Source organism: Triticum aestivum, chromosome 6B (assembly GCF_018294505.1).
Source record: "Triticum aestivum cultivar Chinese Spring chromosome 6B, IWGSC CS RefSeq v2.1, whole genome shotgun sequence".
NCBI lineage: Eukaryota > Viridiplantae > Streptophyta > Magnoliopsida > Poales > Poaceae > Triticum > Triticum aestivum.
This window is the reverse complement of record NC_057810.1, coordinates 603230923-603303011: the sequence shown is the minus strand read 5'-3', so window position 1 is coordinate 603303011 and position 72089 is coordinate 603230923. Positions and strand designations below refer to the sequence as shown.

At 43.4% G+C, this 72089-nt stretch overlaps 1 protein-coding gene across 8 annotated transcripts; it reads left to right on the top strand.

The window, feature by feature from the left end:
* Positions 1 to 35252: 35252 nt before the first annotated feature.
* Positions 35253 to 46527, top strand: LOC123138251 (uncharacterized). Of its 8 annotated transcripts, none has more exons than XM_044558184.1 (19): positions 35253 to 35664; positions 37787 to 37939; positions 38047 to 38131; positions 38638 to 38740; positions 38823 to 38907; positions 39390 to 39473; positions 39556 to 39585; positions 39670 to 39773; positions 40760 to 40865; positions 42060 to 42484; positions 42700 to 42781; positions 42948 to 43124; positions 43193 to 43246; positions 44127 to 44219; positions 44309 to 44374; positions 44484 to 44530; positions 44659 to 45330; positions 45483 to 45986; positions 46205 to 46527. In XM_044558184.1, the coding sequence occupies exons 2-18, from the start codon at positions 37823 to 37825 to the stop codon at positions 45871 to 45873; spliced, it is 2721 nt and encodes a 906-aa protein (XP_044414119.1). In that variant the 5' UTR covers positions 35253 to 35664; positions 37787 to 37822; the 3' UTR covers positions 45874 to 45986; positions 46205 to 46527. The 8 variants fall into 8 exon arrangements, with proteins under 8 accessions (XP_044414119.1, XP_044414125.1, XP_044414122.1 ...); XM_044558190.1 differs by adding an exon at positions 38478 to 38568 and having other exon boundaries at positions 37787 to 38131; positions 38659 to 38740; XM_044558187.1 differs by adding an exon at positions 38478 to 38568 and having other exon boundaries at positions 37787 to 38131.
* The last annotated feature ends 25562 nt before the right edge of the window (positions 46528 to 72089 follow it).

The window sequence follows — 72089 nt, the reverse complement described above, 5'->3', positions numbered from 1 at the left end:
GTCTCTTGTGTCCCCAACACACCCAATACAATGGTAAATTGTATAGGTGCACTAGTTCGGCGAAGAGATGGCGATACAAGTGCAATATGGATGGTAGATATAGGTTTTTGTAATCTGAAATTATAAAAGCAGCAAGGTAGCAAGCGATAAAAGTGAGCGTAAACGGTATTGCAATGGTAGGAAATAAGGCTTAGGGTTCATACTTTCACTAGTGCAAGTTCTCTCAACAATAATAACATAATTGGATCATATAACTATCCCTCAACATGCAACAAAGAGTCACTCCAAAGTCACTAATAGCGGAGAACAAATGAAGAGATTATGGTAGGGTACGAAACCACCTCAAAGTTATTCCTTCCGATCAATCCATTGGGCTATTCCTATAAGTGTCACAAACAGCCCTAGAGTTCATAGTAAAATAACACCTTAAGACACAAATCAACCAAAACCCTAATGTCACCTAGATACTCCAATGTCACCTCAAGTATCCGCGGGTACGATTATAATTCAAACCAACACAAAGAACTTCAAAGAGTGCCCCAAAGTTTCTACCGGAGAATCACATGTGCCAACCCCTATGCATAGATTCCCAAGGTCACAGAACCGGCAAGTTGATCACCAAAACATACATCAAGTGAATCAATAGAATACCCCATTATCACCACGGGTATCCCAGGCAAGACATACATCAAGTATTTTCAAATCCTTAAAGACTCAATCCGATAAGATAACTTCAAAGGGAAAACTCAATCCATTACAAGAGAGTAGAGGGGGGGAAACATCATAAGATCCAACTATAATAGCAAAGCTCATGGTACATCAAGATCGTGCCATATCAAGAACACGAGAGAGAGAGATCAAACACATAGCTGCTGGTACATACCCTCGGCCCCGAGGGTGAACTACTCCCTCCTCATCATGGAGAGCACCGGGATGATGAAGATGGCCACTGGTGATGGATCCCCCCTCCGGCAGGGTGCCAGAACGAGCTCCCGAGAGGTTTTTGGTGGTTACAGAGGCTTGCGGCGACGGAACTCCCGATCTAGGTTATTTTCCGGAGGTTTCTGTATTTATAGGAGGGTTTGGCGTCGAGAACAGGTTAGGGAGACCCACGGGGTGTCCACGAGGCATAGGGGCGCGCCCTTCACCCTCGTGGGCCCCACGAGACTCCTCTCCAATAACTTTTTGTTCCAATATTTTTTATATTTTCTACCATATCATACCATAAGCATGTAAAAATATTATAAACATGGCATGAATACATCAAAAATTATAGATACGTTGGAGGCGTATCAGCATCCCCAAGCTTAATTCTTGCTCGTCCTCGAGTAGGTAAATGATAAAAATAGAATTTTTGATGTGGCATGCTACCTAACATATTTATCAATGTAATCTTCTCTATTGTGGCAAGAATATTCAGATCCATAAGATTCAAAATAAAAGTTTAGTATTGACATAAAAACAATAATACTTCAAGCATACTAACAAAGCAATCATGTCTTCTCAAAATAACATGGACAAACAAAGCTATCCCTACAAAATCATATAGTCTGGCTATGCTCTATCTTCATCACACAAAATATTTAAATCATGCACAACCTCGGTTTCAGCCAAGCAATTGTTTCATACTTTAGTATTCTCAAACTTTTCAATCTTCACGCAATACATGAGCGTGAGCCATGGACATAGCACTATAGGTGGAATAGAATGGTGGTTGTAGAGAAGACAAAAAAGAGGAAGATAATCTCACATCAACTAGGCGTATCAACGGGCTATGGAGATGCCCATAGATAGATATCAATGTGAGTGAGTAGGGATTGCCATGCAACGGATGTGTTGGGGATCGTTGCAGAAATTAAAAAATTTCTATGCATCACCAAGATCAATCTATGGAGAGACTAGCAACGAGAGAGAGGGGAGTGCATCTTCATACCCTTGAAGATCGCGATGTGAAAGCGTTACAAGAACGCGGATGAAGGAGTCGTACTCATAGCGATTCAGATCACGGTTGATTCCGATCTAAGCGCCGAACAACGGCGCCTTCGTGTTCAACACACATATAGCCCGGGGACATCTCCTCCTTCTTGATCCAGCTTGGGGAGAGGATAAGTTGAGGGAGAGCTCCGGCAGCACGACGGTGTGGTGGTGGAGCTTGCAGTTATCCAGCAGGGCTTCGCCAAGCACTACTACTACGGAGGAGGTGTTGGGGAGGGAGAGGGTTGCACCAGGGGAAGGGGTGTAGCTCCCATGCGCCTCCCCACTAAATATAGGAGTGGAGGGGGCTGGTTTCTTGCCCTCCAAGTCCATTGGGGCGTTGGCAAAGGTGGGAGGAAAGAAATCCCATCATTTCCTTCCCCACCGATTGTTATCCCCCCTTTTTAGGGATCTTGATCTTATCCCTCCGGGATATGATCTTATTCCTTCTAAGGGGGGATCTTGGTGCGCCTTGACCAGGGGTGTGGGGCCTTGCCCCTACTACCCACATTCATGTGGGTCCCCTCATGCAGGTGGGCCCCACTCTGGAACCTTCTAGAACCTTCCCGGTACAATACCGAAAAATCCCAAACATTTTCCGGTGGCCAAAATAGGACTTCCCATATATAAATCTTTACCTCCGGACCATTCCGGAACTCCTCGTGACGTCCGGGATCTCATCCGGGACTCCGAGCAACATTCGGTAACTGCACACTAATTCCCATAACAACTCTAGCGTCGCCGAACCTTAAGTGTGTAGACCCTACGGGTTCGGGAATCATGCAGACATGACCGAGACAGCTCTCTGGCCAATAACCAACATCGGGATCTGGATACCCATGTTGGCTCCCACATGTTCCACGATGATCTTATCGGATGAACCACGATGTCAAGGATTCAAGCAATCCCGTATACAATTCCCTTTGTCAATCGGTACGTTACTTGCCCGAGATTCGATCGTCGGTATCCCAATACCTCGTTCAATCTCGTTACCGGCAAGTCACTTTACTCGTTCCATAATGCATGATCCCATGACTAACTACTTAGTCACATTGAGCTCATTATGATGATGCATTACCGAGTGGGCCCAGAGATACCTCTCCGTCATACGAAGTGACAAATCCCAGTCTCGATTCGTGCCAACCCAACAGATACTTTCGGAGATACCTGTAGTGCACCTTTATAGTCACCCAGTTACGTTGTGACGTTTGGTACACCCAAAGCACTCCTACGGTATCCGGGAGTTACACAATCTCATGGTCTAAGGAACTGATACTTGACATTAGAAAAGCTTTAGCAAACGAACTACACAATCTTTTGCTATGCTTAGGATTGGGTCTTGTCCATCACATCATTCTCCTAATGATGTGATCCCGTTATCAATGACATCCAATGTCCATGGTCAGGAAACTATGACCATCTATTGATCAACGAGCTAGTCAACTAGAGGCTCACTAGGGACATGTTGTGGTCTATGTATTTACACATGTATTACGGTTTCCAGTTAATACAATTATAGCATGAACAATAGACCATTATCATGAACAAGGAAATATAATAATAACCATTTTATTATTGCCTCTAGGGCATATTTCCAACAGTCTCCCACTTGCACTAGAGTCAATAATCTAGTTCACATCACTATGTGATTGTAATGAATCCAACACCCATTGGGTTTGATCATATCTCGCTTGTGAGAGAGGTTATTAGTCAACGGGTCTGAACCTTTCAGATCCGTGTGTGTTTTACAAATCTCCATGTCATACTGTAGCTACCACGCTCTATTTGGAGCTATTCCAAATAACGGTTCTACTATACGAATCCGGTTTACTACTCTGAATAATCCAGATTACTGTCAAAGTTTGCATCGGCGTAACCCTTTACGACGAACTCTTTTACCACCTCCATAATTGAGAAAATTCCTTAGTCAACTAGTTACTAAGGATAGGTTTGATTGTTGTCCTGTGATCCATTCCTGGATCACTCTTGTAGCCCTTGACTGACTCATGGCAAGGCACACTTTAGGTGCGGTACACAACATAGCATACTGTAGAGCCTACGTCTAAAGCATAGGGGACGACCTTCGTCCTTACTCTCTCTTCTGCCGTGGTCAGGTCTTGAGTCTTACTCAATACTCACACCTTATAACACAGCCAAGAACTCCTTGTTTGCCGATCTATTTTGAACTCCTTCAAAATCTTGTCACGGTATGTATTCATTTGAAAGTACTATTAAGCGTTTTTGATCTATCCTTATAGATCTTGATGTTCAATGTTCAAGTAGCTTCATCCAGGTTTTCCATTGAAAAACACTTTTCAAATAACCCTAAATGCTTTCCAGAAATTCTACATCATTTCTGATCAACAATATGTCAACAACATATACTCATCAGAAATTCTATAGTGCTCCCACTCACTTCTTTGGAAATACAAGTTTCTCATAAACTTTGTATAAACCCAAAATCTTTGATCATCTCATCAAAGCGTATATTCCAACTCCGAGATGCTTACTCCAGTCCTTAGAAGGATTGCTGGAGCTTTGCATACTTGTTAGCATCTTTCAGGATTGTCAAAACCTTCTGGTGTATCACATACAACCTTTCCTCAAGAAAATCGTTGAGGAAACAATGTTTTGACACCCTATCTGCAAGGTTTCATAAATAATGCAGTAACTGCTAATATAATTCCAACAGACTCTTAGCACCGCTACGAGTGAGAAAGTCTCATCGTAGTCAACTCCTTGAACTTGTCGGAAAACATCTTAACAACAAGTCGAGCTTTCTTAATGGTAACACTTACCATCATTGTCCGTCTTCCTTTTAAAATCCATCTATACCCAACAGCCTTACGACCATCAAGTAGTTCTTCCAAAGTCTATACTTTGTTTTCATACATGGATCCTTTCTCAGATTTTATGGCCTCGAGCCATTCGTCGGAATCCGGGCCCACAATCACTTCTCCATAGCTCATAGGTTCATTGTTGTCTAGCAACATGACCTCCAAGACAGGATTACGTACCACTCTGAAGTAGTATGTATCCTTGTCAACCTACGAGTTTTTTTTTGGTAGTGACTTGATCTGAAGTTTCATGATCAATATCATCAACTTCCACTTCAATTGGTGTAGGCGCCACAGGAACAACTTCCTGTGCCCTGCTACACACTAGTTGAAGTGATGGTTTAATAACCTCATCAAGTCTCCACCATCCTCCCACTCAATTCTTTCGAGAGAAACTTGTCCTCGAGAAAGGACCCGATTCTAGAAACAATCCCTTTTGCTTCCGGAACTGAGATAGGAGGTATTCCCAACTGTTTTTGGATGTCCTATGAAGGTGCATTTATCCGCTTTGGGTTTGAGCTTATTAGCCTGAAACCTTTTCACATAAGTGTCGCAGCCCCAAACTTTTAAGAAACGACAACTTAGGTTTCTCTAAACCATAGTTCATACGGTGTCATCTCAACGGAATTACGTGGTGCCCTATTAAAGTGAATGCGGTTGTCTCTAATGCCTAACCCATAAACGATAGTGGTAATTCGATAAGAGACATCATGGTATGCACCATATCCAATAGGGTGCAGTTATGATGTTCGGACACACCATCACACTATGGTGTTCTAGGCGGTATTAGTTGTGAAACAATTTCCACAATGTCTTAATTGTGTGCCAAACTCGTAACTCAGATATTCATCTCTATGATCATATCATAGACATTTTATCCTCTTGTCACGACGATCTTCAACTTCACTCTGAAATTACCTTAACCTTTCAATAATTCAGACTTGTGTTTCATCAAGTAAATATACTTAGCATCTACTCAAATCATCTGTGAAGTAAGAACATAACGATATCCACTGCGTGCCTCAGCACTCATTGGCTGCACACATCAAAATGTATTACTTCCAACAAGTTGCTTTCTTGTTCCATCTCACTGAAAACGAGGCCTTTCAGTCATCTTGCCCATGTGGTATGATTTGCATGTCTCAAGTGATTCAAAATCAAGTGAGTCCAAATGATCCATCTGTATGGAGTTTCTTCATGCATATATACCAATAGACATGGTTCGCATGTCTCAATCTTTTCAAAAACGAGTGAGTCCAAAGATCCATCAACATGGAGCTTCTTCATGCATTTTATATCAATATGACTCAAATGGCAGTGCCACAAGTATGTGGTACTATCATTACTATCTTATATCTTTTGGCATGGACATGTGTATCACTACGATCGAGATTCAATAAACCATTCATTTTAGGTGCAAGAACATTGAAGGTATTATTCAAATAAACAGAGTAACCATTATTCTCCCTAAATGAATAACCGTATTGTGATAGACATAATCTAGTCATGTCTATGCTCAACGCAAACACCAAATAACAATTATTTAGGTTTAACACCAATCTCGATGGTAGAGGGAGTATGCGATGCTTGATCACATCAAGCTTGGAAACACTTCCAACACATATCGTCATCTCACCTTTAGCTAGTCTCCATTTATTTCGCAGCTTTTATTTCGAGTTACTAACACTTAGCAACCGAACCGGTATCTAATACCCTGGTGCTACTAGGAGTACTAGTAAAGTACACATTAATATAATGTATATCCAATATACTTCTGTCGACCTTGCCAGCCTTCTCATCTACAAAGTATCTAGGGTAGTTCTGCTTCAGTGACCGTTCCCCTCATTACAGAAGCACTTAGTCTCGGGTTTGGGTTCAACCTTGGGTTTCTTCACTAGAACAGCAACTGATTTGCCGTTTCATGAAGTATCCCTTCTTTCCCTTGCCCTTCTTGAAACTAGTGGTTTTACTAACCATCAACAATTGATGCTTCTTCTTGATTTCTACTTTCGCGGTGTCAAACATCGCGAACAGCTCAAGGATCATCATATCTATCCCTGATATGCTATAGTTCATCACGAAGCTCTAGTAGCTTGGTGGCAGTGACTTTCGAGAAACATCACTATCTCATTTGGAAGATAACTCCCACTCGATTCAAGCGATTGTAGTACTGAGACAATCTGAACACATGCTCAATGATTGAGCTTTTCTCCCTTAGTTTGCAGGCTTAAGAAACTTGTCGGAGGTCTCATACCTCTTGACATGGGCATGAGCCTGAAATCCCAATTTCAGCTCTTGGAACATCTCATGTGTTCCGTGACGTTTCAAAATGTCTTCGGTGCCTCAATTCTAAACCGTTTAACATTACACACTGAACTATCACGTAGTCATCAAAACGTGTATGTCAGATGTTCGCAACATCCACAGACAATGCTCGAGGTTCAGCACACCGAGCGGTGCATTAAGGACATAAGCCTTCTGTGCAGCAATGAGGATAATCCTCAGTTTACGAACCCAGTCTGCATAATTGCTACTATCAACTTTCAACTAAATTTTTCTCTAGGAACATATCTTAAACAGTAGAACTAACATGTAAGCTTCGACATAATTTGCAAACACCTTTTGACTATATTCATGATAATTAAGTTCATCTGGTTATTTAATGAACTCCCACTTAGATAGACATCCCTCTAGTCATCTAAGTGATACATGATCCGAGTCAACTAGGCCGTGTCCGATCATCACGTGAGACGGACTAGTCATCATTGGTGAACATCTTCATGTTGATCGTATCTTCTATACGACTCATGTTCGACCTTTTGGTCTCTTGTGTTCTGAGGCCATGTCTGTACATGCTAGGCTCATCAAGTCAACCTAAGTGTTTTGCATGTGTAAATCTGGCTTACACCCGTTGTATGTGAATGTTAGAATCTATCACACCCAATCATCACGTGGTGCTTCAAAACAACGAACTTTCACAACGGCACATAGTTAGGGGGAACACTTTCTTGAAATTATTATGAGGGATCATCTAATTTACTACCGTCGTTCTAAGCAAATAAGATGTAAAAACATGATAAACATCACATGCAATCAAATAGTGACATGATATGGCCAATATCATTTTGCTCCTTTTGATCTCCATCTTCGGGGCGCCATGATCATTATCGTCACCGGCATGACACCATGATCTCCATCATCGTGTCTTCATGAAGTTGTCTCGCCAACTATTACTTCTACTACTATGGCTAACGCTTTAGCAATGAAGTAAAGTAATTACATGGCATTATTCAGTGACACGCAGGTCATACAATAAATAAAGACAACTCATGTGGCTCCTGCCGGTTGTCATACTCATCGACATGCAAGTCGTGATTCCTATTACAAGAATATGACCAATCTCATACATCACATATATTTCATTCATCACATCCTTCTTGGCCATATCACATCACACGGCATATGCTGCAAAAACAAGTTAGACGTCCTCTAATTGTTGTTGCAAGTTTTTACGTGGCTGCTATAGGTTTCTAGCAAGAACGTTTCTTACCTACGCAAAAACCACAACGTGATATGCTAATTGCTATTTACCATTCATAAGGACTCTTTTCATAGAATCCGATCCGACTAAAGTGGGAGAGACTGGCAAACGCTAGCCACCTTATGCAACAAGTGCATGTCAGTCGGTGGAACCTGTCTCACGTAAGTGTACGTGTAAGGTCGGTCCGGGCCACTTCATCCCACAATACCGTCGAAACAAGATAGGACTAGTAACGGTAAGCATATTGCACAAAATCAATGCCCACAACAACTTTTGTTCTACTCGTGCATAGAATCTACGCAATAAACCTGGCTCTGATACCACTATTGGGGTTCGTTGCAGAAATTAAAAAATTTCTATGCATCACCAAGATCAATATATGGAGAGACTAGCAACGAGAGAGAGGGGAGTGCATCTTCATACCCTTGAAGATCGCGATGCGGAAGCGTTACAAGAACGCGGATGAAGGAGTCGTACTCGTAGCGATTCAGATCACGGTTGATTTCGATCTAAGCGCCGAACAACGGCGCCTCCGCGTTCAACACACATACAGCCCGGGGACGTCTCCTCCTTCTTGATCCAGCAAGGGGATAGGATAAGTTGAGGGAGAGCTCCGGCAGCACGACGGTGTGGTGGTGGAGCTTGCAGTACTCCAGCAGGGCTTCGCCAAACACTACTACTACGGAGGTGTTGGGGAGGGAGAGGGCTGCGCCAGGGGAAGGGGTGTAGCTCCCATGCACCTCCCCACTATATATAGGGGTGGAGGGGGCTGGTTTCTTGCCACCACTCTAGCGTCCATTGGGGCATTGGAAAAGTTGGGAGGAAAGAAATCCCATCATTTCCTTCCCCACCGATTGTTATCCCCCCTTTTTAGGGATCTTGATCTTATCCCTCCGGGATATGATCTTATTCCTTCTAAGGGGGGGTCTTGGTGCGCCTTGACCAGGGGTGTGGGGCCTTGCCACCACTACCCACGTTCATGTGGGTCCCCCCATGCAGGTGGGCCCCACTCCGGAACCTTCTAGAACCTTCCTGGTACAATACCGAAAAATCCCGAACATTTTCCGGTGGCCAAAATAGGACTTCCCATATATAAATCTTTACCTCCGGACCATTCCGGAACTCCTCGTGACGTCCGAAGTCTCATCCGGGACTCCAAACAACATTCGGTAACTGCACACTAATTCCCATAACAACTCTAGCGTCACCGAACCTTAAGTGTGTAGACCCTACGGGTTCGGGAATCATGCAGACATGACCGAGACAGCTCTCTGGCCAATAACCAACAGCGGGATCTGGATACCCATGTTGGCTCCCACATGTTCCACGATGATCTCATTGGATGAACCACGATGTCAAGGATTCAAGCAATCCCCTATACAATTCCCTTTGTCAATCGGTACGTTACTTGCCCGAGATTTGATCGTCGGTATCCCAATACCTCGTTCAATCTCGTTACCGGCAAGTCACTTTACTCGTTCCGTAATGCATGATCCCATGACTAACTACTTAGTCACATTGAGCTCATTATGATGATGCATTATCGAGTGGGCCCAGAGATACCTCTCCGTCATATGGAGTGACAAATCCCAGTCTCAATTCGTGCCAATCCAACAGATACTTTCGGAGATACCTGTAGTGCACCTTTATAGTCACCCAGTTACGTTGTGACGTTTGGTACACCCAAAGCACTCCTACGGTATCCGGGAGTTACACAATCTCATGGTCTAAGGAACTGATACTTGACATTAGAAAAGCTTTAGCAAACGAACTACGATCTTGTGCTATGCTTAGGATTGGGTCTTGTCCATCACATCATTCTCCTAATGATGTGATCCCGTTATCAATGACATCCAATGTCCATGGTTAGGAAACCATAACCATCTATTGATCAACGAGCTAGTCAACTAGAGGCTCACTAGGGACATGTTGTGGTCTATGTATTCACACATGTATTACAGTTTCCAGTTAATACAATTATAGCATGAACAATAGACAATTATCATGAACAAGGAAATATAATAATAACCATTTTATTATTGCCTATAGGGCATATTTCCAACAGGATGCACTAGAGCTATAAGTGTATGAAAGCTCAAAAAGAAACTAAGTGGGTGTGCATCCAACTTGCTTGCGAAGACCTACGACATTTTGAGGAAGCCCATCATTGGAATATACAAGCCAAGTTCTATAATGAAAATTCCCACTAGTATATGAAAGTGACAACATAGGAGACTCTCTATCATGAATATCATGGTGCTACTTTGAAGTACAAGTGTGGTAAAAGGATAGTAGCATTGCCCCTTCTCTCTTTTTCTCTCAATTTTTTTGTTTTCTCTTTTTTTATTTGGGCCTTCTCTTTTTTTGGCCTCTTTTTTATTTTTTTATTTTTTGTCTGGAGTCTTATCCCGACTTGTGGGGGAGTCATAGTCTCCATCATCCTTTCCTCACATGGGACAATGCTCTAATAGTGAAGATCGTCACACTTTTATTTACTTACAACTCAAGAATTACAACTCAATACTTAGAACAAAACATGACTCTATGTGAATGCCTCCGGCGGTGTACCGGGATCTGCAATGAATCAAGAGTGCCATGTATGAAAGAATTTATGAAAGGTGGCTTTGCCACAAATACGATGTCAACTACATGATCATGCAAAGCAATATGCCAATGATGGAGTGTGTCATAATAAATGAAACGATGGAAAGCTGCATGACAATATGTCTCGGAATGGCTATGGAAATGCCATAATGGGTAGGTATGGTGGCTATTTTGAGGAAGGTATATGGTGGGTGTATGGTACCATCAAAAGTTGCGCGGCACAAGAGAGGCTAGCAATGGTGGAAGGGTGAGACTGCGTATAATCCATGGACTCAACATTAGTTATAAAGAAGTCACATACTTATTGCAAAATCAAAACCAAGCACTACGCACATGCTCCTAGGGGAAGGGTTGGTAGGAGTTAACCATCGCGCGATCCCGACCTCCACTCATAAGAAAGACAATCAATAAATAAATCATGCTCCAACTTCATCACATAACGGTTCACCATACGTGCATGCTACGGGAATCACAAACTTTAACACAAGTATTCCTCAAAGTCACAATTACTCCACTAGCATGACTCTAATATCACCATCTTCATATCTCAAAACAATCATAAGAATCAAACTTCTCATAGTATTCAATGCACTTTATATGAAAGTTTTTATTATATCCCTCTTGGATGCCTATCATATTAGGACTAAATTTATAACCAAAGCAAATTACCATGTTGTTCTAAAAGACTCTCAAAATAATATAAGTGAAGCATGAGAGTTCATGTATTTCTTCAAAATAAAACCACCGTCGTGCTCTAAAAGATATAAGTGAAGCACTAGAGCAAACGACAAACTACTCCAAAAGATATAAGGGAAGCTCAATGAGTAGTCTTATAATTATGTAACTATGTGAATTCTCTCTAACATTTAAGAATTTTAGATCTTAAGTACTTTATTCAAACAGCAAGAACAACAACAAAAAATTCGCTCCAGGAAAAACACATATCATGTGGTGAATAAAAATATAGCTCCAAGTAAAGTTACCGATGAACAAAGACGAAAGAGGGGATGCCATCCGAGGCATCCCCAAGCTTAGTTGCTTGGTTGTCCTTGAATATTACCTTGGGGTGCCTTGGTTATCCCCAAGCTTAGGCTCTTGCCACTCCTTATTCCATAGTCCATCGAATCTTTACCCAAAACATGAAAACTTCACAACACAAAATTCAACAGAAAACTCGCAAGCTCCGTTAGTACAAGAAAATAAATCACAACTTAGGTACTGTTGTGAACTCATTCTTTCTTTATATTGGTTTAATATCTACTGTATTCCAAATTCTCAATGGTTCATACCCTCCGATACTACTCATAGATTCATCAAAATAAGCAAACAACACAATGAAAACAGAATATGTCAAAAACATAATAGTCTGTAGTAATCTGTAACTCTCGAATACTTCTATAACTCCAAAAATTCTGGAATAAATTGGTGGACGTGAGGAGTTTGTCTATTAATCTTCTACAAAAACAATCAACTTAAAAGCACTCTTCTGTAAAAAAAATGGCAGCTAATCTCGTGAGCGCAAAGTTTTTTGTTTTTTTACAGCAAGATCACATTAACTTTCACCCAAGTCTTCCCAAAGGATCTACTTGGCACTTTATTGAAACAAAAGCTATAAAATATGATTACTATAGTATCTTGATCATGTGGACACACAAAAACAGTAGGGGTAGATGTTGGGTTGTCTCCCAACAAGCGCTTCTCTTTAATGCCTTTTTAGCTAGGGATGATGATTTCAATGATGCTCACATAAAAGATAAGAATTGATACATAAAGAGAGCATCATGAAGAATATGGCTAACACATTTAAGTCTAACTTACTTCCTATGCATAGGGATTTTGTGAGAAAACAATTTATGGGAACGAGAATCAACTAGCATAGGAAGGTAAAACAAGCATAACTTCAAGATTTTCGACACATAGAGAGGAAACTTGATATTATTACAACTCCTACAAGCATATGTTCCTCCCTCATAGTAATTTTTAGTAGCATCATGAATGAATTCAACAAAATAACCATCACATAAAGCAGTATTTTCATGATGCACAAGCATAGATAATTTACTACTCTCCTCATAAGCAAATTTCTTCTCATGAATAGTAATAGGAGAAAACTCAACAAAATAACTATCATATGATACTTTATTCACATAATCAATTTGAGCATTAAAATCATGATGACAAGTTTCATGGATATCATTACTATTTATAGCATACATGTCATCACAATAATCATCATAGATAGGAGGCATGCTTTCATCAAAATAAACTTGCTCGTCAAAACATGGGGGACTAAAAATATCATCTTCATCAAACATAGCATCCCCAAGCTTGTAGCTTTGCATATCATTAGCATCATGGATATTCAAAGAATTCACACTAACAACATTGCAATCATGCTCATCATTCAAAGATTTAGTGCCAAACATTTTAATGCAATCTTCTTCTAGCACTTGAGCATAATTTTCCTTTCCATCATTTTCGCGAAAGACATAAAAAAGATGAAGCATATGAGGCAACCTCAATTCCATTTATCTGTAGTTTTTTTATAGACTAAACTAGTGATAAAACAAGAAACAAAAAGATTCGATTGCAAGATCTAAAGATATATCTTCAAGCACTAACCTCCCCGGCAACGGCGCCAGAAAAGAGCTTAGTTGACGGGGTGGTAGTGCCGCTTACCTAGCCTCCCCAGCAACGGCGCCAGAAAAGAGCTTGATGTCTACTACACAACCTTCTTCTTGTAGACGTTGTTGGGCCTCCAAGTGCAAAGGTTTGTAGGACAGTAGCAAATTTCCCTCAAGTGGATGACCTAAGGTTTATCAATCCGTGGGAGGCGTAGGATGAAGATGGTCTCTCTCAAATAACCCTGCAACCAAATAGCAAAGATTCTCTTGTGTCCCCAACACACCCAATACAATGGTAAATTGTATAGGTGCACTAGTTCGGCGAAGAGATGGTGATACAAGTGCAATATGGATGGTAGATATAGGTTTTTGTAATCTGAAATTACAAACACAGCAAGGTAGCAAGCGATAAAAGTGAGCGTAAACGGTATTGCATGGTAGGAAACAAGGCCTAGGGTTCATACTTTCACTAGTGCAAGTTCTCTCAACAATAATAACATAATTGGATCATATAACTATCCCTCAACTTGCAACAAAGAGTCACTCCAAAGTCACTAATAGCAGAGAACAAACGAAGAGATTATGGTAGGGTACGAAACCACCTCAAAGTTATTCCTTCCGATCAATCCATTGTGCTATTCCTATAAGTGTCACAAACAACCCTAGAGTTCGTAGTAAAATAACACCTTAAGACACAAATCAACCAAAACCCAAATGTCACCTAGATACTCCAATGTTATCTCAAGTATCGGTTGGTATGATTATACGATATGCATCACACAATCTCAGATTCATCTATTCAAACCAACACAAAGAACTTCAAAGAGTGCCCCAAAGTTTCTACTGGAGAGTCAAGACGAAAACGTGTGCCAACCCCTATGCATAGATTCCCAAGGTCACAGAACCCGCAGGTTGATCACCAAAACATACATCAAATGAATCAATAGAATATCCCATTGTCACCACGGGTATCCCACGCAAGACATACATCAAGTGTTCTCAAATCCTCAAAGACTCAATCCGATAAGATAACTTCAAAGGGAAAACTCAATCCATTACAAGAGAGTAGCGGAGGAGAAACATCATAAGATCCAACTATAATAGCAAAGCTCGCGGTACATCAAGATCATGCAATATCAAGAACACGAGAGAGAGAGAGAGAGAGATCAAACACATAGTTACTGGTACATACCCTCAACCCCGAGGGTGAACTACTCCCTCCTCGTCATGGAGAGCGTCGGGATGATGAAGATGGCCACCGGTGATGGATCCCCCTCCGGCAGGGTGCCGGAACGGGCTCCCGAGAGGTTTTTGTTGGCTACAGAGGCTTGCGGCGGTGGAACTCCCGATCTAGGTTATTTTCTGGAGGTTTCTGTATTTATAGCAGGGTTTGGCGTCAAGAACAAGTTAGGGGGACCCACGGGGTGTCCACGAGGCACAGGGGAGCGCCCTCCACCCTCGTGGGCCCCATGGGACTCTCCTCCGATAACCTTTTGTTCCAGTATCTTTTATATTTTCTAGAAAAAATCTCCATTGATTTTCAGCGCATTTCGAGAACTTCTATTTCTGCACAAAAAACAACACCACGGTAGTTCTGCTACAAACAACGTCAGTCTGAGTTAGTTCTAACCAAATCATACCAAAAACATGTAAAAATATTATAAACATGGCATGGATACATCAAAAATTATAGATACATTGGAGACATATCAGCCCGCGCCGCCCAAAGGGAAGAGAAAACCGCGGCTCGATGGTCGGAGTTGATGGCGAACAACACCGTCAAGCTCGACCTGCTCTGGATCAATGTCGCCGCGAAGAAGAGGAACACAGACCTGGCATTCCTGATTGGGGGGTCGGTGATGGACGAGCAGGTCAAGGTGTGGTTCATGCTGGAGCATGGCCTCATCCTGAACCAGATCCCATCGATGGCGGCACCAACTCCCACGCCGACCATGCCAAGCCCGAGTGACGCCTCCATGATGCCCAGCATAGAAGCCGTGCCGACACCGACCAGCACCTCCACGATGCCCAGCACAGAAGCCGCACCGATGCGTACCAGCCCGCGCACGCCGACTCCTGCCAGCCCGACGCCGGAGGACGGCGCCGCCGTTTGATGCATCGCTTACGCGTCCTCCTTTTTGAATGCCAAAATTTCAAGTTATTTGGTCACCAAACTATGCCATGGTGATCGCCGGACTTTGTGGCGCTGATTGATACATCTCCAACGTATCTGTAATTTTTGATGTATTCATGCCATGTTTATAATATTTCTACATGATTTTGGTATGATTTGGTTAGAACTAACCCAGACTGACGTTGTTTTCAGCAGAACTATCGTGGTGTTGTTTTTGTGCAGAAATAAAAGTTCTCGGAATGTGTCGAAAATCAACGGAGATTTTTTGTGGAAAATATAAAAAGATACTAGAACAAAAAGTTATCGGAGAGGAGTCCCGTGGGGCCCACGAGGGTTGGGGGGCGCCCCTGTGCCTCGTGGATTCCTCGTGGGCCCCCCTAACTTGTTCTCAACGCCAAACCCTCCTATAAATACCAAAACTTCCAAAAGGAACCTATATCGGGAGTTCCGCAGCCGCAAGCCTCTGTAGCCACCAAAAACCTCTTAGGAGCCCATTCTGGCATCCTGCCGGAGGGGGAATCCATCACCGGTGGCCATCTTGATCATCCCGGCGCTCTCCATGACAAGGAGGGAGTAGTTCACCCTCGGGGCCGAGGGTATGTACCAGTAGCTATGTGTTTGATCTCTCTCTCTCTCTCGTGTTCTTGATTTGATACGATCTTGATGTACCGCGAGCTTTGCTATTATAGTTGGATTTTAAGATGTTTCTCCCCCTCTACTCTCTTGTAATGGATTGAGTTTTCCCTTTGAAGTTATCTTATCGGATTGAGTCTTTAAGAATTTGAGAACACTTGATGTATGTCTTGCATGTGCTTATCTGTGGTGACAGTGGGATATCACGTGATCTACTAGATGTATGTTTTGGTGATCAACTTGCGGATTCAGTGACCTTGTGAACTTATGCATAGGGGTTGGCACACGTTTTCATCTTAACTCTCCGGTAGAAACTTTGGGGCACTCTTTGAAGTTCTTTGTGTTGGTTGAATAGATGAATCTGAGATTGTGTGGTGCATATCGTATAATCATACCCACGGATACTTGAGGTGACATTGGAGTATCTAGGTGACATTAGGGTTTTGGTTGATGTGTGTTTTAAGGTGTTATTTTACTATGAACTCTAGGGCCGTTTGTGACACTTATAGGAATAACCCAATGGATTGATCGGAAAGAATAACTTTGAGGTGGTTTCATACCCTACAATAATCTCTTCGTTTATTCTTCGCTATTAGTGACTTTGGAGTGACTCTTTGTTGCGTGTTGAGGGATTGTTATATGATCTAATTATGTTATTATTGTTGAGAGAACTTGCACTAGTGAAAGTATGAATCATAGGCCTTGTTTCAAAGCACTGCAATACCGTTTTTGCTCACTTTTATTACTTGCTACCATCCATATTGCACTTGTATCACCATCTCTTCGCCGAACTAGTGCACCTATACAATTTACCATTGCATTGAGTGTGTTGGGGACACAAGAGACTCTTTGTTATTTGGTTGCAGGGTTGTTTGAGAGAGACCATCTTCATCCTACACCTCCCACAGATTGATAAACCTTAGGTCATCCACTTGAGGGAAATTTGCTACAGTCCTACAAACCTATGCACTTGGAGGCCCAACAACGTCTACAAGAAGAAGGTTGCATAGTAGACATCAAGCTCTTTTCTGGCGCCGTTGCCGGGGAGGTTAGTGCTTGAAGGTATATCTTTAGATCTTGCAATTGAATCTTTTTTGTTTCTTGTTTTGTCACTAGTTTAGTCTATAAAAGAAAACTACAAAAAAATGGAATTGAGGTTGCCTCATATGCTTCATCTTTTTAATGTCTTCCTTGAAAATAAGGACTCCGATATTTGTGCCAAAGTGTTAGAAGAAGAATGCAATAAAATGTTTGGCATACAACCTTTGAATGACGAGCATGATTGCAATGTTGTTAGTTGAATTCCTTGAATATCTGTGATGCTAATGATATGCAAAGCCACAAGCTCGGGGATGCTATGTTTTCTGAAGATGATATTTTTGTCCCCCAAGTTTTGATGAGAATATTTATTATGATGATAGCATGCCTTCTATTTATGATGATTATATTGATGAAAGTGGGTTTGGAAGAGTGTCAACTTTAGGAAGTAATGATCCCACTATTTTGGAGGGTGTTGAATCTTATTGTGATATTTATGAAAGTGGATTTGGAGAGGTCATGACTTTATTTAGTGATGAATCCACTATTTTAGAAGAGGTTCCAGTTGATTATGAGAAAAAAGTTGCTATATATGATGATCATTGTGATGACATGTATGATATAAAGAATAATGATAACCATGAAACTTTTCTCTTGATTTTAATTTTGAATTGGATTATGCCTCGCATGATAGTTATTTTGTTGAGTTTTCTCCCACTACTATTCAAGAGAAGAAATTTGCTTATGTGGAGAGTAATAAAATTTATATGCTTGGGGATCATGAAAATAATGCTTTATATGATGGTTATATTGTTGAATTCATTCATGATGCTGCTGAAAATTATTATGAGGGAGGAATATATGCTTGTAGGAATTGCAATAATATCAAGGTTCCTCTCTATGTGCTTAAAATCTTGAAGTTATGCTTGTTTTGCTTTCCTATGCTAGTTGATTCTTGTTCCCATAAGTTGTTTGCTCACAAAATCCCTATGCATAGGAAGTGGGTTAGACTTAAATGTGTTAGTAATATTCTCTTGATGCTCTCTTTGTGTTTCAATTCTTATCATTTATGTGAGCATCATTGAAATCATCATGCCTAGCTAAAAGTCATTAAAGAAAAGCGCTTGTTGGGAGACAACCCAATATTTACCCCTACTATTTTTGTGTGTTCACATGATTAAGCTAATGTAGTAATCATGTTTTATAGCTTTTTTCAATAAAGTGCCAAGTAGAACCTTTGGGAAGATTTGGGTGAAAGTTAATGCGATCTTGCTGTAAAAAACAGAAACTTTACGCTCACGAGAATAATTGTCATTTTTAACAGAAGAGTGGTTTAAGTTGATTCTTTTTGCAGAAGATTAATATACAAATTATTCACGTCCACTAGTTTATTTCAGAATTTTTGGAGTTACAGAAGTATTATAGAGTTACAGATTACTACAGACTGTTCTGTTTTTGACAGATTATGTTTTCTATGTGTTGTTTGCTTATTTTGATGAATCTATGCGTAGTATCGGAGGGTATGAACCATAGAGAAGTTGGAATACAGTAGATATTACACCAATATGAATTTAGAATGAGTTCACAACAGTACCAAAAGTGGTGATTTATTTTCTTATACTAATGGAGCTTACGAGTTCTCTATTGAGTTTTGTGTTGTGAAGTTTTCAAGTTTTGGGTAAAGATTAGATGGACTATGGAATAAGGAGTGGCAAGAGCCTAAGCTTGGGGATCCCCAAGGAAGCCCAAGGTAATATTCAAGGACAACCAAGAGCCTAAGCTTGGGTATGCCCCGGAAGGCATCCCCTCTTTCATCTTCATTCATCGGTAACTTTACTTGGAGCTATATTTTTATTCACCACATGGTATGTGTTTTGCTTGGGGCGTCATGTCATTTTATTTTGTTTTGCTTGTTGTTTGAATAAAGTACTTAAGATATGAAATTCTTAAATGTTAGAGAGTCATCACATAGTTACATAATTATTCGACTACTCATTGATCTTCACTTATATCTTTCAGAGTACTTTGTCATTTGCTCTCGTGCTTCACTTATATCTTTTAAGAGCACGATGGTGGTTTTATTTTGAAGAAATAGATGAACCATCATGCTTAACTTATATTATTTTGGGAGTCTTTTAGAACAACATGGTAATTTTCTTAGGTTATAAAACTAGTCCTATTATGATGGGCATCCAAGAGGGATATAATAAAAACTTTCATATAAAGTGCATTGAATACTATAAGAAGTTTGATTCTTTATTACTGTTTGAGATATGAAGATGGTGATATTAGAGTCATTCTAGAGATTAGTTGTGAATTTGAGAGATACTTGTGTTAAAGTTTGTGATTCCCGTAGCATGCACGTATGGTGAACCGTTATGTGATGAAGTTGGAGCATGATTTATTTATTGATTGCCTTCCTTATGTGTGGAGGTTGGGATCACACGATGGTTAACTCCTACCAACCCTTCCCCTAGGAGCATGCACCTAGTACTTTGTTTTGATGACTTATAGATTTTTGCAATAAGTATGTGAGTTCTTTATGACTAATGTTGAGTCCATGGATTATACGCACTCTCACCCTTCCACCATTGCTAGCCTCTCTTGTGCCGCTCAACTTTCGCCGGTACCATACACGCACCATTACCTTCCTCAAAACAGCCACCATACCTACCTATTATGGCATTTCCATAGCCATTCCGAGATATATTGCCATGCAACTTTCCACCGTTCCGTTTATTATGACACGCTTCATCATTGTCATATTGCTTTGCATGATCATGTAGTTGAAATCGTATTTGTGGCAAAACCATCATTCATAATTCTTTCATACATGTCACTCTTGAATCATTGCACTTCCCGGTACACCGCCGGAGGCATTCATGTAGAGTCATATTTTGTTCTAAGTATCGAGTTGTAATTCTTCAGTTGTAAGTAAATAGAAGTGTGATGATCATCATTATTAGAGCATTGTCCCAGTGAGGAAAGGATGATGGAGACTACGATTCCCCCACAAGTCGGGATGAGACTTCGGACAAAAAAAAAGAGGCCAAAAAAAAGAGAAGCCCCCCCCCCCCCAAAAAAAAAGAGAAAACAAAAAATGAGAGAAAAAGAGAGAAGGGGCAATGTTAATATCCTTTTACCACACTTGTGCTTCAAAGTAGCACCATGATCTTCATGATAGAGAGTCTCCTATGTTGTCACTTTCATATACTAGTGGGAATTTTTCATTATAGAACTTGGCTTGTATATTCCAATGATGGGCTTCCTCAAAATGCCCTAGGTCTTTGTGAGCAAGCAAGTTGGATGCACACCCACTTAGTTTCTTTTTGATATTTCATACACTTATAGCTCTAGTGCATCCGTTGCATGGCAATCCCTACTCACTCACATTGATATCTATCTATGGGCATCTCCATAGGCCGTTGATACACCTAGTTGATGTGAGATTATCTTCCTCCTTTTTGTCTTCTCTACAACCACCATTCTATTCCACCTATAGTACTATGTCCATGGCTCACGCTCATGTATTGCGTGAAGATTGAAAACGTTTGAGAATACTAAAGTATGAAACAATTGCTTGGCTGAAACCGGGGTTGTGCATGATTTAAATATTTTGTGTGATAAAGATAGAGCATAGCCAGACTATATGATTTTGTAGGGATAGCTTTCTTTGGCCATGTTATTTTGAGAAGACATGATTGCTTTGTTAGTATGCTTGAAGTATTATTATTTTTATGTCAATATTAAACTTTGGTTTTGAATCTTATGGATCTGAATATTCTTGCCACAATAGAGAAGATTACATTGATAAATATGTTAGGTAGCATTCCACATCAAAAATTCTGTTTTTATCATTTACCTACTCGAGGACGAGCAGGAATTAAGCTTGGGGATGTTGATACGTCTCCAACGTATCTATAATTTTTGATGTATTCATACCATGTTTATAATATTTCTACATGATTTTGGTATGATTTGGTTAGAACTAACCCGGATTGATGTTGTTTTCAGTAGAACTACCGTGGTGTTGTTTTTGTGCAGAAATAAAAGTTCTCGGAATGCGCTAAAAATCAACGGAGATTTTTTTGGAAAATATAAAAAATACTGGAACAAAAAGTTATCGGAGAGGAGTCCCGTGGGGCCCATGAGGGTGGGGGGCGCGCCCCTGTGCCTCGTGGACTCCTCGTGGGTCCCCCTAACTTGTTCTCGACGCCAAACCCTCCTATAAATACCCAAACTTCCAGAAAGAAACCTAGATCGGGAGTTCCGCCGCCGCAAGCCTCTGTAGCCACCAAAAACCTCTCGGGAGCCCGTTCCGGCACCCTGCCGGAGGGGGAATCCATCACCGGTGGCCATCTTCATCATCCCGACGCTCTCCGTGATGAGGAGGGAGTAGTTCAGTCTCGGGGCTGAGGGTATGTACCAGTAGCTATGTGTTTGATCTCTCTATCTCTCTCTCGTGTTCTTGATTGGGCACGATCTTGATGTACCGCGATCTTTGCTATTATAGTTGGATCTTATGATGTTTCTCCCCTCTACTCTCTTGTAATGGATTGAGTTTTCCCTTTGAAATTATCTTATCGGATTGAGTCTTTAAGGATTTGAGAACACTTGATGTATGTCTTGCATTGCTTATGGGTGGTGACAATGGGATATCACGTGATCTACTAGATGTATGTTTTGGTGATCAACTTGCGGGTTCAGTGACCTTGTGAACTTATGCATAGGGGGTGGCACACGTTTTCGTCTTGACTCTCCGGTAGAAACTTTGGGGAACTCTTTGAAGTTCTTTGTGTTGGTTGAATAGATGAATCTGAGATTGCGTGATGCATATCTTATAATAATACCCACGGATACTTGAGGTGACATTGGAGTATCTAGGTAACATTAGGGTTTTGGTTGATGTGTGTCTTAAGGTGTTATTTTACTACGAACTCTAGGGCTGTTTGTGACACTTATAGGAATAGCCCAATGGATTGATCGGAAAGAATAACTTTGAGATGGTTTTGTACCCTACAATAATCTCTTTGTTTGTTCTCCGCTATTAGTGACTTTGGAGTGACTCTTTGTTGCATGTTGAGGGATTCTTATATGATCTAATTATGTTATTATTGTTGAGAGAACTTGCACTAGTGAAAGTATGAATCCTAGGCCTTGTTTCAAAGCTTTGCAATACCGTTTTCGCTCACTTTTATTACTTGTTACCTTACTATTTTTATATTTTCAGATTACAAAAACCTATATCTACCATCCATATTGCACTTGTATCACAATCTCTTCGCCGAACTAGTGCACATATACAATTTACCATTATATTGGGTGTGTTGGGGACACAAGAGACTCTTTGTTATTTGGTTGCAGGGTTGTTTGAGAGAGACCATCTTCATCCTACGCCTCCCACGGATTGATAAACCTTAGGTCATCCACTTGAGGGAAATTTGCTACTGTCCTACAAACATCTACACTTGGAGGCCCAACAACGTTTATAAGAAGAAGGTTGCGTAGTAGACATCACTGATCACCGGACTTGAGGCGTTTTTTGGTAGCGGGAAATGTTGCGTTTGAATTTGAACAGATTGGGGTCGGCCCCTGGGGCCTTGACTGGGACCTAGATCGCCTATAGTGCCTAAAAAGCGCCGGGCAATGGCTCGAAATAGCGCCGGCCACTGTGCTTGGGGGTCGACGGCTGGAGATGCTCTAAGCGGGAGCGCCCCTCTGTCTGCCACTTTACACTACTCCTTGAACGTGTCCTCTGCCCAGAACGACATATATTAATCACTAATCAATGCGGCATACGTGTCCATTTGTTCGTTACGCGCCATGCTACGGGTAGTTTTATTTTGCGAAAACAATACAAATTTGTTATTAAAGTTCACCGGAAGTACAAAGCATCTCAAATGTAATAAAAAGTACATCGAGATTTCAAGGCCATCAAACGACCACTATCGCCGTCAGAACGAGCCGCCGCCGTGCCACTATCGCCGCTCTGCTACCGGAGCTGGCTTGACCTTGTCGATGAGAGCCGAAAAGTCTTCGCGCGCGTGCCCCTAATGACCAGCGCCCTGGAGCCGCAATCGTAGTTGTTGAACTCTTAAAGAGATTTGAAACAACTGACACCAAATCTCGCCATATGATGAGAAACCCTACCCTCGCCGCCCTAAGGAGATGACAGAAATCTACGACAGAGCTCCGTCGACTACATTCAGATGGACGAACTCAAGGAGGATTGAAACCCAAAAGACAAACTCAAATAAGAAGTGTCATCATCCGTCCGAGCGTCACACCTGCAAGGACTAAAAAAGCATAACCTAAACTACTAATTGTTGTATTTGAACGTCTGAATAAAACACCCGATCATCACGTGGTGTTTTGAAACAGCGAACTGTCGCAACGGTGCACAGTTAGGGGGAACACTTCTTGAATTTATTGTGAGGGATCATCTTATTTACTACCGTCGTTCTAAGTAAACAAGATGCAAAACATGATAAACATCACATGCAATCAAATAATAAACGTGACATGATATGGCCAATATCACATAGCTCCTTTGATCTCCATCTTGGGGCTCCATGATCATCTTGTCACTGGCTTGACACCATGATCTCCATCATCATGATCTCCATCATCGTGTCTCCATGAAGTTGCTCGCCAACTATTACTTCTACTACTATGGCTAACGCATTTAGCAATAAAGTAAAGTAATTTACATGGCGTTTCTCGATGACACGCAGGTCATTAAAAGAATAAAGACAACTCCTATGGCTCCTGCCGGTTGTCATACTCATCGACATGCAAGTCGTGAATCCTATTACAATAGCATGAACATCTCATACATCACATATAGATCATTCATCATTCATCACAACTTTGGCCATATCATATCACAAACCACTTGCTGCAAAAACAAGTTAGACGTCCTCTAATTGTTGTTGCAAGTTTTACGTGGCTGAATTAGGGTTCTAGCAAGAACGTTTTCTTACCTACGTTAAAGCCACAACGTGATTTGTCAACTTCTATTTACCCTTCATAAGGACCCTGTTCATCGATTCCGCTCCAACTAAAGTAGGAGAGACAGACACCCGCCAGCCACCTTATGCAACTAGTGCATGTTAGTCGGTGGAACCGGTCTCACGTAAGCGTACGTGTAAGGTTGGTCCGGGCCGCTTCATCCCACAATACCGCTGAAGCAAGAAAGGACTAGTAACGGCAAGAAAGTTGACAAATCTACGCCCACAACAAATTGTGTTCTACTCGCGCAAGAAGAACTACGCATAGACCTAGCTCATGATGCCACTGTAGGGGAACGTTGCAGAAAACAAAAATTTTCCTACTCGTTTCACCAAGATCATCTAGGAGTTCATCTAGCAACGAGTGATTAGATGCATCTACATACCTTTGTAGATCGCGAGCGGAAGTGTTCAAAAGAACGGTGATGATGTAGTCGTACTCGACGTGATCCAAATCACCGATGACCAGCGCCGAACGGACGGCACCTCCGCGTTCAACACACGTACGGAACAGCCACGTCTCCTCCTTCTTGATCCAGCAAGGGAGGGAGGAGAGGTTGAGGGAGATGGCACCAGCAGCAGCACGACGGCGTGGTGTTGATGGAGCTGCAGTACTCCGGCAGAGCTTCGCTAAGCACTATGGAGGTGGAGGAGGTGTTGGGGAGGGAGAAGGAGGCAACCAAAGGCCAAGGCGTTCAGGTATGAAGTCCCTCCTCTCCCCCACTATATATAGGGGTGCCAAGGGGGGTGGCCGGCCCTAGGAGATCCAATCTCCTAGGGGGTGCGGCGGCCAAGGGGGGTTTCCCTCCCCCCCAAGGCACCTAGGAGGTGCCTTACCCTCCTAGGACTCTTGCCCCCTTGAACCCTAGGCGCATGGGCCTATGTGGGGCTGGTGCCCTTGGCCCATTAGGCCAAGGCGCACCCCCTTACAGCCCATGTGGCCCCCCGGGACAGGTAGACCCACCCGGTGGACCCCCGGGACCCTTCCGGTGGTCCCGGTACAATACCGATAACCCCGAAACTTGTCCCGATGCCCGAAACAGGACTTCCCATATATAAATCTTTACCTCCGGACCATTCCGGAACTCCTCGTGACGTCCGGGATCTCATCCGGGACTCCGAACAACATTCGGGTTACTGCATGTACATATCCCTACAACCCTAGCGTAACCGAACCTTAAGTGTGTAGACCCTACGGGTTCGGGAGACAAGCAGACATGACCGAGACGACTCTCCGGTCAATAACCAACAGCGGGATCTGGATACCCATGTTGGCTCCCACATGCTCCACGATGATCTCATCGGATGAACCACGATGTCGAGGATTCTATCAACCCCGTACGCTATTCCCTTTGTCTATCGATATGTTACTTGCCCGAGACTCGATCGTCGGTATCCCAATACCTCGTTCAATCTCGTTACCGGCAAGTCACTTTACTCGTACCGTAATGCATGATCCCGTGACCAGACACTTGATCACTCTGAGCTCATTATGATGATGCATTACCGAGTGGGCCCAGTGATACCTCTCCGTCATACGGAGTGACAAATCCCAGTCTTGATCCATGTCACCCAACAGACACTTTCGGAGATACCCGTAGTCTACCTTTATGGTCACCCAGTTACGTTGTGACGTTTGGCATACCCAAAGCACTCCTACGGTATCCGGGAGTTACACGATCTCATGGTCTAAGGAAAAGATACTTGACATTGGAAAACTATAGCAAACGAACTATACGATCTTGTGCTATGTTTTAGGATTGGGTCTTGTCCATCACATCATTCTCCTAATGATGTGATCTCGTTATCAATGACATCCAGTGTCCATAGTCAGGAAACCATGACTATCTGTTGATCAACGAGCTAGTCAACTAGAGGCTCACTAGGGACACGTTGATGTCTGTTATTCACACATGTATTACGATTTCCGGATAACACAATTATAGCATGAATAAAGACAATTATCATGAACAAGGAAATATAATGATAATGCTTTTATTATTGCCTCTAGGGCATATTTCCAACAGTCTCCCACTTGCACTAGAGTCAATAATCTAGTTACATTGTGATGAATCGAACACCCATGGAATTCTGGTGTTGATCATGTTTTGCTCTAGGGAGAGGTTTAGTCAACGGATCTGCTACATTCAGGTCCGTATGTACTTTACAAATCTCTATGTCTCCATCTTGAACATTTTCACGAATGGAGTTGAAGCGACGCTTGATGTGCCTTGTCTTCTTGTGAAACCTGGGCTCCTTGGCAAGTGCAATAGCTCCAGTGTTGTCACAGAAGAGCTTGATCGGCCCCGACGCATTGGGTATGACTCCTAGGTCGGTGATGAACTCCTTCACCCATATTGCTTCATGTGCTGCCTCCGAGGCTGCCATGTACTCCGCTTCACATGTAGATCCCGCCACGACGCTTTGCTTGCAACTGCACCAGCTTACTGCCCCACCATTCAAAATATACACGTATCCGGTTTGTGACTTAGAGTCATCCAGATCTGTGTCGAAGCTAGCATCGACGTAACCCTTTATGACGAGCTCTTCGTCACCTCCATAAACGAGAAACATTTCCTTAGTCCTTTTCAGGTACTTCAGGATATTCTTGACCGCTGTCTAGTGTTCCTTGTCGGGATTACTTTGGTACCTTCCTACCAAACTGACGGCAAGGTTTACATCAGGTCTGGTACACAACATGGCATACATAATAGAACCTATGGCTGAGGCATAGGGGATGACGCTCATCTCTTCTATATCTTCTGCCGTGGTCGGACATTGAGCTGAGCTCAATTTCACACCTTGTAACACAAGCAAGAACCCTTTCTAGGATTGATCCATATTGAACTTCTTCAATATCTTATCAAGGTATGTGCTTTGTGAAAGACCTATGAGGCGTCTCGATCTATCTCTATAGATTTTGATGCCTAATATATAAGCAGCTTCTCCAAGGTCCTTCATTGAAAAACTTTTATTCAAGTAGGCCTTGATACTGTCCAAGAGTTCTATATCATTTCCCATCAACAGTATGTCATCTACATATAATATGAGAAATGCTACAGAGCTCCCACTCACTTTCTTGTAAACGCAGGCTTCTCCATAAGTCTGTGTAAACCCAAACGCTTTGATCATCTCATCAAAGCGAATGTTCCAACTCCGAGATGCTTGCACCAGCCCATAAATCGAGCGTTGGAGCTTGCACACTTTGTCAGCATTCTTAGGATCGAAAAAACCTTCCGGCTGCATCATATACAATTCTTCCTTAAGGAAACCATTAAGGAATGCCGTTTTGACGTCCATTTGCCATATTTCGTAATCATAGAATGCGGCAATTGCTAACATGATTCGGACGGACTTCAGCTTCGCTACCGGTGAGAAAGTCTCATCGTAGTCAACCCCTTGAACTTGTCGATAACCCTTAGCGACAAGCCGAGCTTTATAGATGGTCACATTACCATCCGCGTCTGTCTTCTTCTTAAAGATCCATTTATTTTCTATGGCTCGCCGTTCAACGGGCAAGTCAGTCAAAGTCCATACTTTGTTTTCATACATGGATCCTATCTCGGATTTCATGGCTTCTAGCCATTTGTCGGAATCCGGTCCCGCCATCGCTTCTTCATAGTTCGAAGGTTCACCGTTGTCTAACAACATGATTTCCAAGACAGGGTTGCCGTACCACTCTGGTGCGGAACGTGTCCTTGTGGACCTTCGAATTTCAGTAGGAGCTTGATCAGAAGTATCTTGATCATTATCATTAACTTCCTCTCTAGTCGGTGCTGGCACCTCAGGAACATTTTCTTGAGTTGCGCCATTTTCCGGTTCAAGAGGCAATACTTCATCAAGCTCTACTTTCCTCCCACTTACTTCTTTCGAGAGAAATTCTTTCTCCAGAAAGGACCCATTCTTGGCAACAAAGATCTTGCCTTCGGATCTGAGGTAGAAGGTGTACCCAATAGTTTCTTTTGGGTATCCTATGAAGACGCATTTTTCCGATTTGGGTTCGAGCTTTTCAGGTTGAAGTTTCTTGACATAAGCATCGCATCCCCAAACTTTTAGAAACGACAGCTTAGGTTTCTTCCCAAACCACAATTCATACGGTGTCGTCTCAACGGATTTCGACGGAGCCCTATTTAAAGTGAATGCGGCAGTCTCTAAAGCATAGCCCCAAAAAGAAAGCGGTAAATCGGTAAGAGACATCATAGATCGCACCATATCTAACAGAGTGCGATTACGACGTTCGGACACACCATTACGCTGAGGTGTTCCAGGCGGCGTGAGTTGTGAAACTATTCCACATTTTCTTAAGTGTGCCCCAAACTCGTGACTCAAGTATTCTCCTCCACGATCTGATCGCAGAAACTTGATTTTCCTGTCACGTTGATTTTCAACCTCACTCTGAAATTCCTTGAACTTTTCAAAGGTTTCAGACTTGTGTTTCATTAAGTAGATATACCCATACCTACTTAAATCATCAGTGAGGGTGAGAACATAACGATAGCCACCGCGAGCCTCAACACTCATTGGACCGCACACATCAGTATGTATGATTTCCAATAAGTCGGTTGCTCGCTCCATTGTTCCTGAGAACGGAGTCTTGGTCATTTTACCCATAAGGCATGGTTCGCACGTGTCAAATGATTCATAATCAAGAGACTCTAAAAGTCCATCAGCATGGAGCTTCTTCATGCGTTTGACACCTATGTGACCAAGGCGGCAGTGCCACAAGTATGTGGGACTATCATTATCAACTTTACTTCTTTTGGTACTCACATTATGAATATGTGTAGCATCACGTTCGAGATTCATAAAGAATAAACCATTCACCATAGGAGCATGACCATAAAACATATCTCTCATAAAAATGGAACAACCATTATTCTCAGATTTAAAAGAGTAGCCATCTCGAATTAAACGAGATCCCGATACAATGTTCATGCTCAAAGCTGGCACTAAATAACAATTATTAAGGTTTAAAACTAATCCCGAAGGGAGATGCAGAGGTAGCGTGCCGACGGCGATCACATTGACCTTGGAACCATTCCCGACGCGCATCGTCACCTCGTCCTTTGCCAGTTTCCGTTTATTCCGCAGCCCCTGCTTTGAGTTACAAATGTGAGCAACTGCACCGGTATCAAATACCCAGGAGCTACTACGGGCACTAGTAAGGTACACATCAATTACATGTATATCACATATACCTTTTGTTTTGCCGGCCTTCTTATCCGCTAAGTACTTAGGGCAGTTCCGCTTCCAGTGACCGCTTCCCTTGCAATAAAAGCACTCAGTCTCGGCTTGGGTCCATTCTTTGGCTTCTTCCCAGCAGCTTGCTTGCCGGGCGCGGCAACCTCCTTGCCGTCCTTCTTGAAGTTCTTTTTACCCTTGCCTTTCTTGAACTTAGTGGTTTTATTGACCATCAACACTTGATGTTCCTTCCTGACTTCTACCTCCGCTGATTTCAGCATAGCAAATACTTCAGGAATGGTCTTTTCCATCCCCTGCATATTGAAGTTCATCACAAAGCTCTTGTAGCTTGGTGGAAGCGACTGGAGGATTCTGTCAATGACCGCATCATCCGGGAGATTAACTCCCAGCTGAGTCAAGCGGTTATGCAACCCAGACATAGTGAGTATGTGCTCACTGACAGAACTGTTTTCCTCCATCTTACAGCTGAAGAATTTGTCGGAGACTTCATATCTCTCGACCCGGGCATGAGCTTGGAAAACCATTTTCAGCTCTTCGAACATCTCATATGCTCCATGTCTCTCAAAACGCTTTTGGAGCCCCGGCTCTAGGCTGTAAAGCATGCCGCACTGAACGAGGGAGTAGTCATCGAAACGTGCCTGCCAAGCGTTCATAACATCTTGTTCTGCAGGGAGAACGGGTGCGTCACCAAGCGGTGCTTGTAGGACATAATCTTTCTTGGCAGCTATGAGGATGATCCTCAGGTTCCGGACCCAGTCCGTATAGTTGCTGCCATCGTCTTTCAGCTTAGTTTTCTCTAGGAACGCGTTGAAGTTGAGGACTACGTTGGCCATTTGATCTACAAGACATATTGCAAAGATTTTAGACTAAGTTCATGATAATTAAGTTCAACTAATCAAATTATTAGTGAACTCCCACTTAGATTAGACATCCCTCTAGTCATCTAAGTATTACATGATCCGAGTTAAACTAGACCGTGTCCGATCATCACATGAGACGGACTAGTCAACATCGGTGAACATCTTTATGTTGATCGTATCTTCTATACGACTCATGCTCGACCTTTCGGTCTTCCGTGTTCCGAGGCCATGTCTGTACATGCTAGGCTCGTCAAGTCAACCTAAGTGTTTGCATGTGTAAATCTGTCTTACACCCGTTGTATTTGAACGTCTGAATAAAACACCCGATCATCACGTGGTGTTTTGAAACAGCGAACTGTCGCAACGGTGCACAGTTAGGGGGAACACTTCTTGAATTTATTGTGAGGGATCATCTTATTTACTACCGTCGTTCTAAGTAAACAAGATGCAAAACATGATAAACATCACATGCAATCAAATAATAAACGTGACATGATATGGCCAATATCACATAGCTCCTTTGATCTCCATCTTGGGGCTCCATGATCATCTTGTCACCGGCTTGACACCATGATCTCCATCATCATGATCTCCATCATCGTGTCTCCATGAAGTTGCTCGCCAACTATTACTTCTACTACTATGGCTAACGCGTTTAGCAATAAAGTAAAGTAATTTACATGGCGTTTCTCGATGACACGCAGGTCATTAAAAGAATAAAGACAACTCCTATGGCTCCTGCCGGTTGTCATACTCATCGACATGCAAGTCGTGAATCCTATTACAATAGCATGAACATCTCATACATCACATATAGATCATTCATCATTCATCACAACTTTGGCCATATCATATCACAAACCACTTGCTGCAAAAACAAGTTAGACGTCCTCTAATTGTTGTTGCAAGTTTTACGTGGCTGAATTAGGGTTCTAGCAAGAACGTTTTCTTACCTACGTTAAAGCCACAACGTGATTTGTCAACTTCTATTTACCCTTCATAAGGACCCTGTTCATCGATTCCGCTCCAACTAAAGTAGGAGAGACAGACACCCGCCAGCCACCTTATGCAACTAGTGCATGTTAGTCGGTGGAACCGGTCTCACGTAAGCGTACGTGTAAGGTTGGTCCGGGCCGCTTCATCCCACAATACCGCTGAAGCAAGAAAGGACTAGTAACGGCAAGAAAGTTGACAAATCTACGCCCACAACAAATTGTGTTCTACTCGCGCAAGAAGAACTACGCATAGACCTAGCTCATGATGCCACTGTAGGGGAACGTTGCAGAAAACAAAAATTTTCCTACTCGTTTCACCAAGATCATCTAGGAGTTCATCTAGCAACGAGTGATTAGATGCATCTACATACCTTTGTAGATCGCGAGCGGAAGCGTTCAAAAGAACGGTGATGATGTAGTCGTACTCGACGTGATCCAAATCACCGATGACCAGCGCCGAACGGACGGCACCTCCGCGTTCAACACACGTACGGAACAGCCACGTCTCCTCCTTCTTGATCCAGCAAGGGAGGGAGGAGAGGTTGAGGGAGATGGCACCAGCAGCAGCACGACGGCGTGGTGTTGATGGAGCTGCAGTACTCCGGCAGAGCTTCGCTAAGCACTATGGAGGTGGAGGAGGTGTTGGGGAGGGAGAAGGAGGCAACCAAAGGCCAAGGCGTTCAGGTATGAAGTCCCTCCTCTCCCCCACTATATATAGGGGTGCCAAGGGGGGTGGCCGGCCCTAGGAGATCCAATCTCCTAGGGGGTGCGGCGGCCAAGGGGGGTTTCCCTCCCCCCCAAGGCACCTAGGAGGTGCCTTACCCTCCTAGGACTCTTGCCCCCTTGAACCCTAGGCGCATGGGCCTATGTGGGGCTGGTGCCCTTGGCCCATTAGGCCAAGGCGCACCCCCTTACAGCCCATGTGGCCCCCCGGGACAGGTGGACCCACCCGGTGGACCCCCGGGACCCTTCCGGTGGTCCCGGTACAATACCGATAACCCCGAAACTTGTCCCGATGCCCGAAACAGGACTTCCCATATATAAATCTTTACCTCCGGACCATTCCGGAACTCCTCGTGACGTCCGGGATCTCATCCGGGACTCCGAACAACATTCGGGTTACTGCATGTACATATCCCTACAACCCTAGCGTAACCGAACCTTAAGTGTGTAGACCCTACGGGTTCGGGAGACAAGCAGACATGACCGAGACGACTCTCCGGTCAATAACCAACAGCGGGATCTGGATACCCATGTTGGCTCCCACATGCTCCACGATGATCTCATCGGATGAACCACGATGTCGAGGATTCTATCAACCCCGTACGCTATTCCCTTTGTCTATCGATATGTTACTTGCCCGAGACTCGATCGTCGGTATCCCAATACCTCGTTCAATCTCGTTACCGGCAAGTCACTTTACTCGTACCGTAATGCATGATCCCGTGACCAGACACTTGATCACTCTGAGCTCATTATGATGATGCATTACCGAGTGGGCCCAGTGATACCTCTCCGTCATACGGAGTGACAAATCCCAGTCTTGATCCATGTCACCCAACAGACACTTTCGGAGATACCCATAGTCTACCTTTATGGTCACCCAGTTACGTTGTGACGCTTGGCATACCCAAAGCACTCCTACGGTATCCGGGAGTTACACGATCTCATGGTCTAAGGAAAAGATACTTGACATTGGAAAACTATAGCAAACGAACTATACGATCTTGTGCTATGTTTTAGGATTGGATCTTGTCCATCACATCATTCTCCTAATGATGTGATCTCGTTATCAATGACATCCAGTGTCCATAGTCAGGAAACCATGACTATCTGTTGATCAACGAGCTAGTCAACTAGAGGCTCACTAGGGACACGTTGATGTCTGTTATTCACACATGTATTACGATTTCCGGATAACACAATTATAGCATGAATAAAGACAATTATCATGAACAAGGAAAAATAATAATAATCCTTTTATTATTGCCTCTAGGGCATATTTCCAACAGCGAGAGGGCCGGCCGGGGCCTTTTTGCCCACGGCCGAGCAAGAGGGAAGGGATTTCCTTCTTAATTCTTGCTTGATTAGATTGATACATCTCCTCTCTTTATATAGAGAGGTTTACTTGACTCCCAAGCAAGGCTTACTTGACCCCTAAGCAAGCGACTCTTATCTCTAATTAACCCTAAGACTAACGGGGCCCATTAGGCCCATTACATACTCTAACACTACACCCCACCTGGACAGACAGCTTGTCCTCGAGCTGCAGCCTAACCAACTTATAACCATGACTCGATGCAACACAAACCTAACACCTAAAAACAAGCCTTTTACATCTCGGCTTGTGTTATTACTCTCAACCTGAAATAGACTGTGACATTTTATTTTGGACGTGCACGTGTACAGCCACCTGGATCCCATGGACACCATGTGGACAAAAGGAGTGCATGTGTATGGCTGTTGGTCTGCACTGCACAGGGAAGAGTGGAGGGCTTGCGATGGAGAATGTCGAGGAGGGGTGCGCCCCCCCAACCGCCGATGTCACAGACTTTGAGGTCGCTGCCCACGGGGAAAACAGCATGTCCGCCGCCCGTGGGGGAAACCGCATGCCCAAAACCCCCGACGCAGCGGACGAGATTGAGGTCCTTTGCGCAGCGAAGGGCAACTTGAAGGAGCGCAACTGCAGACCACGCATCTCCCGCACACGCCGACGCGCTAGGAGGCCGCGTGCAGCAGCCTGCAGCCTCACCGCCGCCGGCACGTGGCGGGTAGCGATCCAAGATGGAAGCGGTGATGGCGGCGGCGGGGACTTGATCTGCTGGATGTGGACGCCTTGGGATGGCGGCGGCGCTGATGGGAACAAGGTCGTCGCAGTCCCGTTGTAGGGCATCCCATACTGGGCGGCGGAGCTGACCGGCGGTGGCTACTGCAGCTGCAGCGGCTGCTGCGGTGTCGCGCCGGGCAGTGGCAGCGGAGCGCCGGGCGCGGCGGAGGCCGCCAGGAGCGGTGGATGCAACTGCAGCCAGGGCTGGGCGGTGGTGGCGATGGATGTCAGCTGCAGCGCCCTGGCAAGCGCGGTGAAGGCTGCCTGGTGCGGCAGCTGCCATGGCAGCCAAGGCAGCGCGGTGTCGGCGATGGGCGGCGCAGTCGGGGGCGGCCCGTAGGACCCGGCCAAGAACAGGTGGATCTCCTGGACCACCTGGGTTAGGTCCCGCAGCACGCCGAACACCTCCTTCGGGGTGTAGGCGGCGGCCGATGGTGCGACCAGCGGCGCGGACGGGGAGGGCAGCGGCGCGGTGGTGACGGTCGCCAGCGGAAGCGACGGGGTGGGCGGCGGCGAAGACATGATCGGAACTGAGCTATCTGATATCAAATTGTTATGACGCTGCTAGAAGGAGGGCGCGAGAGGGCCGGCCGGGTGCCTTTTTGCCCATGGCCGGGCAAGAGGGAAGGGATTTCCTTCTTAATTCTTGCTTGATTAGATTGATACATCTCCTCTCTTTATATAGAGAGGTTTACTTGACTCTCAAGTAAGGCTTACTTGACCCCCGACTCTTATCTCTAATTAACCCTAAGACTAACGGGGCCCATTAAGCCCATTACGTACTCTAACAGGCGACCACTGCGGTTATTTAAGCATTGCGGACCGGTTGAGCAATTGAACCGGCTGTTTTTTTGGGAAAACGGGTGAATTTGGCGGTTTTTGCAAAACCGGGGGTTCAATGTCGTTTCCAGAAAAACTCCTCAATCAACTTATTTTTCCTGTGAACAAGCCAGGGGCAGAGAGGGAGAAGTGGAAAACATCGTTTCGGCCGAAATCCACTGCTCAGTTCGCTGAAGTTGCAAAAAGAAAAGTTCTCCCCTAGCCCTCGGGCGCCGCCGCCCCTTCCGCCGCCACCCCTTCCTGGCGCGGCGTCGCTTCGCCGCCGCCCTGCTTGGCCGCGCCACCCCGCGCTGGCGCTCCCTCTGTCCCTCTCCAGTCTCCACCCTTCACCGCCGTTCCGGCCTCCCGCCGTCCCGCGCCTGCAGACGCCCCCGCCTGGTCCCCTCGGTTGCCTCCCTTTGTCCGTTGTCTCCGGCGGTCCGGCCTTTCTCTGCGAGTCTGCTCCAATCAAGTCGTCCCAGAGGCCCTCCAGTGGACCAGCCGACCAGGACGCCGGTCGTCTCCCTCTGCTACAAACCAGGACACCCCGACCTCTGTCGACGCTGGTAATATTTCTTCTCTTTTCTATCTACCCAGTCCCATTCTTCTATGTTATATCCAGCATCCAGATGTGCATTGTGAAGTTGGTATGTGACTAAGCTACTGGAGTGTGTTGTTTTTGCCTTCGTGATGAGAAAATTTGATAAATAATTAGAGCAGTAGCTTGCTACCAGTGGCGGATCTAGGATTTTACACTAGGGTGTGGCAGCTAGATTTTTTTTTCATTAGCACAAATAAAACATGCTCCCACAAAAAACAAAACAAAACATGTGCATATAGTCGACACGCACCTTTAAGAGTATATGCTCTTCGAACTGCATCTTGATCATTGCCATTATAGCTTGCAATAGGCAACCTTTCTCCTGGATCCTGTGGAAGATGATCAATGCCATAAACTAGCGGTGGTGGCGGCGGTGGCGGTGGAGAGGAAACTTCAAGTGAAGCTGAATTTTGCCCTTCTGTAGCATCTGGAGCTGAAGATGCAATCCTCTTTGCTTCATGTTTCCGATAAAGAGATGCAATGTCGCAATTCCTCTTCATATTTCAACAATTCTACATGCAAAATTACAAAATCAATTCACTAGTTATTCAATTACATTTAATCAATTTATATATTTGTTGATCAATATCAAGTTGATCTGTTGATCTTGCACTTTACAAGGCAGAAAGCTGTTCAAAATTACAAGGATTAAAAAGAGAAGGTAGCAATGAACTAGCACCTGCCCTAAACGATGAAGCAGAAGTGCCCTTGATTATGATTAGTAATTAGGATCGAAAAGGAGAAACAACAACGAGCTAGCACCTGTCCAGAAAGAGTGAAGCGTCCTTGATTAGTACTCCCGTCGTACAAGTAGATTTAACTTTAATTAGTGCGTACTCCCTACTCCGCCACAACCTACACGCCAAGACGACCGTGTGCTCACCTGCTTGCGCTGCTGCTGGACGCTGGTCCTCTCCTGCTGCCGTGCTGCGCCATCACCCGTCGGCCTGCTGCTACTGCGCCACTAGGGCTACAGCTGATTCGATCGAGATTTCTGTGCCAGATCATGTAACCCAGTAGTTGTGCGATCGATCAGTTAGGGATTGATTGGACGGTGACTCTAACTGGGCTGGAGAGCTGGGCCTAAAGGGAACCCCCCCCCCCCCCCTGATATATATATGCACTGGGCCAGATTTCTTAGGGTGTGGCGGGCCACACCTACACCCTACTACATCCGCCCCTGCTTGCTACTCCCTCCGTAAGGAAATATAAGATCGTTTTCCCCCCTAATATATATATATATATATATATGCATTATATATATATATATATATATATATATATATATATATATATATATATATATATATATATATATATATATATGCATTGGGCCAGATTTCTTAGGGTGTGGCGGGTTACACCCTACTACATCCGCCCCTGCTTGCTACTCCCTCCGTAAAGAAATATAAGATCGTTTAGAGTGAGGGAGTGTTTGTTAATTGGTATTTTGAGTTGCTGCTTGCTATTGAATGAACTATGAGAATGATTCGTCATGTCTTGCTGCCTTGCTGTTGCTACTTGATGGGTATGTCTATGTCATGTATATGAGTTACTCCTCCCGTCCCATAATATAAGAGCGTTTGTGACACTAATGTATCATGTGGTTGCTGGTTACTCTGTCATGTTATTACAACTCATATACATGACATAGACACAACCAGCAAGTAGCAACAGCACCAGTTGCTGGTTGTGCCTCCTCTCATCTATCTCCCCGGGATGCCCTGGCCTCTCTCTCTCTCTCTCTCTCTCTCTCTCTCTCTCTCTCTCTCTCTGCACGAGCGGTGGCGGAGGTGGCACCGGAGAACGGGGGGCAGTGGGGGCCGACAATGGAGACCGCTCGTGCAGCAGCACACCCAACCTAGCGCCATAGCTGTTGTCGTTACATTGTTCGCTCTTGTCTTTTTCCCTGTTCGTGCAACATTTTTCTGACCTCTGACTGATGCGATTCTGTAATGGACACTGTATCCCTAGCTCCACTTTTTTAACTTGTGAACATGAAATTAGCTCCAGGTGATTCTGGACTATAATCGCATGAATGCAAGGTTAACTACAAGTCATCATATCATATGGCATACATTTTGCAGGGTTTGATGCTCTAAGGTTTCTCTGGCTTCGGTGTCATGGCTCCGCATTACCAAGCCACCACCCTGATTGCCTCCCCATCCTATCCAGATGCCATCACTTGGTCAAGTGACAACTTGGTGGCCGTTGCCTCTGGTCACATCATCACTATTCTGGTATGAGCAATTTCAGCGCCCTATCGTACCGCCTTCACTTTCACTCTCAGGTATTATGGTAATCAATCTATTGGATTGGCATTGCATTCGTCATGTTTTTCCTCTAGAACCCAGCAGCTCTTGATGGGCCTCGTGGACTCGTTGTGCTTCGCCCTAGGGATCCTTTTCCCATTGGAGTGGTCAACAGGGAAGGTAGGTCCTAAGTTGAATGTGTATTGTACATGTTAGTAGGGTACTCATGCAGTTTGATAGGCACAATGAGGTGAAATAATTATTTCATCCTGAGTCTTTTGTTTATGGTTGCATAGTCAGTATAATGCTTGTGAGAATTCAAGACTTGTAGTGTTAGTTTGGACACATCGTGAGCAATTTGATGTTTTAAAACGAGGCACTCAGTCAGTGCTTTTGTTGAGATCGTCAAAGGCCAACTCCAAAGGATGATGATGATTGATGTATCGATTTGTTTCAATCTGTGGCAAATATTGAAGAATTGTTCAGTTGTAGTGTAATAAGAAGTTTGTTAACATTGATATTGCAGTGAGAGTATGATATGCTAGTATGCTGTTCAAATGAAGTGAAAATACCACTTCTTTGGGACTACAATGGAATATCTGGATGGCATTTCAGAGGTCGGCTACTTTACGACAATTGGAAAACAGCAATTTTTGTTTCATTTGAAATCTTCTCAACATTTGCAGATCTCTTTGAACCAAGTTTAGTGCCAACATCCTTAGTGCGTGATACTGAACCATGTGCACGGTCAGTTTCATGGTCTCAACAAGGATTTGCTCCTAATTCTGGGTAATTTCTGTTGATTGATATATTAGATTCATGCATTCATCTTTTCGCCTAATAATTTTGTTTATATGGATCATTATTTCAGTTGTTTGTTGGCTGTCTGTACTGTTGATGGTCACGTGAATCTTTACCGTCCGCCAGTTTCTGAATTTTGTGATGACTGGGTTAAGGTAAACACCTGTTTGGCTAAAGTAGTTCATATTAAGACATCTGGAGTTAGAATCAGTAGCCACCATAATTCTCATTTTTCTGTATACTTGGGACTAAAGTTTGCATGATCCATATGCATATGGATCCTATAATTTTTATATATCAATAGCTCGCCATTAACAGCTTCACCTAGTTTGCAGTCAAGTTTTTATATGTTAATACCTTTTTTTCCACCTGTTACAAACAAAAGAAACTTGTACTCCCTCCGTCCCATAATATAAGAGCATTTTTGATACTATTATATTATGGGACGGAGGGAGTACATTACAATTTTGGGTCATAGTTTTTTTCATTTTTATTAAATCTCCCACAAGTTTGTTCTTGCCAAAGTTAATATTTCTTGTTTTCATTTCAATTTTATTTTCTTCTGTCATTGTGGAGTTATCACTTGGTCTAGGCCACAACTACAATTATGCTCATCAACTCCGAATTGGTTGGTTAGGTTGCGGATATATCTCAATTGTTGTTTAACTATTACCAAAATATAAACTTCGGAGAGGATGATGGTCCAGATTCATTTCCTCAGGTACGCTGCCTTCCACCTGAGCACCGAGGTTTCCCTGATTATTGTAGAATTTTGTTGTTGACAGTTTTCTCTCATACATTAGGAAAAGGCAAATATTGACCACGCTCCTCAGGTATGCTCCCTTCCACTTGAGCACTGAGTGGTTTTCTTGATTATCATAGAATATCGTCATGATTTTTTCCCCTTCATATATTAGGAAAAGTTAAATAACAAGCACACACTGGACACAGGATATGCCGGTGAATTGCAAGAACCTCTTTCTCGCAGGGGTCCTGGACGGAGAAAAAGGAAGCCAGTAAGGTGAATGGTACTGTCTGTTAAATCATCAAAGCTTTACAATTTTCACTGAAAAACATAACCAAGTTTTGAAACAACAAGATAATCCAAAGGGGTTAGTTCAAGAAAAATGATAAGATTGATTCACATGCCTTAGTGGCTCGGTGACGGAAAAGTAGTTTGTGTGAAAAGATTTGCATGCCAGTACAGTTCTAGATCATATTAACAGCGACTCTAGAGAAATATGGGTTTAGAAGTTTGCTCTGGGCCTCACACTTTCAACACTTGTTTTCTGGGAGACAGATTGTACCTTTATTGCATTTGGCATTTTCTCTGTGAGTGAAGTCCAATGCTTAGTGAGCAATGATGGCCTCCAATCATAAGAAGTTAGTAGATTGCATTAACAGAGCACCACCGGTTTGCAAAGCCCTTATATCTAAGGAACTCGAAAAGGAATGACCACGCCGCAGTATCTAAGGCTTTAGCTATGTCGAGCTTCAGCAATAAGCATTGACCTCTCTTTTGGTAGAATTAAAAAGGAGCATTCAAAGTTTTGGCCATGTTTACAAAGCACCTAAAGCTGACTCATTATATAAAGGAATGTATGTCACCTTGTGTGGTTATAAATCTACACTGCAATGGGAAAGCTATGCACGCTTTTCTGTTGTAGTATTGATAGTTAATCTGAGAAATAAGGTAAGCCAAGCTAAGGGTGCACGACATTGCTAAAAATTTATCATCTTAGCTATTATCTAGTGCCAACTGTTGATATATCAGCCTCATCTACCACACGTAAACAAGGTACATAGGGGTGTTCGGTTTCAACTTTCAAACCCATCATGCCACATTTCTACTAGCATATGTTTTGGTCTTTAACTGATTTATTTTATTTTCATTTGAAATGCCAACATCTTTTGGTGGCCTTCTAGCATTCTTATATTGTGCCTGAACGACCATTCAAAATAAATTTGTGCCTGAATTTATTTGAAGTGGATTTTGACTGATTGTAGAGTTGAAGGCTATGTTTATGATGATGATGATGGAGATGATACTTCAAAGGATGCAGACTTCTCTCTGAATCCATGCCCTACATTAACGAAGATACCTATGAAAAAGGTAGTTTTTACATGTTGATATGTAGGCTTATGTTCAGTTTAACTTGATTAATTTGAGAAATTTGACAAAATGACACATTTTTTCTTTGACTTTGCTTCAAAGGCACATGTTCCATTGTCTTTGCCAAAAAGACACATATTTGGATGACTAGTAGACAAAATGACATAGTTTGTGTTTTTTTTCTTCTCATTTTTGTGTTTTAGGGCCACATGTCAGACTTTGTTGGATGAATATGCCCTCTGGTCTAACTCCCTGTGCATCTCCTGATCAAATCGATCAGAACTGGTTTTAGAAGCGATCGGATTGATCAAAATCGATCGACTCCTCTCCTCGCCTTTCCCCGGCCGCCCCTCACCTTGTTCTGCCCCTCGCCGATGCCTACCCGCTGCCTCGGCGCGTCCCTCCCTCTAGCTTGCCGTCGTCCCTCCTCTGTCTGTCTCGGCCGGTGGTACCTGGAACTAGGCCGTGCGGTGGCTGCCCCGGAGCAGGTGTGGCTTGGCTGCTGTGGTGGACCGGGAGCAGCCGACAGGCGAGGGGCGTGCTGAGGTGCCCCTCCCAGCCGTCCGTTTTTGTGTGTGCTGAGGACGGCGGCAACTTGTTGGTTCTGCCAACTTGTGCATTGGTGGTGCAACTGGCCCCAGCCAGGCGCTGCTTGCTCTCCTCACTGGAGGTACTTGTAGGCTGTTGGTGTTTGGCTGTTGCTCCTCTATCTGTAGCAGCGAGCGTAGCAGCTGCTTGCTGCCTGTTGTCTTTTGGATGTCATCAACATTTTGGCAATGTAATTAATTGTATCGTTTGCTGTTCATGAGATGAGTGAGGCCGGGGTAAAGCCCAGCAGCGCGACGCCTCTCTGCTCTTTCTTCTCTCCAGGTTGCACGTACCGGCCCTAATTGATCGATCGGTCTTTTTTAAATTGAAATGGGAGCAGGCTACAGCAAAAATACCAGGAACATTTTCGTCCTAAAAACTCTGACATGTGACCTCGGGATGAAAAAAATGAGAAAAAGACAGTGTCATTTTGTCTAACTGTCAACCAAGTATGTGCCATTCTGGCATGGACAATGAAAGGTGTGCTTCTAGAGCAAAGGCATAGGAAAAGTGTGTCATTTTGTGAATTCTTCTTATTTTTAACTCACATACATGGTTGTCTTTTATCTGATTCTGGATTTAACTTTGGCCCAATTGTGATTCCAGATTGACATGCCTGTGCATGAAATGGCTGTTGTAATTGCACAAGCTGGCTCACAAAATACCAAAGAAGCATTCTCTTGCAATGGAGAAAACAAACTTCTTCCTCTGATCACAGCAAAACAATATTCACGTCGCAATGCACTTTTGTTTTCTCTCGTAGTTGCATGGTCACCAGTTTTGCCATCACACAACGCTATTTCTCATTGGTGTATTCTTGCTGTTGGCTCAAAGTCTGGGGATGTTTCATTTTGGAAAATCAATAAGCCCGAGCACTACACAATAGATGTTTGCACTGTTACCAAAGATCCAATATTCGTTGGGGTTCTTCAAGCTCATAATTCATCGGTTTGTGCCATTAGTTGGGAAGTTTCATGTTCAAGATCTTCAAGGTCTTCATTACTTTTAGCAACTGGATGCTCGGATGGAAGGCAAGCACATTTTTACTTATTCTTTGTAAATGTTGCAACCTTATTGTTTGTCTTTAAATGGTTTCATTGAGCTTGATTCATGACAAGTAGAAAAGGGTACCTATGTTTAATTAATTAGAAATAAGATGTTTTGTGCTATTTCGCACGAAGTCCTGGATGCTAGATCAGCAACATAGAACCCGTGCAATCAATGATTTTCCATGAACTTTTTTCAGTGTGAAGATATGGTCAGGTGATATCGAAGGATCGAATCAATGTACAGATGCGAAAGAAGTGTCATTTTCGTCAGTCACAGAGGTACATATTAAGCAACATCTTTGTACCTGTGTTTATTTGATGCATATAGGTGGATATTTCAGACTAATTGATGTAACATCCAATGAATATAGGCATGCTTGTCTTTAGCTTTATTGCTGTGGCTGCTCTAATTATATACTCAATTCTGAAATGTTCCTCTTTTCAGGTGACCACTAATTCATCAGCTCCTGTCTCATCAATTTCATTGTCCACACCAGCTCAGCCTCGACAAGAGGTTAATTTGGCAGTTGGAAGAGTATCTGGATCACTGGAAACATGGATATTGGACCTGTGCAGCAACGAAGTTGAGAATAGCAGTGAATGTCATGCACATGATCGAGTGGTAAAATTTCATTGTAATCAAATGTCTTTTCTCCAATAAAATTCAACTAATTGTCAACACTACCATAGGTGACAGGTTTATCATGGGGTTTAGATGGCCACTGTTTATACAGCTGCAGTCAGGTGCATTAACTTGTCGCAACTCTGTGATTATTCCTTCTGATTGTGGCAGGGTAAAGAAAATCATGAAATTGTGTCCTCTGCTACCCTTGGCTCCTAGTAGGTTACCTTAGCCGGTCCCTTAGCTCCCCCAGGGAGTGGCAATACTACTATCTGAAGTCCTAATAAATTTTGTTACTATGGTAGTGTGGGTAGTATGTGCTTATTTGGTTGTTAAAGTAACGAAAACGCTCCAAATATGCTAGAATTAACAACATAATCATTACTAATATTGTGAGATGGATACTGATGTCAACTGACAACCAATACCATGTGAACATCCCATGCCAATGCCATCATATGACATGTTGCTATGGCATGTTATGTCGTAATGTCGGTATTTCTCTGGGTGTATTATGGTCCAATGAAACTCATTGGAGTGGTGGGGGGTTTAGTTCAAGTAACTGAAACTTTGAGGACATGAGTGAGAAGGTAAACGGAGTGCCGGATGTATGTCGACAGTTATCCCAAGCTAAAAGGCTAGTTAACCACTTGACCTAGTTATGGATAATTAGTCAATGACCGCTGTCTTGGTCCCTTGACATATGTTGTATTAGTACTGTTGGCTATGTACTAGTACTACTGTGCTTATCCCGACACCTTTTTGTTAGTGTTATCCAAGCTTTGTTGCAAACTTGTAACTGCTAAAAATTTACGAGTCCCTTTTGATGCCTTCTGTATTTGATGGAGTTACTTTAGTTTTTCACAAATATGCTTCTAACAATAACTCCCATGTCCATGTTATTTTCTTGCACCTGAATTGTATTATACTGCACAGTATTATTTTGTGTCATCCTAAACTTTGTTTTTCATGCGGATTCTGCAAATTTCTCATCTTTATCAGGATAATTCTGCGCGCTGTTGGATCTTTGAAAAGAATCAACTTGAAGAAGTTCCCGTGCACACAAATTTCCCAGAGCTAAAAGAATCAATAGATGTAAAACTGAGACTCCTTGTTGACCTTCGCCTTTTTCCTGAATTTGTGAGCTTGTATCATACTAACTGGTATCTCAAATGTTCATGCAGCTCTCAGTAGTATCTCATCAATGCTTTGGTCTTACACTTTCACCTGGAGAAGTAATGATTGCTGTGGTATGCTGTAGGTTGTTCCTTAAATCTGACATTTGTTGCTCAACTGCGACTTTTGCACTTGAGCTTGTGTACATAAGCTACACCAATTGATGGATATTGTCTCTTTCAGGTCCGCAGCTTGGATCCAAATATGCTAGACCAGATGTACCAAGCCAGGTATTATTTATGAGCTTAGTATAGGAAGCACTGGAGTCTTGTAATAGAAATCTTCATGTATTGACTGCTTTGAGATAAAAGTCCATCGTCAATTCATCATGGTAACATTTTGTGAACAAAAACAACAGGACACAAAAGGCAGTGGTTGAGTTCATTTGGATTGGTGGCCAGTTCCTTGGCATTCCACTAAACAAGGACATATATATCTCCAACAAACAATCTGCAAAGTCATCCGAGACTAACTTCTTATGGTGGGGTTCCAACATTCTTTGGTCATTGAACAATTATGAAAAATGTGAAACCGGACTTGTCTTATGGGATGTCATAGCTGCTTTACAAGTGCTCATGAAATCCGCACCAGCATTTTTGGAGACACTAATGCATAAATGGGTCTCAGATTTGTTTTCAGATGATCAACAACGTGTTTCTATCGATACCCTGTGTCAGTGTAGAAAGGACATGATGTCCAATGTCAGCTCGCGGAAGCTACACCTGTTGAATATCATTTGTAGGAAAGTAATGCTTCGTGATCCTGCTGGAGAAAATGGCAATAACACATCAACTGATTTGTGGAGCAGTCTTCTGTTGAGCAGCGAAAGAGAGCTACGAGAGAGACTTGTGGCTTTCACTTTTGCTGCTGTCTTGAATCGAATGTCATATTTTCGCAAGGGCGCATGTGCTGAAAACATGTGGTTTCCTGTTGGTGTTGCCCAGATGCGTTCTTGGGTGTCTATGAACAGTGGAGGAGTGCATAATCAGCTCAGGTCTCTCAGTTCGACAATTAAGCGTCTTGGAAGCAGGTATTCAGTTTTTGCTAGATTTATTATTCATCTACTCTATAAGCTGATTCCATTACTTCAAGGACCTAAAGTAATCTATTAGTTTTGTCAGTTCATTGAACTGTAAAATTGGGCATTCAGTATATCTGCTTTAAATTGTTTTTCTGTTGCAGGATCAACTCTGTGTGTGAATACTCAGCTAAAGAAACCTGTGCCTATTGCTCCACACCGGTTCACTTCGAGTCACCTGACATAGCCTTGTGTGGAAGTGTCAATCCTGCTATTGTTCCGACAGAAAGGCACAAGCTGTCAAGATGTGCAGCATCGATGCGCTTATGCTCTGTTCTGGAACCAACTTGGTACTGTGTATGTTGTGGAGGAATGGTTGATAAGCTTGTGCCTGAGACCTATTTCGCCATGAAGACATCTCCTTTGTTGGGTGCTGCCAATCCAGACGATGAATCATCACTTTACTCAGCACCTGCTGTTCCTCGTTGCCCCTTCTGCGGCATATTGCTGCAGAGGTTGATGCCAGAGTTCCTGCTCTCCGTCTCCCCGGTATAGAAGCTAGCGAGACTTTTTTGCTCAAGTGCACATCGTCTCTTTTTGCATTATTGTGCGTTTGTTGTTTATTCCTAGAGGCTGCCAAAAAAGGATGGAAAGCAACATCATCATGAGTAAGTCCTGAACTTCTTTTATCTATATGTTTGAATTACTGAGCTCCAAACACCCTTTTAACACATGATTAGGAAGTTTCTACGGAATATGACCAGGAACGATATGAGCTTTATCTTCCATACAGCACGCACATTATATTACTCTACTACTTTTTAATAGGCCTGTTATTAGGCTATTGGTTGATTGTGCCACTGAGTTTCTTATAATGGTATTTCAGCGCCAGCATGATTGTTCTTGGGGAGATGCTTGTTTTGAATATTATGTTGGTCAGCGCGTGCAGTGGCATCTGTAGCTTCGGTAGAGATCGAGGAAGAGCCAGATAGTCTAAAGGCAGAAGGAAATGGTTCAAGAGAAGAGGCCTAGCGGCTTAAAGCCTTCACCGTTCTTCATCATGTTGTACTACGGATTAATGTTTGCTCTTTTGTTTTTCCTGTTGTCTCTGACGGTCCAAAAGGCTTCTAGGACTCGTAACTGGTCAAGTGTTTTAACATATGATGTACACACGATTATTTTACTATAGGGTTTTCATGTCTCGATTTATATGATGCGTCATTTTAGCTTGTGGTGAGGCTATGCTTGAGATTGTTGGTTACTTATATATAGTAATAGACAGAAGCAAGTGAGTTTGACAAAAACAGAATGTATAACATATACAGAGAGGGCTGTGGAGCAGATTTGTTCGATTTTGGAGGATCATAATCCACCATCTGCCGGGTACTATCTTATTTTGTGCTACTTATGCCGGAGTAACCATCTAGTGGCTGGTGACTCCTAACATAGTCTTGATAGATCTGTAGATCGGGTAGGCTTAGGTATTAGCGGTAGATTTATCTTCTCCTTTGCTTGAAGAGCTCGAGTCATTGGCCATGGTGAAGAAGGTGGCGGCGGAGAGTGAGCAGCGGCAGTGGTGGTGCTTCCCATCACTTCGGGCTAACCTAGATCGGTAGGTTTATCGGTGGGGTTTGCGGCAGCATGATGAACCTCTTAGTGCGTGCCCCGGCCCCCACCTCTTTATATAGCCCGCGTGACAAGGGCGCATCAACCATAGGCGGGTTGAGTGGCCCCGATTAGGGATCAGGGCGCGGATCTAAGGGTCTAGTGGGCCGTTGGGCACACGCGGTGGAGATCAACCTAACATTCCCCTCAACCCCCCCTCCCCTCTCAACTTTACTTTTAACCATATATTTTTCACTTTACTCGTTTCATCACAGATCAATACATAGAACATGTTTCATCGTCACAGCTCAATTGCCGATAGAATCTGACAACTACAGCATACCTCTTTGTTTTGAAACAAATTTTGTTTCTTTTGGGCCTCTCATGATCTAGGAACCATAGGCTTTCTATTAAACCCATGCCGGCTAAGTGTTCCTTGAACACATTGGGTGGTAAGCCTTTCGTAAGCGGATCCGCAGGCATATCCTTTGTCCTTGTATGCTCGAGACTTATAGTGTGATCCTGGATTTTATCTTTCACAACATAATACTTTATCTCTATTGTTTTGGCAACATTACTCGACTTCTTGTTGTGAGCATAGAATATTGTGGGCTGATTGTCACAATACATCTTTAGTGGTTTGTCAATACAATCTATCACTTTCAGGTCGGGTATAAATTTCTTTAACCATATCGCCTGCCTCGTGGCCTCATAACATGCTATAAATTCTGCATTCATCGTGGACGATGCAACTATTGACTGTTTGGAGCTTCTCCACGAAATAGCCCCTCCAGCGAGAGTGAACATGTATCCTGACGTGGATTTTCTATCATCTCTGTCTCCCGCAAAATCTGCATCTGAATACCCTCTTATCTCTAGGGAATCAGATCTCCTGTATGTTAGCATGTGGTCCTTCGTGCCTTGCGCATAACGCAATGCTTTCTTTACCATCTTCCAGTGCTTTGTGCTTGGATTCTCTTGATATCTATCGAGTACCCCGGTGATGAAAGCTAAGTCAGGGCGAGTGCATACTTGTGCATACTGTAAACTTCCAACAGCCGAAACATATGGTACTGCTTTCATTTGATCGATCTCGTACTGGTTCTTGGGACATTGGAATTTCCCAAAACTGTCGCCCTTGACTATAGGAGCAAGTGTGGCTTTACTCGCATGCATATTATACTTTTTAAGAACCTTTTCTAAATATTCCTTCTATGATAGTCCTAAAGCTCCATTTTTCCTATCTCGGTGAATTTCTATGCCCAAAACATATGATGCTTCACCAAGATCTGTTATATCAAAATTTGAGGACAAGAACTTCTTTACTGCTAGCAAGCAAGATATCATCCACATACAAGATTAGGAAAATATATTTTCCATTTTTAAACTTTGCATAAATGCAGTTGTCCTCAACATTCTCTTTAAATCCAAAACTTTAGTTGTCTCATTAAACTTTAGATACCACTGTCTAGAGTCTTGTCTTAATCATAAATAGATTTCTTCAGGCGACATCCCATATCTTTCTTGCCTTCCATGATAAAACCCTTGGGTTGTTTCATGTAAACATTTTCTTTTAAATCCCCGTTCAAAAATGCCGTCTTTACATCCATTTGATGTAACTCTAAATCAAAATGTGCAACTAATGCCATTATGATTCTGAAGGAATCCTTACATGAGATTGGGGGAGATGCCTCATTGTAATCTGTCCCTTCTCTTTGTGTAAATCCTTTTGCCACAAGTCATGCTTTATACTTTCCTACATTCCCTTTGGAGTCATACTTATTTTTGTAGACCCATTTACAGCCTACTGTTTTGGCTCCTTTAGGAATATTCTCAAAGTCCCAAACATCTTTGGAACTCATCGATTTCATGTCGTCTTCCATTGCCTCCAGCCACTTTGATGAGTGAGGGCTTCTCATGGCTTCTTCATACGAAGTGGGATCACCTTCCATATGAACTATTTCTGTGTTATAAACTTTATAATCAGTAGAAATAACTGACCTTTTGGGTCTTGTAGACCTTCTAAGGGCCTCACCCCTAGGCTCATTTTGTGCCTCATCTTCCGGCACATCTTCTAAAAGTGGCTGTTGCACCTCCCTTTCATGCTCAACGACGGGTTCAGCTGACTCCTGACGGACAGGTTCCGGATCTTCTCCCATAGTTATCATGGGTGGAGTTACAACAGGTGCTTGCATTGCAACCTCAGGGATTGTCGATGCATGTACAACAGGTAGTGAGAAAAATGGCTCCTGAATCATCGGATTAGGTGCATGCACCCTCTTCTCCTCAAGATCAATTTTCCGAGCTACCATGCTCCCCTCATCATTTCGTCCTCTAAGAAGACTGCATGTCTTGTTTCTAAAAACTTTGTGTATCTCTTTGGATAGTAGAAACGAAAACCTTTTGATCTACCAGGATAGCCAATGAAGTGGCAACCGAATGTTTTGGGATTTGCAATATTTGGATTAAACACTTTGGCCTCAGCTAGGCTCCCCCAGGGAGGGTCCTGTTCCTGTCCACAATTCATATGATATTTTGGGCACCGACTTGCTTGGCACTCTATTGAGAATGTGAATGGCGGTTTTAAGCGCCTCCATCCATAATCCCAATGGCAAGGTGGAGTAACTCATCATGCTGCACACCATATCCATAAGTGTACGGTTACGCCTTTCAGCTACTCCATTTTGCTGAGGCTCGCCCGACATTGAATACCGGGCCACTATGCCAGTCGCTTGTAAGAACTTTGCAAAAGGTCCAGGGACTTAGCCATATGGAGTGTGCCGACTGTAGTACTCCCCCCATGGTTAGATCTTACTATCTTTATTCTTTTATCATGCTGATTTTCAACTTCAACTTTGAATATTTTAAATTTATCCAACGCTTCAGATCTTTCTTTGATTGGATAAATATAACCATATCGGGAGTAATCATCTATGAATGTTATGAACGAGTCATAGCCATCCACACTTTTCACAGGAAATGGTCCAGAAATGTCAGTGTGAATGATTTCTAGTGTTCCTGTGCTACGGTTTGCACCCTTTTTGATTTGTTTTACACACTTTCCTTTAATGCACTCTATGCATTGCTCTATGTCTGAGAACTCTAATGGAGGAAGAATTTCATTTTTAACTAGTCTTTCTATTCTCCCCCTCGAAATATGGCCCAAGCAATAGTGCCATAATTTCGATGAGTCATGAGTTCTCTTTCTTTTCTTTTGTTCTTTATCCAACACGAAAACATGCTCATTCACATTACACACATAATACACTTTTTCACGTAGTGATAATAAATAAAGCTCATCGTGTAGGAAAGCAACACCCACATGAGTATTATTAAACCATATGGCACACTTGCCATGTCCAAAGTGACATTCATAATGATCTTTATACAAACACGAAACACTAATTAAGTTTTTGTGGCATGAAGGAACATATAAAACATCTCTAAGCAGACGCATGAATCCATCAGCTAACTCTAGGAGATGTTGCCGACAGCTTCAACTTCCGCTTCAACTCCATTTGCAACTTCAATGTATCTTTCGCTTCTTTGCGTAGTCCGCATCGAATGGAATCCCTGTAATGAATTTGCAACATGAACAGTTGCTCCTGAGTCAATCCACCAAGTAGATTCCGAAAACTGTGTATACAAGGATTCATTTACAAAGAAAACAATGTTGTTACCTCTCTTTGCCATTATTGACTTTAGCCAAACAGGGCAATCTTTCTTGTAGTGCCTAGTCTGCTTACAATGGAGGCATGTATCTTTGTCCATTGGGAAAGGCTTTTGCTGATGCTGATATTGAGCTTTTCCATGTGGCTTTGAAGGGGGACCTTTGCCATTCTGATTGTAGTTCTTTTCTTATTATCCTTCACATAGTTCATAAAACCACCATGTGAGGTTTTAAGTCATTACTCTTCTTGCACACACATGGCTATAGTCTTTTCAATGTCCCATTTTTCATGCGACATGTTGTAGTTGACAATAAAGGTGTCAAACTCTTTCGACAATGAAGCCATAACCAGGTAAACAAAGAATGCAGGCTTGAGCTCCAAATCCGCATCCATGGGTTTAAGCTTAGTTGCCATGTTGCTTATGCTGAGGATGTGCTCTCTTATGCCATGTCCACCGCATGTGTACTTTTCTGTCACCAGCTGCTTTAGCAACTGGGTAGCATATATATTTGAAGAACCAGTGAACCGGCTCTTTATCTTTTCAAGAAACTCCCATATAGAAGTACACTCTGCAATTGAGCCCACAATAGCATTCTCAATTGTGTTCTTTATGAAAGCCATGCACTTTTTATTGGCGGTGAGCCACTTTTGGTTTTCGAGGGTATATGACATCTCCACTGGAGCATGTTCCCTCTGCCTTTTCGTCCAAGCAGCATCATCATCTTTTGCACCTCTGACTGGCTCTGGTGGTTTGACCGGCTGTGGGGTGTCCACAACCCAGTACACCTCAGCACAAACAAAAGCCAAGTCAACTTTCTTTCTCCATTCAGTGTAGTTATCATCTGTGAGGGTTGGAACATCCCTGAGGCAACTCATGAAGTGGAAACCTCCTGAAACCACAATGAGGTGAGATCATAACAACAATTGCATGCATTAATCCAACGTTCGTCAAAATTAAACATACAACTATTTATGCAATTAAATCTATATCACCATTGGGCAAAAGTAGAATAAATGCACCTGTCACGCCCAAGATGCGACCCTATCCTAAAGGAACTTGAAGGTCCCACCAAGGATAGAAGCGCATCTTGAAGACGCTTTTGCAAGGTGGATATCATTACATCAAACCATTACATAATAGTTGGGGATACATACATAAGGCACAAACGCCCCGAGAATACATCAACATCATACAAGAGATCAACATCCGACTACGGATGGTACACAAACAGAAACTCAAACAATATCCACCCTGCTAGCCCAGGCTGCCGACCTGGAACCTATCCCCTGATCGGAGAAGAAGCAGAAGAAGAACTCCAAAACAAGCAAACATCACTCTCGCGCCATGATCGTCGCAAAACCTGTACCTGCAACTGTTGTTGTAGTAATCTGTGAGCCACGAGGACTCAGCAATCCCATTACCATGGGTATCAAGACTAGCAAAGCTGAAAGATCGTGGATGTCGCCTAGAGGGGGGGGGGTGAATAGGCGTTTTAAAATAATTACACTTTAGGCTTGAACAAATGCGGAATAAACCTAACGGTTAATTTGTCAAGCACAAAACCTACAACAACTGGGCTCACCTATGTGCACCAACAACTTATGCTAAGCAAGATAAGAAACTATGTGATAGCAAGATATATGACAAGAACAATATGGCTATCACAAAGTAAAGTGCATAAGTAAAGGGCTCGGGTAAGATATAACCGAGGTACGCGGAGACGATGATGTATCCCGAAGTTCACACCCTTGCGGATGCTAATCTCCGTTTGGAGCGGTGTCGAGGCACAATGCTCCCCAAGAAGCCACTAGGGCCACCGTAATCTCCTCACGCCCTCGCACAATGCAAGATGCCGTGATTCCACTAAGGGACCCTTGAGGGCGGTCACCGAACCCGTACAAATGGCAACCCTTGGGGGCGGTCACCGAACCCGTACACTTTGGCAACCCTTGGGGGTGGTCACCGGAACCCGTCAAATTGCTCGCGGCGATCTCCACAACCTAATTGGAGACCCCGACGCTTGCCCGGAGCTTTACACCATAATGATTGAGCTCCGAACACCACCAACCGTCTAGGGCGCCCAAGCACCCAAGAGGAACAAGCTCAAGGGCACCAAGCACCCAAGAGTAATAAGCTTCTCAACTTGTAACTTCCACGTATCACGTGGAGAACTCAAATCGATGCACCAAATGCAATGGCAAGGGCACACAGAGTGCCCAAGTCCTTCTCTCCCAAATCCCACCAAGGCAACTAATGCTAGGGAGGAAAATGAGAGGAAGAACGAAAGAAGATCACGAAGAACTCCAAGATCTAGATCCAAGGGGTTCCCCTCACTTAGAGGAGAAAGTGATTGGTGGAAACATGGATCTAGATCTCCTCTCTCTTTTCCCTCAGGAACTAGCAAGAATCATTGGAGGGATTGAGAGTTAGCAAGCTCGAAGAATGTCAACAATGGGGGAAGAACACGAGCTCAAAGGATAAGGCTGAATGGGGAAGAAGACCCCCTTTTATAGGAGCTCCCGAATCCAACCGTTATGCTCACAGCCCGCACAGAGCAGTACTACCGCTCCAAGGAGCGGTACTACCGCTAGGGCGGTAGTACCCCTTCGAAACACAACAGCGAGGAGGCAAAAAGGCCAGAAGAACCGTCGGAGCGGTAGTACTGCTCGACCTCACGGTACTACCGCAAATGGTAGCGGTACTACTGCTTGCGAGCGGTACTAAAAAAATACTTCTATGCCTACTTCCGCTGAGCAAAACACGAGATTTTGGTCCGGAGCGGTACTACCGGTTAGGAGCCGCGGTAATACTGCTCTGGAGCGGTACTACCGCTCAGGAGCCGCGGTAGTAAAAAATTACATCCGCTCTAGTCGCGGTAGTACCGCTGCAGCCTTTACCAAAACAGCCACAACTTTTGCAAACGGACTCCGAATTCAACGAAACCAAGTTTGTTGGAAAGCTAACGACATGGGCTAACACAATCTTGATAGAAATGTCAAGAATAAGCAAATGAGAAAAGTCCCAAAAGAAAATGGTGAGAACCCTTCATCGGATAAGACCGGTAAAACCTCCAACACCGAAAACATCATAGAAGACGCATGCGAACTCCGTTTTCGATGAACTCAAGCTTGTCATCAAGATGACCATAAGCTATAATACTCACAAAGATAACCCAACAAGAACCAAGAAACATGATGCAAGGATGCAATGGTTTGAGCTCTCTACTAACGATACGATCAAGCTACCAACTTGAGAGCCCCCCTTGATAGTACGGCAAACGATCCTATAACTCGGTCTCCCAACTACCACCACGAGACCGGTAAAATAGAAAACCTATCAAGGGCAAACCTTTGCCTTGCACATGGTCCACTTGAGCTAGATGAAGACGATCTTGACTCCCTCAAGTTGGACCACCTTTCTTGATTGCGTTGGCTCGATGAAGACTAGATGATTGCTCCCCCATAGTCCACTATGGGTGAGCCACTCTTAGGCACATCTTCACAAGTCCATTGACACCACAATGGATGGCAAGATTCAAGCACTTGATCTCTTCGTGATGCTCCACTTGAACTTGCACACGGCAATCTTGATGACGATCACCACTTGATGTCATCCTTTCCATGGGTTGTATGATATCTTCCTCTTGATGCAAGCCCATGGACACGTACCTAACCCCACATAGAACTCTCACATAGACCATGGGTTAGTACACAAAGTGCAATGGACAATGCTTACCATACCATGGGATCACTTGATCCCTCTCGGTACATCTTCTACGCTTTGTGAGTTGATCAACTTGATTCACTCTTGACTTAGTCTTGATCAACCTTGAATCTTTCCAACTCTCTTCATTTGGATGATGTCTTGAAGGTAAACATGAATGATCACACAATCTTCTTCTTCAAGACATGCTTGCAATAAGGTCAACACTCACATGACCAATCTTTGGATAATTCCTTAATAGCACCTTGGTCAACTCATAAACTCCTTGAAACCAACACATGGACTTCAAGAAAAGCCTATGGACAAATCCTTCAAATATAACTCAAGACAACCATTAGTCCATAGAGATCGTCATCAATTACCAAAACCAAACATGGGGGCACCGCATGTTCTTTCAATCTCCCCCATTTTGGTAATTGATGACAATCACTTTCAAGAGAGTTTATATAAGGAATTATGCTTCACTATGCAATGCAACAACCAATAGTGCATGCATATGAGATGCAAATGCTAAGGAACAAAACCAAAGCAAGAAGAGATAACTCTCTAAACTTCTCCACAAAACTCTCTGAAACTTCTCCCCCATTGGCATCGATTGCCAAAATGGGTGAAAAGCTATAAATTGTGGTCCTCCATAAATTGTGTATTTCTTCACAAGAAAGTGGAATGCAATACACATATCCAACGGTAAATACTTGGAGGAACACAAACTATATTGAGGCACAAAGATTGCTAAAGAATGATATGCCACAAGGACATAACAATGAGAGGCACAAGCAATCAAGAAATCAAAAGATACCGATTGAAGCAAGCAATCAAAGGATATCAATTGAAACAACTAGACCAAAGATCCTACGAGCCACATGAATAAAGGATATTATGATATGGGCAAAGGAGTGTTCTAAAGAAACTAGAGAAGCTCCCCGTGATTTGTGCACACATAGGAATATTTGTATTTGGATACAAAGTGCACAAAATAGGATCATAGCTCCCCCAAAATCAATAGAAACTTACAACAAGTGCAAGTGAGCATATAGGAAACAAAGCCTAGTACTTGCAACAAACACATGATTGAGCAACAAGTAAAAGAGGCAACTTAAGAATGGGCTCAACCAAAATGATGTGTGTGAGTCAAGGCAATGCACTTGAGAAGACTAATGTACGGATGAGCATTAAGCATCAATAAAGTCTTGAAAGAATGAGGCACACGGTGCAAGGCCTATCATTCCCATGCACAACTAGCAAATGCGTTCACAAGCTTACTAATAAGCATATAAAGAACATATGCTTGTGACAACCCGTGGTGAAGATAGAAGATGAAAGCCTCATCAAGACGAGGGATACCAATTAAGATGGCAAAAGCCTCATAAAGATAAGCATGAGGAAAATAATCTTCACCACACAAGAGTGCATCAATATGCAACGATAGAGGACACGCACTCAAGGCAAAAGCTTTCACGGAGCCACCAAATAAAAAAAGAAAGACAAGGTGGACGTGAAAGAAAGGATATCATCTAGAGATGTAATTTCTCTCAAGTGTATAAGATTCTAGGTAGATGAAATCATGATGATATATGTCTACAAAGAAGGATGTACACCCGAAATATTTACAACACGAAGGAACAAGATATCCAAAAGGAAGTCATAGATGTACCAATAAGATATTTGCTTGGAATCATAGCACATGGCTAGATATGGTCTTATTGGATATAGATGAATTCCTACCACACAACCATGAAAGACATCACAACTAGCAACATGAGATCATCGTTGAGATGCTTTGAGAAAGGAAACAAGTATCACAAGATAGAATGAATAACATGCCATGATACAACCTACACGCGGTTGATGCAATAAATGTGTGCATGTAGTAGATGATGATACTTGATACCGAGATAGCATTGGAAGGATGTAGTAGAAACCAATTGAAGGTAGAGTAGTTCATTGATCATCCTAGCTTGACTCCAATAAGCACATGGTGACGACACCTTCCTTGTGAGTGAGCTGAGCATCCAATGCATCTCCAAATGTTCCTAGAAGAACAACACAAACTAAACGGTACCCAAACGCATCGGGACCAAATAGTTAGAAACACCAATACATAGGACAAACTCCACATAAATATGTGCATATAGATATGAAAATGAATTTCATGCACATCTCATCCAAATTGAGACTAGGTGGAGTTTCCCCTATATATTGAGTTAAAGAAAGAAAGCAAGCCAAATAAAATACATGAAGTAAACATGCATGCTCAAGGCTTTCAAAACCCGAAACCAAAAGAAAAGAAATGCCAAGTGAAAAGGATACCAAATGGAGAAATCATCACTTGGAAGATATCATTAAAGATACATCAAGGAATGAGATATCCATTGATACACACTAAACTAAAGATGTCAAACTCCCAAAGAGAGGATGGTTCCAAACAAACCAAGCTCTCAACAAAGTTTCATGATGGCACAAAGTACCAAAAAGAAATGGCTTGCCTTCCACCAAAACACACTTGATAAGGATCACAAGAAGAGTGTTCTAAAGAAAATAGGATAGCTCCCCCACGAGTTGTGCATTATATAGGATTTGCATTTGAATACAAAATGCACAAGGTGGGATCACCACTTTCACTATATCTAAAAAACACTAGACAAGAACAAGAAATAAACAAGATCCACAAGTGGTAGGGAAGACAACGGGAGTTGACACAAACCTTGGCAAGAGAAAAGGCAAATAAAGACAAACCAAAGTAAAGATGATCAACAAATTCTACCACACATAAGTGACTACCAATTGTCAAAGACAAGAAGTATTTGAAAATAAATCCCGGTGGTAGATAACAAGGACATCCAACATCATCTTCACAACAAACACAAGCAAATTGCCACTTGTAGAGCTAACATGTCACCTAGGAACAATATAATTTACAATATCAATTCTAGGAGACACTATCTCAAATGTACACATTTTCTAGGCTTGTAATATGCACATAGCATATTACTCCCCCATAATGTGATACCAATAAGAACTTAAAAAGAGGCAATAAGAGGATCCAACACGAGATAATCAATGGAATTTTTAGAATTTGAGTTTCTCATGAGAGATATATCACCTAGCGACTAGATAATCTTGTAATATCAATACTAGATGGTATTCCTCATGTACACACATTTATAGGATTGTGAGGTGCACAAAGCACATCACTCCCCCAAAATGGGATGTTCCATTAATCTCTCACACGAGCCAACTAGGATACACACAAGAAGCAAAAAGGCTCAATGCACAACACACACGTACATGATGTGCAAACCAACACACACATACATGATTGCTCAAGATAAGAAAGTTGGAAGCACAACATATACAAACACATGCAAGGAACAAAACCAACACATGCATGGGGGAAAGTAACTTTCAATGTAAACAATTTAAGTACAAGTTACCGCAAGGAGGCACATTGGATATAAGATAGAAACTTGATAATCCAATTGACTTGGCTTGAGACAATAAGAATGATGAAGTCCCCTTAATTCTTCATAATGTAGCGAAGTCTCCAATGCCCTCCAACAACACCTATTGATAAAGTTTGAGCTTGTTGGTCCCCAACCAAGTTGGGTCCTAAGAGGTTAGTCACAATAGGCTTGGCAACCCAAATGGTTCTTTTCTTGACACCACTTTGAGTACCAACAAACTTGGCAAACACATTGCCAACCTTATCCTTCCCAAGAGAATAGATATCATCAATAATAATTGGGTTGGATAAGTTACCACTAGTGCATGAAGAAGCGAGGTGACCTTTCTCACGACATAAGTAGCAACGTCTACTCTTCATTTTCTTCTCACTTGATTTCTCAACAAGAGAGGCATTAACTTGAGTCTTCTTGGGAAGTGGCCTTTCTTCAACTTGAGGTTGAGCATGAGATTGAACTTGTGGCCTCTTCCCTTGTTGCTTGTCACCAATGGCATTCTTCTTCAATGGGCAATATCTAACATGATGCCCTTCAATTTTGCACTTGAAGCAAATAATCTTGGCCGAATTCTTGACTTGTTTTTGGCCCTTCTTCTTGTTGCTCTTGGACTTCTTCTTCTTCTTATTGGAGTTGAATCCAAGTCCACCTTTGTCATTGGGGGATTTTTGCACACTCAAGATATTGTTGAGTGTGGATTTCCCTTCATAACTCTTTTCCAAGTCTTTCTTCAAAGAAGTGACTTGGGCCTTGAGCTCTTTGATTTCCTCTACATGGTTAGTCTCAACACAAGTACTAGAGGAAGTATAAGCTTCATCGTTAGAGCAACAAGGCAAGGAAAGCAATTCATCACAAGATGTACCAACATTGTGAGTAGATGAATTACAAGGACTAGCACATGGCAATATAGTATTTTGACTAGAAGTGGTGCTACTATCAACATGAGGCTCACTAGATGTTACCTTAGCAATCATGGCCTCATGAGATATCTTTAGCACATTATGGGATACTAGAAGATCGTCATTCATGGCTTTCTTCCAATTTCCCATAATTGCTAGATAGCAACTCAAGTTGAGCCCGTAGCTCAACATTCTCCTTCAAAATGGATGCTTCACAAGTAATAGAGTTAGTAGCACAAGCATCATCATTAACAACAATAGGAGGTGGAAACTTAGCAAGCTCTTTTAAATAAGAAGCTTCAAGTTGAGCATGAGACTCGACGAGTTTGATGAGCTCACCCTTGATGACCCTTGAGCCATTTTCGAGGTGCTCAAAGTCCTCAAGGAGTCTAGCATGAGCAACTTCAAGCTTAGCATTTTTAGTTTTGAAATCATTGGCCACCTCAAGAGTTCTGTCATGAGATTCCCTCACTCTAGATAATTCTAGAGAAAAAGTCTCCTCAAGAGATTCGGAGGTGGTTTGTTCATGTTCAAGAGCTTGAGATAGCTCCGCGATCTCATTTGCGTAATCACGCCCATGAGCTTCCATTTTCTCAATGGTTACCTCATGCTCCTCTAGATGAGATTCCAACTCCTCAATGTATTTCTTGCCATCAATGGCAATGGACATTATTTCCATGAAGTTGGATGCATCGATTTTATTTTTATGAAGAGCTTTAAAAATCATTCCCCCCTTAGTTTTTAAGGAGGCAACATTATCATTCTCTTCATCATTATCCTCATCATCATTAGCATCAACATCATCATCAAGAGACATATTGGGGTACAAAGTAGGAGATACCTTTGACGCCTTAGCCATAAGGCAAAAAGCAATAGATGATGGTATAGGATCCCTTGAGGCACCATTAAACACCACATCTTGTTCCATGGAGTGTTGGGTTTCCTCTACATTGTTAGCACAACAATTCGAGGAAATAGATGCATTTTTATCATGGCAACAAGACATAGCAAGCATATCATCATGAGATTTAGTCAAGAAATTTCTACATGATATGCAAGGACTATCAACACAAGCATGTGAAACATTTGGAGTGCTTGAAGTGTTAAAGCCCAAAGAAGGAGCATTGCAATAATACAGTGATGAAGGATCATCCACAATAAGCATACTATCATCATTGCAATGACCAACACTACTCACCATATCATTACCTTGTGGCAAACCACATGTAGGTGAAGTAGAAGAAGTTGAGAAGACTATACGACCGGAGGAGGAGGGAGAACAATCATCCCCACAAATCTTGGACACACCATATTTATCTTGAAGCTTTGTCCATAACTCATGAGCATCCCGGAACGGCATGAGTTGAAATATAACTACATTGCTCAAAGCATCGAAAAGCACATTAGAAGCTTGAGCATTGAGATAAGAGTTTTTCTCATCCTCTAAAGATAATCTTTGGGGATCCTTTGGAGGAGAAAAACCCATATCTACAATTCACTCTAAATTTGGGTCCATGACCCTAAAGAGGTTAAGCATGCGAATTACCCAAACATCAAAATTTGTGCCATCAAAACTAAGAGTGTCAGAGAATCCTAATCCCCTAGTTGACATCTTTACTCTCTAGGCGGTTAAGCCTAACAAAGAGAGACGAGGCTCTGATACCAATTGAAAGATCGTGGATGTCACCTAGAGGGGGGTGAATAGGCATTTTAAAATAATTACAGTTTAGGCTTGAACAAATGCGGAATAAACCTAATGGTTAATTTGTCAAGCACAAAACCTACAACAACTAGGCTCACCTATGTGCACCAACAACTTATGCTAAGCAAGATAAGCAACTATGTGATAGCAAGATATATGACAAGAACAATATGGCTATCACAAAGTAAAGTGCATAAGTAAAGGGCTCGGGTAAGGGATAACCGAGGTATGCGGAGACGATGATGTATCCCGAAGTTCACACCCTTGCGGATGCTAATCTCCGTTTGGAGCGGTGTGGAGGCACAATGCTCCCCAAGAAGCCACTAGGGCCACCGTAATCTCCTCACGCCCTCGCACAATGCAAGATGCCATGATTCCACTAAGGGACCCTTGAGGGCGGTCGCCGAACCCATAAAAATGGCAACCTTTGGGGGCGGTCACCGAACCCGTACACTTTGGCAACCCTTGGGGGCGGTCACCGGAACCCGTCAAATTGCACGAGGCGATCTCCACAACCTAATTGGAGACCCCGACGCTTGCCCGAAGCTTTACACCACAATGATTTAGCTCCGAACACCACCAACCGTCTAGGGCGCCCAAGCACCCAAGAGGAACAAGCTCAAGGGCACCAAGCACCCAAGAGTAATAAGCTTCTCAACTTGTAACTTCCACGTATCACGTGGAGAACTCAAACCGATGCACCAAATGCAATGGCAAGGGCACACAGAGTGCCCAAGCCCTTCTCTCCCAAATCCCACCAAGGCAACTAATGCTAGGGAGGAAAATGAGAGGAAGAACGAAAGAAGATCATGAAGAACTCCAAGATCTAGATCCAAGGGGTTCCCCTCACTTAGAGGAGAAAGTGATTGGTGGAAACGTGGATCTAGATCTCCTTTCTCTTTTCCCTCAAGAACTAGCAAGAATCATTGGAGGGATTGAGAGTTAGCAAGCTCGAAGAAGGTCAACAATGGGGGAAGAACACGAGCTCAAAGGATAAGGTTGAATGGGGAAGAAGACCCCCTTTTATAGGAGCTCCCGAATCCAACCGTTATGCTCATAGCCCGCACAGAGCGGTACTACCGCTCTAAGGAGCGGTACTACCGCTAGGGCAGTAGTACCCCTTCGAAACACAATAGCGAGGAGGCAAAAAGGCCAGAAGAACCGTCGGAGCGGTAGTACCGCTCGTCCTCACGGTACTACCGCTCGACCTCACGGTACTACCGCTCGACCTCACGGTCTACCGCGGTACTAAAAAAAAATACTTCTATGCCTACTTTCGCTGAGCAAAACACGAGATTTTTGTCCGGAGCGGTACTACCACTTAGGAGCCGCGATAGTACTGCTCTGGAGCGGTAGTAAAAAATTACATCCGCTCTAGTCGTGGTAGTACCGCTGCAACCTTTACCAAAACAGCCACAACTTTTGCAAACGGACTCCGAATTCAACGAAACCAAGTTTGTTGGAAAGCTAACGACATGGGCTAACACAATCTTGATAGAAATGTCAATAATAAGCAAATGAGAAAAGTCCCAAAATAAAATGGTGAGAACCCTTCATCGGATAAGACCGGTAAAACCTCCAACACCGAAAACATCATAGAAGACGCATGCGAACTCCGTTTTCGATGAACTCAAGCTTGTCATCAAGATGACCATAAGCTATAAGACTCACAAAGATAACCCAACAAGAACCAAGAAACATGATGCAAGTATGCAATGGTTTGAGCTCTCTACTAATGATACGATCAAGCTACCAACTTGAGAGCCCCCCTTGATAGTACGGCTAACGATCCTATAACTCGGTCTCCCAACTACCACCACGAGACCGGTAAAATAGAAAACCTATCAAGGGAAAACCTTTGCCTTGCACATGGTCCACTTGAGCTAGATGAAGACGATCTTGACTCCCTCAAGTTGGACCACCTTTCTTGATTCCGTTGGCTCGATGAAGACTAGATGATTGCTCCCCCATAGTCCACTATGGGTGAGCCACTCTTAGGCACATCTTCACAAGTCCATTGACACCATAATGGATGGCAAGATTCAAGAACTTGATCTCTTCGTGATGCTCCACTTGAACTTGCAAACGACAATCTTGATGACGATCACCACTTGATGTCATCCTTTCCATGGGTTGTATGATATCTTCCTCTTGATGCAAGCCCATGGACACGTACCTAACCCCACATAGAACTCTCACATAGACCATGGGTTAGTACACAAAGTGCAATGGACATTGCTTACCATACCATGGGATCACTTGATCCCTCTCGGTACATCTTCTACGCTTTGTGAGTTGATCAACTTGATTCACTCTTGACTTAGTCTTGATCAACCTTGAATCTTTCCAACTCTCTTCATTTGGATGATGTCTTGAAGGTAAACATGAATGATCACACAATCTTCTTCTTCAAGACATGCTTGCAATAAGGTCAACACTCACATGACCAATCTTTGGATAATTCCTTAATAGCACCTTGGTCAACTCATAAACTCCTTGAAACCAACACATGGACTTCAAGAAAAGCCTATGGACAAATCCTTTAAATATAACTCAAGATAACCATTAGTCCATAGAGATCGTCATCAATTACCAAAACCAAACATGGGAGCACCGCATGTTCTTTCAATCTCCCCCATTTTGGTAATTGATGACAATCACTTTCAAGAGAGTTTATATAAGGAATTATGCTTCACTATGCAATGCAACAACCAATAGTGCATGCATATGAGATGCAAATGCTAAGGAACAAAACCAAAGCAAGAAGAAATAACTCTCTAAACTTCTCCACAAAACTCTCTGAAACTTCTCCCCCATTGGCATCGATTGCCAAAATGGGTGAAAAGCTATAAATTGTGGTCCTCCATAAATTGTGTATTTCTTCACAAGAAAGTAGAATGCAATACACATATCCAACGGTAAATACTTGGAGGAATACAAACTATATTGAGGCACAAAGATTGCTAAAGAATGACATGCCACAAGGACATAACAATGAGAGGCACAAGCAATCAAGAAATCAAAAGATACCGATTGAAGCATGCAATCAAAGGATATTAATTGAAACAACTAGACCAAAGATCCTAAGAGCCACATGAATAAAGGATATTATGATATGGGCAAAGGAGTGTTCTAAAGAAACTAGAGAAGCTCCCCGGGAAGGGTATAGGTGGTGGTGAGGCAAATGGTAAAACCAAGGTTGGGCCTTTCTGGAGGAGTTTTATTCAAAGCGAACAGTCAAGGGGGTCCCATAAATCACCCAACCGCGTAAGGAACGCGAAATCAAGGAACATAACACCGGTATGACGGAAACTAGGGCGACAAGAGTGGAATGAAACACCAGGCATAAGGCCGAGTCTTCCACCCTTAAGTATATAGATGCATTAATTAAATAAGAGATATTGTGATATTCCAACATAATCCCGTCCACCATGGAGCAATCTCCAACTTCACCTGCAACTAACAATGCTATAAGAGGGGCTGAGCAAAGCGGTAACATAGCCAAGCAACGGTTTGCTAGGAAGGGTGAAAAAGGTTAGAAGCTGACATGGCAAATTGGGAGGCTTGAAGAACAGGTGATAGGTAGCGCAGCAAAGCGACAAAACGAAGCAACTAGCATAGCAATGATAGTAGTGAGATCCAAGGTGACGGTCATCTTGCCTGAAATCCCGCAAGGAAGAAGAATGAGTCCATGAAGAAGACGAATGGATGAAGCCGAACCAAGCATAGATGAACGAATCCTCACGATCGCAACGAAACAGGAACTATCGAGAAGAAGCACACAACATGGTAAACACACCACACATAGACATGGCATGATGCTCAACCAAGTATGATGCAAGACAAGACTACATGAAGCTACTCATGGTAAGATATGATGCATACAAGAACAACACATCAAAGCAAGGTTAAATGAGGCCGGAAACAACATATAATAAATCCGGTAAGTCCTCATATGCAAATTTCGAAATTGGTCCAGATCTAAAAAAACCTTATGTTCAAGTTGTTAAACAACAAGTTAAAATGCACCATGATGATCTACACGAAATTCTAGTCAAGTTGCATATAAAGTTCATTTAGTTCGGAGCTATGACCTAGAAGATATGAGCAAAACAAGATAAACATGGCATTGATGCAAAATGCATACAAACATCAAGCAAACACACCCAAAACAAGGATGCAAGAAGGTAATATGAAACTACATGCAATTCTAAGCAAGTTTCATATAGAGCACACTCAAAACGGAGCAACGGTTCAACACATACACATGAAACAAGTTTAAAGGACAAGCTGTCCAAAACAGCAACTAGGCATCTAGCAAGCATCAAAACAATACGCTACAGCACCTCAACATAAAAACAAAAGGCATGGGCATGATGTACAGGTAAAGCATGACAAAACATGAACACTGAGCTATCTCCAGAAATCATTATAACATGCTCAAAAGGACATGGCAAAAAAAGGAATGGAATGCTACTACTAAATACAAAGCAAAACTCGCTTACTGAACTAATTCCAAAGATCAACAGAAAACATGGTAGCATCCATGCAAACATGGCAAGTGATATGACAGATTCAGACATGGCAGGAACAACGATAAGTAGGCATGTTGGTGAGCTTTTACCACTCACCACAGAGCAATACATGGCATGAAAAGGTAACCAACAGTAAGAAGACATGTTTATGAAACTAAGAATGACAATAGCATACTCATAGGGTGCATGGATCACTAGCAAAGCACATGACAAAACTGAACTTAATGTTACCATGCTTACAACAACATTATTTAGCAACTTGAGTGCAAGATTACAACAAGCTGCAGCAGGCTATAAATGCAACCAAGGGCATGGATGGATAGAGCATGACATGTAAAACAAAACATCATTAGTGAACATCTCCAGATTATGCATATAATGACTTGTAGCAGCAGGTTTACATAGCACCATGATATAACAGATTCAGCCTAGGAAAACAACAGCAACAAGTACCCTACTTCACGAGCTAGATGCACTCACTACAAAACTCACAAAAATACATGGATTGCACCTCTGTAAAGATGACATGATGTAGCTCAAAACTCATGTAGACATCAAGCTCATAAGATGCACACACAAAATGCAAAGAAAAAGACAAAACAACAAGTTATAACTGTTTCAGCAGGTTAACATCATATATCACTCTTGCAACGATGATTAGGGCATCAAGATGAACTCAAATGAGCATAGCACAATGGAATAAAATGAAGAGAATCTCCCAATGAACATTCTGATATATTAAACGCACAAATCGGAACATCGAGCATCAAGTTATGGCATGTCAAAGTAGCACACATAATATGCAAAATTTGGGACTTAGCAGTTTTCGGACGGGGCGAGGCTTAGCGGCAGCTCACCCATGGGCTTGGCCCAGTTGGTGGAGAGGGAAGCAGGCCCGACAGCTGGGCTGGCGGAGCTGGGCCCTGGGAGGCCCACATAGAGGAGGAAGCCCAGGCGGGCGACAACGTCGTCCTGCTCCTCGAAGCAGAGGACGAGCGAGGCGGCGGCGGACGGTAGGGGCTCCGACAGCGGCGAGAAAGGCCGGGGAGGAGGCTGTGGGCGTCGGAGATGGCCGGACCTGGTCGTGGGCGACGAGGACAGCCCGGATCCGGGGCGGAGGCGACCGGCGGCGACGAACTCCACGACGGCAAGGCTGCGGTTGGAGCGGCGAGGGGTCGACGGGGCAGGGCAGAGCTACGGCGGCGGCGACGCGAGTGGAACGACGACGAGGTCAGTGGGGGGGGGGTCACCGGAGGAGCCGAGGCAGCGAGGCAGAGGGGTTCCGGCGAACGGCGGCGGCGAGGTCCGACAACAGTGGAGCGGGCTGGTGCATGGGGCGCGGCGGTGCAGACGCGGGGCGACGCTGGGCGGCGGCGGGCTCGCGCGGGCCCATGATGGGCCTAGCAGGCCGCGACGGTGGTGGGGGGCCGAAGGGGCGACGTGGCAGGCGGGGATTGGGCACGGAGGCGGCGGATGCTGAGGTGGCGGCCTTTGATTGGCCGGGTGACGTGGCTGGTGGACATGTGTGGCGCGGGAGGATTTGTCCGGCGGCGCAGGGAGAGGCTAGGCTAGGGTTCATCCGCGAATTTCGGGTGAGGGGGCTAATTTATAGGTAGAGGGAGCTAGGAGAGTCCAAATTAGGAGCGGTTTTCGCCCACACGATCACGATCGAACGGCCGAGAGCATGGAGGGGGTTTAGATGGGCTCATGGGCTGTGGTGGAGAGGGGCTGGGCTGCAAAGAGAGAGGGGTTTCTGGCTACGCGATTAACCATTGGGGCATCAAACGACCTCTAAATGGAACGAAATTTGACGGGCGGTCTACGGTGCTATACCAAGGCCACTCGGAAAATCTCGGTCCATTCCAAGAACGTTTTTCTCCCGCTCATGAAACAAGGTCTGAGAGGCGACGGGCGCGGCGAGAGTGTCGGATCGCGAAACAGACAACGGGGAAAAAGACCGGATGCAAGTTTTGAAAACATGAGGATGCAATGCAGATGATGACATGGCAAAATGCAACACGCAAGCACATGACATGGCAACAACGACGAATAAATGGAAGACACCTGACGCATCGAATCTGAGGTGTTACAACACCTTTTATAACAATAACAAATCGTGATCATGTTATTAACAACGTTGGTCATAAAAATAATAGGATCATAGTTGTTTAAATAATTATTTTAACATGCTCTTTAAATTTTAATTGCACCTTAATTCTATTTACTTTAAAAAAAGAGCACTTTTATTTATTTGCAGCGGGAAGACATGAATAAAATTCATGAACTTTATACTTTTCAGAGGCATTTCTTTTTCTGTTCTATTTTCTAGACAGAATTTTTGTTGGATAATTTTGAATAGTGTCATGGAATAGTCACGGCAGATGTCCTCGTGAAAGGACTTAGTCATGGAGACATCGCCTCTAGGTTAGCTTAAAGGGGTTAAACGAGACAAAGGACACAGGAATTATACTGGTTCGGCCCCTTGCGGTGAAGGTAAAAGCCTACGATCCAGTTTTGGGTGGTATTGCTTATGTCTCGATTACCAGGGAGCGAATCCTCTTGACCTAGCTTTCGATCTGTTGTTTCTTACCCTGAACCGCCGCTGGGTCGTCCCTTTATATACACAGGTTAACACCCAGCGGCTCACAGAGTCCCGACCGGCTCATAGACAACGTGTTCGGCTCGGTGACTACTTTACATGCCTTATAATACAAGTCTTACATATGACGGTTTATACCTACGGGCCCTAAGTCGCCCTTGGGCCTTGGGCCCTTGGCTGTTAACCACTATCTTTAATGTCTTAATGGGCTTCATATTAATAGTCACCGTAGGTATAACCCGGCCCCTCCTGGGCAGGTCATACCAATAGTTATATCCCCAACATTAGGCCCCAGGTTGATTTGAACTTGCTCATGTCAATCTTAAACACTTAGAAAAAATCTACTCTTCTCTCTTGTGCGAGAATTTGTAACCCGCCATGACGTCACTTCCTGAGATCGCGATAACCTGCCATGACGTCACCTGTCATTTACTGCACACAAAATCCATCAATGTCTCAACGGATCCTTATCTTAATAACCGCCCCAAGAATCGAGGCGCCTGGGCCGCTGGATAACCATGTTTTGGCCTCCTCGTTTTTCGTGGCCACTTATTAGCCTTCTACTTATAAATAGTCTCGACCGGTCTCTTCTCATTCTCCCCTATCCATCATCTTCTTCCTCGCGTGACCTTTTTCCGCTCGAGCTCCGCCGCCGTGAAGCACCTCGTCCTCCTCGACCTTGGCCGCTGCATCAACCTGTGTCGGATCAGAGTACTCCAACGCTCCACCGTAGTTGGATCTGCACCTGTAAGTGCTCCTCCTCGAACGCGTCCGATCGCATTAGGGTTTCAGCTGTTCATCGTGTCCTTCGTAGTTTCTTCTTAGTTCCTCCATCGTAGCTCCTTTTGATCTGAAAACGGCATAGAACTTGTGCGGCAGTAGTTTTGCCTTTATCCTCAATACCAGCGGACCCCTTTTCCATGGAAAATAGATCTCATTAGAGCTTACGAACTTCCCTACACTGGTATTAGGTCTTGATTATTTTTCTTTTTTTGAACTATCGCTGATCCAAAATAATAGTTTGCAATCTGTGAAACCTGTTTGTACGGTACTTAGTCAAAACTGCATCTTGATACATCCACTTAACCATGGCGGCTCATACCACCGGCTATAAGTAACTTCGATGCTCCATAGATTTCTCCTTTGATAGATATCAAACTGCTCATGGCGGCTTACATAACCCGCTGTAATTAGTCATATACCACTAGGCCCATTTTTAAGCCGCCATTTTGCATACATGTTGTAATTTTTTCCGTCCGGCTTAACTTGAACCGACAAATTTGTTCTTTTTTCTTTTTAGGCTCCCTTTTCCATAATGGCGCCTAAAGCAACCACTTCCACAATGGCACCCAAGACGACCACTTCCTGCAACTGGGTTCCTTCCATCGTCACAGAAAACACGCTTGAAGACTTTGTGAAAACCGGTTACTTGCCGAAGAAGTCTGTCATGTCTTACCGCGCTCTTAAGCTGTCAGAAGAGAAACCTCATCCAAAGGAAGGCGAAGTCATTGTCTTTACTGACCATATGAACCGGGGCTTCTCACTGCCCGACTCTAAGTTCTTCAGGGACATTCCGCATTTCTTCAACCTGCATCCTCAAGACATCGAACCCAATTCCGTGTCTAACATATGCAATTTTCAAGTATTCTGCGAAGTCTATCTTCAAGAGGAGCCCACTGCGGAATTATTCAGAGAGTACTTTTACTTAAACCGCCAGAATGAGTATTCCAATGGACCCAACTTGGAGCTCGGTGGGATCACAATCCAAAGACGGAGAGATGCTATTTTCCCATATGCGCACCTGTCGAGTCACCCCAAAGACGGGAACCAGACATGCTTCTACTGTAAAGATACCTCACCGGTTGATGAGAATCCACTGCGCGGCTTTCACGCCCTGCGACTGGAACCAAATCACCCTTTCCCTGACAAGCTGTCAACTGCTGAACGCAAGAAGCTCGCTCCTAGAATCGCCAAGATTAAGGCTCTGCTGGGCAACAACTTAACCGGCATTGACTTAGTTCGATGCTGGGTCTCATGGTGGGTCATCCCCTTAAGACGCCGCTCCGGCTTGATGTGCACCTACACTGGTGCCAAGAAAGATCCACTGCGCCTCAACTCTGATGACCTTATTGACGACGCCATCAATGAGATGACAAAGTCGCTTCTGCATGAGAGTCTAGCGTACTGCAGCAAGGTGGGCCTGAGCCCTTTATGCAAGTCTAACCCGGTACCAGGGGTAAGCCGCCACTCTCTTTACTTTGTCTTCACCTTTGAATGCTTTGTTTTATCTCAAGTTTGATGATGTTTACAGGCTGATGACGTCTTCTGGAAGAAAGAATATGATCATGAAGCTGCCAAGAGGGCCAGGAGAGCCAAAAAAGTCGCTAAGAAAACCACGAAGAAGAAAGGAAAGAAGCCCAACGCTTCTGAGCTGCTCGCGCTGGACGACTCCTCTGAGTCGGAGGTAGCCCTTGACTCTCTTGGCTCCTTTTTCAACCACCTTATTGACATTGACTATCATCAGGATGACACGGGGACCAGTCAAGCTGTTGAAGAAGAGGTAACTATTATCTCATCCGACTCCGACCTTTGCCAAGACAGAAAACCCGAAGAGTAACCATGAAAGTAAGATTTTTCACACCCCTTAGCTCATCTGGATCCTGATTTTCTTTTGAAGCAACAACAGCATGAGAGCTGGCGATAGACTAGGACCAGCAAGGATCTAGAACTATCCTCCGGCTTACCGAATATGCTGAGGAAGCACCGGAATGAGGCCACCCCTAACTTAAACTCTTTATATCCTATGGCGGGTCTCACTCGTCAACCACTAAATTCCTCCAACTCCAATTATCAGGAAACTTCTTGTTCCTCCTCTAGCGACTCATCCCAATCACACTTGCCGGCTTTCAAGACTACCCCCGGGTAATAACAATTTTTTACTTTGCTTCATTTATCCTTCTTGACACTTGTATTGATCTCTTATGACTTATGCAGTGGACAAGCCAAGCCTAGTAAGAAGGCCAAAGTGAATAAACCAGCTGAAGACCCTAAAGCTGGTGAACCGGAGCCACAAACGGCAGCATCGAAGGACCCTGTTCCTCCATCATCAGAGCCGATTCTTGATGACCCACCGGTGACTTCTGACCCGCCAATGGAGCGAGCCAGTGATGCTTCTTTAAACCCGAAAACTTCAAGTCCAGTGAAGACGGCCATCACCCATGATGATGATGTGGTGATCACCAACACCAGCTATCAAGAGCTGGGAAGGCCAACAGTTTTGGCTAAACATTCTGCCAAGGAGGAACACATCCAATGGCGAAAGGTGAAGCTTGACGTTGCCAACTACTCTCACCTTAGCATTGGTGAGGTATATTCTGGCTATCTCAGCCAAGTGAACTCCAGCCGCAACGTTGAAGTTGAGATGGTAAACAAATGCATCTGAAATTTGAGGTATGAGCTCTTCCTTAGTAAATTATGCACATCCTGCCAGCCCCCAAGTCTACTGTTTATGATGAATATGCTGTAGACTTGACTTTTATGAGCATAAGTAATGACCCTTGAAAGATTTTCTTCCAATCCATCTTAAAGCCATCCGGCTCATAATGAATCTGTAGATATAAACGCTGAATCCGTAGTCCCCAAGGGCCGGCTTAATCAGCATGAATGAGCCGGTCCTTCATAGTGTTGAAAAATATTACTTACTTGTGTAGTTTTCATGAGCCGGTCGTTTGTAGCAACATTACCTTAAGACAAGCAATATGCATTAGCCCCCAAGTGCCAAGTACTCTTGCTCGCAAAGTGCTTGGGACTTATTCACATAAGTCATTGTATAAACAATGTTTGCAGTAAACATTAGTCCCCAAGTGTCAAGTGGTCTTGTTTGCAAAGTGCTTGGGACTTCCTTGTTTGTGACTCATATTTTTGAACAGGCATATGCACAGGACACCACAACTCAACTTGAAACTCAATTGTCTTATCTGAAGACCGGCTGGAGTTGCAAGAATCTGAGACCCAGAAGGCAAGCTCCAAGTTTGAATTCAATGTATCTGAATCGGAGAAACTGAAAGCCGGCTTTGAAGTTGAGAAGAAAACCCGGGTTGAAGAAAAAATTGCTCTAACCCAACGGGCAGAAAAAGCAGAGGCGGCTCTTGAGGAAGTAACCACAGAACTGTCCGGCTTAAAACGCCACGTATCACATATGGTGTCAGCTATCTTTGGTAAGTCGCCTTATATATGTCAATTTTGAATATCTGCCAGGATGACATGAACCGATTCTAAGTCGTCCATGATTGTTATGCAGGTCCTAGGAGAACCAATCTCAATCAAGATATGCTGGTGAAGCTGAAGGTGGTTTACACTCCAGTAGAACAGCTGTACACTGGAACTCGATGCGCTCTGGCCACAATCTCTCCATCAAACCAAGCTCCAACACTCTTAGTTGAAGTCTTGAGGAAGCTTTCCGTGCTGCCTGAGCGATTCAGTGAGATGAAGCGATCATGTGCAAGAGCCGAAGTTGTGACGACGTTGAGCCATGCCAAGGCTTGGCTGCCAGAATTAGACCCGTCCGGCATATCAACC

Bases quoted from the DNA above. Each gene is read 5' to 3' on its own strand.
- LOC123138251 (XM_044558184.1), top strand. From the start codon at position 37,823: ATGGCTCCGCATTACCAAGCCACCACCCTGATTGCCTCCCCATCCTAT. The intron at 42,485-42,699 runs GCAAGCACATTT...AACTTTTTTCAG, and splicing joins ACTGGATGCTCGGATGGAAG to TGTGAAGATATGGTCAGGTG. The intron at 44,220-44,308 runs GTAAAACTGAGA...ATGTTCATGCAG, and splicing joins AGCTAAAAGAATCAATAGAT to CTCTCAGTAGTATCTCATCA.